The sequence below is a fragment of the Lampetra planeri genome, chromosome 22 (assembly GCF_965212315.1).
Source record: "Lampetra planeri chromosome 22, kcLamPlan1.2.h2, whole genome shotgun sequence".
Classification (NCBI taxonomy): Eukaryota; Metazoa; Chordata; class Hyperoartia; order Petromyzontiformes; family Petromyzontidae; genus Lampetra; species Lampetra planeri.
This window is the reverse complement of record NC_136128.1, coordinates 9,889,065-9,950,503: the sequence shown is the minus strand read 5'-3', so window position 1 is coordinate 9,950,503 and position 61,439 is coordinate 9,889,065. Positions and strand designations below refer to the sequence as shown.

The 61,439-nt window shown below is 50.0% G+C and overlaps 1 protein-coding gene across 1 annotated transcript; it reads right to left on the bottom strand.

Annotated features, from left to right (window-relative positions):
• Positions 1–12,164: 12,164 nt before the first annotated feature.
• LOC144725118 (collagen alpha-1(XXI) chain-like) lies at positions 12,165–55,815 on the bottom strand. The gene is made up of 12 exons (XM_078604588.1): positions 55,653–55,815; positions 46,576–46,716; positions 44,046–44,182; positions 42,564–42,803; positions 38,819–39,002; positions 38,323–38,488; positions 29,446–29,671; positions 28,689–28,862; positions 27,072–27,149; positions 22,787–22,798; positions 17,423–17,512; positions 12,165–12,278 (listed from the first exon to the last, which is right to left on the bottom strand). Exons 1-12 carry the CDS (start codon positions 55,699–55,701, stop codon positions 12,165–12,167), a joined length of 1,611 nt encoding a protein of 536 aa, XP_078460714.1. The 5' UTR covers positions 55,702–55,815.
• Between the last annotated feature and the right edge of the window lie 5,624 nt (positions 55,816–61,439).

Sequence of the window (61,439 nt, the reverse complement as noted above, 5' to 3'; positions counted from 1 at the left end):
TGTGGATCGGGCCGACATTGGAGTCAGCACCGTGGAGAAGCTACAGAGTAAAGACAGCCGTGTGGGTGTACAGCACGAACCGAATAATAAAGGACACTGGGACAGACATCGTGGTCCAGACGTTTATTACAATTGTATTACTTCCCTTCTACGTGACTTTACCGAAAGAACCAAGAAGATGAATCCCTGCAGTCACGAAAGCTTTAAATCGAAATTCAGTGGAGAAGTACACCAGCTGCCCTGTGCAATAGGACCCCGGGGGACTGGAACCCGTGTCCCTGGCGTGTGAGAATGATTCACTCCCTGTTCCCATCCCCCTTGGCTACAGCTCCTCCATCCACAGAATGTGCTCGCCATTCACGACTCTCCACTGAGCCGGGAATCGCACGGCATCACCTCGACCCACATCCTCATGCCCCCCCCCCACCCCGACAACTTGTTAGACAGTGATACGACATCTTCTTGGTTCTTTCTGTAAAGTCACGTAGAAGGGAAATAATAAAATAAAATGAATAAAATAATGTAATATTTTATTATGTTTTATAAAATAATATAATAAAAATTTAACATAATAAAATAATATAATATTTTATTATGTTTTATTTTTATTATTTTATTATTTCCCTTCTACGTGACTTTACCGAAAGAACCAAGAAGATGAAATATTATATTATTTTAATATGTTTTATTTTTATTATTTTATTATTTCCCTTCTACGTGACTTTACCGAAAGAACCAAGAAGATGAAATATTATATTATTTTAATATGTTTTATTTTCATTATTTATTATTTCCCTTCTACGTGACTTCACCGAAAGAACCAAGAAGATGAATCCCTGCAGTCACGAAAGCTTTAAATGGAAGTGATACGACAATTCATCCGCCAATTTGGTAAGACAGCGGCTCCAACCCAGGGCAGCCTGCACTCGCTGTAAGCGAGGCCACGGGAACTGGCTGCACGCTCAGCTGTGCCGGACACGATGTTAGGGGAAGTCGACCTTGGGAGGAAGAGGCAATTGGGATTGCGTTGTTCCGTACAAAATACCCAGTCGACCTGTGGGAGGTTCTCATTATTTTCTCATTTCAGGCAAAGTTGACCTCGGGGGGTGGGGGTTGTTGGGGGGGGGGGGTGTTCCCTTTTGGTGGATAGACAAACGACCGCCAGGACGGGGAGTTAATTTCACGAGCCCCGACGCTCAACAGGCCCTCGAATCGCCCCTAGGCTCGCAGAGCGCTCAGAAATGCGTGTCAAATACATTTGTTATGAGCAGGACACACATTACTCGCTCGCTCGCTCGCATATACGAGCCCACATCTGGTGCTGGCACCGTGCACGTCTCTCCAGCGACTCATAGAAGAGGAACAATGTTCAACCTCCTCCCCCTCTCCGACCACACCAAGATCAACCTCACGTGACCGAACCAAGATCAACCTCACGTGACCGAACCAAGATCAACCTCACGTGACCGAACCAAGATCAACCTCACGTGACCGAACCAAGATCAACCTCACGTGACCGAACCAAGATCAACCTCACGTGACCGAACCAAGATCAACCTCACGTGACCGAACCAAGATCAACCTCACGTGACCGAACCAAGATCAACCTCACGTGACCGAACCAAGATCAACCTCACGTGACCGAACCAAGATCAACCTCACGTGACCGAACCAAGATCAACCTCACGTGACCGAACCAAGATCAACCTCACGTGACCGAACCAAGATCAACCTCACGTGACCGAACCAAGATCAACCTCACGTGACCGAATCAAGATCAACCTCACGTGACCGAACCAAGATCAACCTCACGTGACCGAACCAAGATCAACCTCACGTGACCGAACCAAGATCAACCTCACCAGACCGAACCAAGATCAACCTCACGTGACCGAACCAAGATCAACCTCACGTGACCGAACCAAGATCAACCTCACGTGACCGAACCAAGATCAACCTCACGTGACCACACCGCAGACTCCGGGCATCCTCAACAGCAGCAGCAGCGGCGTCCTTTGGCTGCTCGCCATCGAACAAAGACGACGGCGGTCGCCGCATCGCGCGGCGCTTTCAGATGCGCTTCTGCGACCGTCTCGAAAGGCCCTTCCTTCCGACACGAGGAAGCCACGGGCGCTGTGCACTTTTAAATCATCGGGATTGAAAACTCATTTCTTTAGAACTGCTTTTTGTGTTTGGTTTGCTGTCCTTCCCCCTGCACCTCCGATTAGCGCTGTCGGCTAGGTACAATGCGAAATTAGGTCAACATACGGACATACGTGATCAACCCCCTGTGACCGCACTGTGATCAATCCCTGTGAAACCAATGTGTGCACGACCCAACTGTCAATTATTTTGGTTCAATTCAATACAATTACATTGAGATTCATTGAGAATCTCAATGCAGCTACATTCAGGCCCTCCGTCAAGGTACATTCCCAGCTACGGCTAACATCCGTGGCGAGCGATACCTGAACCAGTCCTGAGAGCCCTCCACCCCCGTCCTCCAGTGTGTACAGAGGAACAATATTCACCCCCCCCCTCTCCCCTTCTCTGAGCACACCAGGGTGGTGAAGTATGGTCAAACAACCCCCAATTACTGCCACAATGGAGGCCTTCATCCGACTTCATCCGAAAGCAGTCGACAGCGGCATTGTAAATTCTGGCCCTCGAAATGATAAAGTACTCGCGTTACTTACTTAGGGACGAGCCACTGAGGCTCACGATTTGTTATCATTTATCAGGAGGGCCGTGCACGCGGACGTACGGCCAATGAATGCCACAACGGCTGAGAGTTTGGTTTTCGTGCCGTCTCACCGGAGGTCCAGTGCTGCCCGGCTGCCCAGAGCTTCCGGCCACTCCCCGCGTCCCCTGTTGAGACAAAGCAACGAGCAGCCACGGGGCGGTTAGAACCACCTCGGAGACGGCACTCGCGGGGGTGGGGTGGGGGGCGCGCGACGTGGTGACGAAGCAAGAGACACGTTGTGTTTTGCGGTACAACGCAACAAAACTGACACCTTTTTTACAAGGAGTCATGTTTGCATAGACCACAATACCTGCAGTCATAATACCTGATTAATGTTCACATTTGCGACGACTGGAAGATCAGCTGCACGGCCTGAATGCATTTTAAGAAGCTCGCGCTTGTCGTTTTGTTCACAATCATAACGTTGATTTCTACTGGAGGAATCCGATGAGCTGTAAAGCTCTTTTTCATACATGTCCAGGAGTTCATCGTCAGTTGCCGGGCAACGCCGCCCCAGAAGGCTCGAGCCACGCCGAGCGGGCAACAGCAAACAACACCATCGACATTGCCACAGGCAAGAAGAGCGAGCAAACGTGTCTTGATTTTATTTGTTTTTATCACAAGAGATTTGCAAAAGCGAGATGACGCGTAGGAGGTGTTGATCAAACCACTCGCGTGTGTTCAAGGTACGGAATAAGGGGGATAACCTCAGAAGACACCCAAGGAGGTTCGATAAGAACCTCCGTGAATTGACATAGTTTCATATTCACTCAAGAGCAGCCCATGTGGCCGTGTGTGCCGTTAAAAATGGCTCATCTCCCAAATATTAAATAAATAAATAATAACAACGTTGAATATGTAGGACTCACAGCTGCTTTGTAAATTTAGCAGCGTGGAACCCCCCCCCACCCCCCCGTTGTGTCCAGCATCTCAATAAATGCAGCAGCTCAGAAACCCCACTGAGATGATCCTCTCTGTGCACAACGTGACGGAACGTTCGACCATAAAACGGGGTAAAGCGTTTGTTAAATCCTTCAATATCTTCACACTGGTGAATGGACCCCGTAGCTGTCACTGCTGAACACGGCCTATCAATGCTTTGGTGTTTGCATTGACCTTGTACCGGTCGCCTTTAGGAGGCATTGGGTCCAGCACTGGTGAGACGAAGACATAGTACAGAGGAAGGCTGTTTCTGGTGCAGGCCAATCAGATTGAAGGGCAGTGCGTATATTGTCAATGCATATTCATATTCTTGGTTCTATCGGTAAAGTCACGTAGAAGGGAAACAATAAAATAATAAAAATATAAAACAGTAACATTCTCAAGACGCTTCGACTGCAACGCAAGCAATCATCATCAGGTGTGAAAAACACACATTTTCTTGCTGAAAAACACACATTTTCTTGCTGAAAAACACACATTTTCTTGCTGAAAAACACACATTTTCTTGCTGTGTTTTTCACACCTGATGATGATTGCTTGTGTTGCAGTCGAAACGTCGTGAGAATTTTATTGTTTTATATTTTTATAATTTTATTATTTCCCTTCTACGTGACTTTACGGAAAGAACCAAGAATATGAATCCCTGCAGTCACGAAAGCTTTAATAAAAAAAATGCATATACCGTTTAATACGTAGGCTTTCGCGACGCGTATCATCCATAATACAGGCTTTTTTGGGGGGGTTAGATCGCTTAAACATATAAATGTGTCGTTAAACCCGCCACCACCCGACACAGACAATTAGTAAGGTTTGCCACGTAAACAGAATGTGCCAATTCGTTACTGTCGCCTGATGAAGCTGGTTGTAATTACTTGCGAAACGTCGTGCTCAGATTGTAAATGTTGTGGATTGTCTCTCTAACACACGGGCGTGCTGTACTAGTGACGAATTGGCCACGTTCTGCTTACGTGACAAACCTTACTTGTTGGCTGTGTCGGGAGGGTTTAACGACACATTTATATATTTACGCGTTCGAACCCAAAAAACCCCCTCTATTATCGGTGCATATTCGTTTGCATTTTTTACCTTAAGCACTGTGACTGATGCAGACTCCATGCCTTGTGATCGGTGTCTATTTTGTGTTTGAACATCTTCACGTCTGTTTTTTACAAGCGAGGATGGGTGAAAGCCTGTTCTTTTTTCTATCATTCAATAGATTTCTCGACACGTTCTATTCCACACCACCGCTTTTACCCTATCCTCCTCCATCCTCCACGTGTCTCCTGTCACTCAGAGCTTCCTCTTAAATCACGACCCTCTTACCACAATTGTACGCCACACATCGTCCGAGTTTGCTTACCCTGTGCAAATTTCCCAGTATCTTCTGCACTCGAGGCCACACGCTTTTGCTTTGTTTCAAACATACAGTGGCTTTTCTGTGGTCCAGCCATCTGTCCCACATAGTGATGCCGACATCGCCATTGTCTGCATATGCCCAGTTCATTCACGGGGTGTCCTTCTCACCTGTGGACCAGGGATGCCAGCTATCCCTTGGCTGCCTTGAATTCCACGAATTCCCTAGAATTCCCAACAGGGGGGGGGAGGGGTGGACAACATCACGACACTTAAGCGGGGAGAGGGGGTGGAAGAGGTGAACGATGCACGGGTGAAATCACGCGGAGCGACGGATGACAATTGGCCTCACTGGCGGGCAAGAGCCAAAGACGGTGATATGGGAGGCAGTGGCTCGGGAATCGAAAACGTGGGAGCCGGAAAACTCCGGAGAACCTGGGTTTGAACCCAGGTTCATCCGCCAAATGGTTAACCTCGGTTTGCCGAGTGCAGGGAGTTTTCTCGACACGGTCGGCAATGGTTGCGCATCTTTAGTCTGTTGTCCTTCACCATGCACCTCCGATTAGCGCGGTTAGCTACGAACGGTGCGAGGGAAGATCAATATGCATGCATGTAGATGTCAGAAAATAACAAAACGTTCACGCAATTTCATTGTTCTTCCTAACTTGGCGAAAGTGATAAACGTATATGATGGTAAATAATAATAATAATAAAAAATAAAACGACCACTTTGATTGCTATGCAAAGATTGTCTCTGCAGCAGGATGTGTGGGAAATGACAGAACTCCTGTTGTGGTGGTAAGAAAAAAAACTCAACTCATTTGTCAACAACTACGTGGCCTTCAATGGAAAAATATATTATCAGTCATGTTTTAGGCATTGTTCCTTCTTCATAGCACATGCCCGAACCATCGCCTATTACGTACACACGTGTTTTTATTATTATTATTATTTTGAGCCAATGTTATTGACAGACTTGCAGAGTGTTGTGCTCGTACACCACTGCCAATGCAGCCAGTATTCACTAATCGATTTGTTCAGTTAGTGAATAAGAGGTCACTGGAACAGACTTCAGAGGTAGCTCTGCCATGTCCACTTCCGTGGGCCATTCTTCCAACGTGGTGGGTACGCTGCACTGCACTCTGAGGGAGGGGGTGCTCTGAATGTGTGCTGTGTCACGTGGCATAGTGCCGACGACACAATTGGAATGAAACCGTGAATATAAATTTAAATTTTTCAATGACATTATTACTCATTGCAAGTTTGTACTTTGCCCATCGATATAAAATGGTGATCCGTGGTAAACGGGGCGGCTCGTTCTGTAAGGTGCGTCGCGTCAATGCTGCATGCTCAGATCGCTCAGCGAGCGGGGACGTGCATTCCATTTTTAAATATATATATACCGTGTTGGCAAACGTCATTGAGGCGTGTTCCGTACGTTTATCCGGTGCTTGGCGGCGGAAATATTCGTCTTGAATTTTGTCCGGAACAATTAGGCACATTCGCGGTGATCGAATTGGTCGACAACGCTACCCGATAAATAACCAACGCCCGTTGTTCAGGCGTGGGTTTAAACGGCGTGTGCCGCTAACAAGCACGGAATGTTTTATTCACCACCCACCCCCCCCCCACGGCGAAAAAAAATTGTGGATATTCTCAAATATAACAGAGTTTCTTTGTGCGAGAGGCTGAACACACTCTCCAAGAGTTGTTATTTATATATATTAAAAAAAATATCTCATCCGCTGCAAGCTCAACAGAGCGAAACACTCACGTTCTGCCAAGGTTGCACGCCGCACCCGCTGAGATAAAAGCCCCGGAGCGTGGCGGGGCGAGAGCGAATTGGAGCGAGGGGTTCTGCGAATGCGTTAAAGTGTCCTCGAGGAAGTAGAAGAAAAAGCCGTCGCGTGCACTCATCGGAGATGTGAAAGGTGAAGTACTCACAGGCTTACCATCAGCTCCCGGGGTACCAGTCTCTCCTTGGGTACCACGCTCCCCCTTGGCACACACACACACAGGCAAACATACCCTCATGTAGCTTCTTAACAGACTGTTGGGACAAGCGCTCTTCGCGAGTAGCACCTCGTGTAGAACGGTACGGTGGCACGCGAGGTGGGATTGGTGGCCAGCACCACGCCCGGCCCCGCATTTGTCCCCAAAGTGCCGATGTCGTACACACTGGACCAGGGACTCACTTCAGACTGAGTCTACCTCGGGGAGGCCTAGGGCAGCTTCAAATATTCGCCGCTGTTATTGGCCATGAGCCAGAATCGAACTCGGGTTGCGCGGTTTCGTAGCGGCATTGTGCTGGCCACTACACTACCGCTCCCCACGCACACACACACACATGCAGGCACACGTATCCCCGGTTAACCTTTGAACTTCCTTCATAGCGATGTTCATTAATACATTAGAAATATACACGCGCACATTGGTATTTAGTTTCTTGCTCAATCCTGTGCTCAATAATTACAACCCACACACAAGATTTTGGTGAATATTTTGTCGGGGTTATTTTTGAGTCCATGCATTTCTCTCCCTTCGACAATGTGACGTGAATGCTGGCTATGACGACGACAAGCTTCTGTAAGTGCACAGTAGTCACCCTAACAGGAGGCACATTTCTAGTCCAAGTGGGGCGAGGAGGACACTCCGGACACCCAAAGTGTGGCTGCGCCCCAAGGGTGATGGGACAGACCCGGCCGTTAGCCTGGGTTTCACACCAGGAAAATACGGAGAACCCCTCCCCCCCCATCAAACGCAGAACCCTTAGCGTGGACCGTGACAACACAAAGGGATGGTCAAGCTGGTGGGCCTACACATTGAGAGCACACCAATACCAATAGCTGGCATTTACCACTAAGTCGCGGTGCCAGGCCAGGTGCACCTTGGGGCAACGTGAAGTGTCGAAGGCTCGCTGACAGGAGGTCTCATACCCAGGTGCCATGGGTTGGCTGATTGAGAGCAACAACAACCGCCATTCGCCACTAAGTGGTGGTGACATCACCACCACTTAGTGGCGGTGACGTCACCACGGTGCCTGTGCCAGGCTATGTGCACGTTAAGGCCACGTGAAGTGTCGAACGCCCGCAGGCAGGAGGTCACGGGGCAGACCCAGCAGGTGCCACAGGTCGACTGACTCAGATAACTGGTAGATGCACCACCTGTGCCCTCTACTGTGCCAACTGAAAGCACACACACACACACTTGCAGCTTTCGTACATCGCAATGCTCGCACAATCTGCGCGCGTTTCTTCCAGCCTAAGCTCGGTGTGTGGGCACCGGGATTCTGGGTTCGTGTTACTTGATACCGGATCCGGGATCAATGTTTACGTGATCTGCGGTTTGGGGGATCCAAGGATTTCTTGAGACCGCCGCGGAATTCGTTGTGCCCGCACCTGCCGATAAGTGAACCACGGTGCCCTGATTACGACGCGAGGAAAGCCACGCCACATGGTGAATACCCACCGATCCGATAATTGGAACGAAAAACAAATATAACAATGGCAAAGCTGCCCTATATAGCCTTAACGGACTGTTGGGGCAAGTGGTGTTAGCGAGCAGCACATTGTAGGGGTGGGTGGGCCAGCACTACGCCCGACCGCCTTTGTCTCCCCAGTGGTGATGTTTACACACACCACACCAGGTACTCATTTGAGGCTGAGTCGACCTAGGGGAGGCCCATGACCGGTTCAGATAATCGTCGCTGGTGTCGGCCGCGAGCGTGAATTGAACCCGGGTCGCCGTGTTCGTAAGCGCAGCGCGCTAAAACAGCTGCACTACTGCTCCCCACACACATATTCACACGTACAAATATATACACATATATATACACAACTCGAAGCCATACTGGGGCTTAGTGTGAAGGTGCCAAACGCTCTGCTGTGCTCTCGCGAATTTGGCGGGGCCCAGCACACGCGAGCGTGCAACAAAGGCGCTCGTTCACGCGCCTCCGTCGACTCGCCCACGACATTGGCCGAGCGAAAACCGAGCGAATGATCTTTTGGCCGGCGCCGACACACGAGCGAGCCCGAAACTCGGCGAGAACCGACCAAGCTGCCGCGCTCTCGTCGCCGCTGATCTGCCGGTCCGAATGGGGGCTCGAGTTCGTATTTCTTTTGTAGCGACGGCGATGCCGAAGGTTGCAGAGCAGCCCAACATGCGCGCTATTGCCGGGGCCGCTGTTGGCACGAACTTCCCTTTCCCCGTGGCCGTCGAAGTCGCCGTACCCTGGGCTCACCAGGAGGTGGCGGTTTACGGTAAGTGGATTGACCCTCCATCTGTTTACATCTGTACGGAGGGAGAGGGGGGTCGTCGATTGTAAGCCCCCACCCCTTCAACTTGCACACGTGGGTTTTCTCCAACTCGTAGCGTACCCGGTATTCATTGATTGGCTGAAAAAAACGATTGCATTTAAAGCCCTGGATAAATAAGTTGAGCAAAACTAAATCTGTACGGGGATTGAGTGTTGCCCCTTTCACCCGCGCGGCCTTTCCCCCCAGGCACTCCGGTTTAACTCCCGCATGTATAAGCAACTCATTAACGCAGTTGGGCAAACACCCCCAAATATATAGGGCCACAGAACTTGGGCAATCGTTGGTGGCGTCGGAACTGACTGCCTTCTTCCCACCTGCATGTGGCTTTTAGCCGCGCCTCCGAATCTGAGGAAGTCTGTGCCGTGCGTTACAAATGCCTAACGGTTTAAACATTCATATGGCAGAACGACAACGATGGCAGTCGTAAGAGCAAATGGCTCGATTATTCATTTTACGAGGGTTGGACAGGTAAATACTCAACCCCCCACCCCCCCAAGTGAATTACAATAATTTTTGCAATTCATGGCCCATGATTAATTTATTGATTTAATGTTCCATTGAATGTTTGCCCCTCTAGTAGTTGCAGGTCTGATTTGAAAGCTCTTATATTGAACACAGACCGACTGAAAAAATAAATATGTTTTTAACACATGGGCACGATGTGATAATGTAAGTAATCGATTATATTCTCAGGTTTTTTCGGTAAAGTCACGTAGGTAAAACATTAAAAGTAATGAAAGTAAAATAAAACAAAACAGAAATAAAAATAAAATTCACGACGTTTCGTGAATTTTATTTTTATTTTTGTTTTGTTTTATTTTACTTTCATTACTTTTAATGTTTTACCTACGTGACTTTACCGAAAAAACCTGAGAATATGAATCATTGCAGTCACGAAAGCTTCAAATCTAGAAGTAATCGATTAATGCATTATAGATCGTCCCACCACCGATGCTCACCGTGGTTCTGTCCTTTCCAACGGTTTGTTTGTTGGTTTGGCAGTGACTTTAAAAAAAGCGTGCTTATTCATTATCTCCCCAGTACAAACTAAAATTTCCCCGCTCGCTTAATTTTGTCAGCAAATTAGGTCAATTAAGTAACAAATGAAAACGCTCACAACCAATGCAGCTTCTTGAAAGTCAGTGGAAAACATTTTGGCTCAGGTTATTTCTTCTCCTTCTCAGCAAAAATAAATAAATGACATCAGCCGGCCAGATCTTACATCATCTTCTCGGAATCCACTGCACAAAACGACAAAAAAAATACTACTTACATGCTCCATTAAAACCCAACACTTGTACCCAATGGAAAATCACGAGCTGTAAAAAATGCATTCACTGAGCCCTCGAATACAATTGTGTCGGACTCTGCGTGAGGTTTATGAGATTTGCTTGGAACCCGATAAGTGCACATGATCTATCCCCTCGGAACTTTCTTTTGTACTTCGGATGAATCCCCTCGCATTTCTGTCGAGACATTCGTGAACAAGATTAAGTTTGCCCTTTCTGCCGGCATCGTCTCCCCCACCTCCACCACGCAAGTTAAGGGACAAATGATCAGCCCCTGCAATTGCCTGCTCACGCTCCTGCTAGCGGAAGGGCCTCTACTCCAGAGAGAGAGAGCTCCAGAGAAGCGCCTCCAAGAGAGGGACATTTGGCCAACTCTTGCACCCCGTGGCCAGACGTCCTGGAGAAGCTACGGAATCCCGCGCGCAACGACCCCAAATCGTGTGACTTGCTTCTCGACTGACTGCGGTGGACACGCTCGTGCCGCTGGGTGGACAGACGCAGGGGGAGGATTGATGAAATGTTAGAATGGCCGTCACCTCCATCGGGTGGCGGCGAGTTTCGGAGGTCGAGAAGTTTGAGCCGAACGCCCGTCGCGCGCCCACAGCGATGAATCCCGCGTCGTGGCAAAAATCCTTTCAGCCACCGTTGAGGCGCAGCTTCGTCGGTTAGAATGAGGATCGATACATTGGCCACGTGTGATCGATTTTCTACTGTGGGGCCCTGACCAAAAAACAATATGGACGAGGAGAAAAAAGTCGAAGTGGAACAATTGACAAGGAGGTTAAAAGATCTGCACTGGGGGGGGGGGGGGGGGGTGGTGGGAGAACCCAGTGCCGAATTATCCTCATAAGAAAAGTAGCTACATGTGTAGCAGCTACTACAAATGCTACGGGCCCCGCACTTTCAAGGGCCCCGCGCTAAATGCTTTCAAGCTATCAATTCCGGTTCAGTGATTCTGCACTTGCTCTATTACTATAGCGCTATACCGCCTTCAACTTTTATGAACGACTGGGTGTTTAAGGTTAGCGATTTGTCGTAATATCTGGCAGTAAAGCAAATGAAAAAGTGCAATTAATTTATTATGCAAGTTAAACATTTATGTTTTAATATTTACGTGTCTTTTTTTTTTAGAGCCCCTTATTAACATATGCTACAGGCCCCACACTTGCTTCATCCGGCACTGGGAGGGTGGTGGGGGGGGGGAAGTCTCGTTGATCGAAGATCTCAAAGGATCGATGTTGGGCAAAAGGCCAACAAGAGGCAGAAAATAGACGGTTCTTCTTCACCGCTCAGAAGGGGGCCCACATCACCGTCATCATCATCATCAATGTTCAGTGTGCAGGATCCTCGTCCCGGGGCCTATCTGGCGCGTCGTTGTTTGACCCCGAAGAGGGGCGTTGGCGTGGCCTCGTGTTGTTGTTGTTGTTGCCCCAGAAACCGGGGGATCGGCGATCGAACGTTGGGTCGCCGCATCGACGGCCGTTCGTCCGCGGTTTCCCACTTGACGGAGGCGGGCCGCGCTCAGGCTGCTGCCGTCTTGCACTCCAGGGGGGCCCACGTGACGAAATGAAACTCGGCAAGGCTGGCCGTCATGGATGGAAGGGGTGGCAGCTCGAACCCTTGAGGCAGGCAGCTCTAGCGGGTAAAGCAGCGCTGTCCAGCGGACGCAAACTGTCCACGGCACCGAATTAGATTGGTCGCCAACACGAAGCCAGCTCGGGCCGCGAGATCCGTTGCTGCGAAACACGTGTCCCACGTGGGGCATGAGGGGTGGAAATAAATAAACAGAAACGACCGCGGAGCAACCGGTTGCGATGCTCCAACCCGTTGAGAGGCGCGCCGACGCTCGCTCGCTGCAACTTGGCGGAGATCGAAACGTGTCCTCCCGAGAATTTCCTTCCCGAGGAACGCGGTTCCGTTTTGGAGAGGTCGGTGGTGGTGGTGGTGGTGGGGGTGGCCAGGAAAGAAAAAATCCCAACAGTTCGGGGAGCTGAGTTGCAACCCCGGTAAAGGGTTTTTGAAACTCTCTGCACTCTGTGTAGATTGCGAAGTTGGATTCGTGATCTCTTTGGGCTGCGTCCAGCTATGCGCTACCGCCTTCACAGTGTCTGCGAGTGCCTGTGACCAGGAAATATACGCACAGTATATATTTTTTGGTGTTTAGTTTGTTGTACTTCCCCCGCACCAAAAATTAGCACATTTGGCTATGTACGGTGCGAAAGAAGTTCAACATACATTCATATTGTGTACTGTATTTGCTGCATATATATACTGTGTATATATATACTGCAGGGGATAAAACTCGTCTGATAGGACGTCCACAGCGAGGAGTTTGAGCAAATAATTACATTTTCGTGCAGGTGCTGGAGTGGATTATTGTGCCTCAGGATCTGCGGCAGCAGATTTTGGGGAGGCTTCATGCAGCAGTGGATTGAACATGGCCGATCATGATGATTCTGCATAAGATAATCATCGCTCAGGCAGCGGGGCTTTCTTCATCACGTGTCTATCCACTGCTGGATGATGGCATCCATACACCACGTGGGACGTGGCGGTTACACTGGCCAGCTCGGGTTAGTGAAAGCCGGGAGCATAGACGTGTGAGTGCAACGGTACAACGTTACATCTGCCCCAGGGGCAATGTCTTCCCAGAGCCGGTATGTATTCATACCGCAGCAGGCACTCATTTAAGGCTGAGTCGACCTAGGGTTAGGCCCAGGACCGGTTCAGATATTCGTCTACTGATATCGTCTGTAAGGAGTGGGAATCGAACTCGGGGCAATGGGTCCGTTGCGCCAACAGACTGCTGCTAAAGAATCCATTCTTCAGGGAAGATATAGTTCATATAATAATAATGAGAGGCAAAAAAATTAGCAAAATGTGCAATTGTCTGCCAGCATAAAGGAAACTTCTAGTCACTGCTCTCAAAACCGAGCCAGGGCACGTAGAACCCGAACTGGGACATTTTATTTTTGAAGGCGAAGAGACGTCACGCCCAGACCCCCCCCCCCCCCACGTGTGCCAAGCTCCGCACGCGTCATTGCTGGAGGAACGAACGCTTTCTTGAATATTTTAGAAACAAATATAAATATATAAAATCTGCCTCGTTGCGGGGTGAATGTAGGCACTCGCTTTTTTTTTTGGCAGAGCGCGGTTCCGGGGGACAATTCTTACGTAACGCGAGGGTAGAGGGCCCCCACGCAAGGCCCTGTCGACGAGCTTTGGGAACGCGCGATGATTTAACACGCCCGGGGTCCGATTCGTGTCGCTGTCTCAAGCCGTAAGTTCGCAGACTTTCGATTTTTTTTCTCTCGCCAGAACGAGGACCCCTTCTCGTGGAAAACGTGGAGGAAAATAAAATGCAAATATTTTTATTCTTCTGCAATTCCCCCGCGCGACAGGTTCCACGCGGCAACGCGATCCCTTTCGAATTGTCGCTGGGGCGGAAACCAACGACGGCGAAAAGATTCCACAAACACGGCCGAAATGTCGGGATTCACCCACTCCGCGTGGGTGATGGTAAACCGTTGCTTCTATAAAAAGGTGGAATCGCTCGTGCAGTGTTTCTCTCGCTAATTCTGCAGATTCTGCTAATTTGTGAAAATAGAGTCAATGTGAAGCTTGAGTTTGATTCAGACCCTGACACCTGCTGTACATTTGGAGTTTTTGGTGTCTCTCTGCTCGTGATTGAATGGATTTTGCTCCGAGTCCTCCGGTTTTTCTCTCCACATTTAGAATCAACGTGCCGTTAGAGCGTTTGGCTGCCGCTATACATTTCCACGTGATAAGCCACTTCGTTGAGCTATTATTTGTGTTCAGGTCGTTTCTGAAAAAAGAACGGTGTAGCACAGCGGGTCCTTACCTGGTAAAATAATGTCTAATTCCATAAATGACTGTTTGGCATCAAGTGGGAAGAAACCGGAGAAAACCAAGCACACGTACGAAAAAGGCAAAAATTCATTATTGCCTGGCCAAACCTCGCAGCCCCACGCCTATCACACCAAGCGAGTCTTAGTGCTGGCCACCCATCATACAATGACTATCCAGGCTCCAGGCTGCTTATCTTCAGGGATCTTGACCATATCCGATGTGTTCATGGTGATGTGGTCATTGGCGCTAGCAATGCATCTCCGCTACATTGAAATATGAACCCACTAAACCAGATTCAGAGATAAATTGCTACTGGCATGTGCGGCCAGGAATTAGACCCAGGTCTTCTAAAATAATACAGAGGATTATCCCCCCATTCCATTACACCACAATATTCGCCTTCGGCGTTATTTTTTTTTTAAGACAGGCAATGCATTTCGATCAGTGTTCGGTTACTTAACGTGATTTAGCGATGGGTTAATACATCCAATCGGACAAAAGTGCTCAAATTTCATCAACAAAAGTCAATCATAACGGCGCTGTGTTGACACAGTACCGAGCGTGACATGAATTACGCGAGCATCTGCCCAGGTCCCCAGGTGACGGCGGAAGGTTCGGCCTCGCGATTGCTTGCTCACTGCCACTGCTGGCTGAACGGAATGGCCTCTGCTAGAGGTAGCTCTGAAGAGGCCCCTTTCGGGGAAACTTTGTTTGGCCTACTCGTCCACTCTGGCCAGACACCTCGCAATTGGTGTATCGCCCAGGGAGCGTTTTGGAGTTTGCCGTTGATCCCCAAAGGCGACGCAGAGCGCCCGCTGCCTCACCACAGGAACGTGGGATTTCCAACATCAGCCTCTGGCTCGGGACGGCAGACGGGAGCTGAGCAAGCTGCCCTCGTTGTGCTCGTTTGACTCTTGACGACGCGAGGGAGAGGTGACAGAAACGAGAAATACTGCGTAATTCTGCAGCCCTACAGACGCGATCGAAACGTGGTGGCGCAAACGGAGGATGACTAAGTACGATGATTAACTAAACTATTTTTTATTTGATCAGGTAAGGCCCCCTGAGGTGTGCGGTTCTTATTAAGAAGCTACCTGGCCGCTGATGGTGGCTCAACGAAGCGGCCGATCGCGCGGACAGTTAGAGCGGCAGCCAAATTAACCTGAGCGCGCGACGTTGATTCTAAACGTGGAGGAAAGAAACCTGAGGACCCGGAGAAAAATCCACGCGACCATGTTGGATCAAACCCAAGACCTCCTTGCATACTAGGCGAGGGAGCTAACATCTCCTAGCCAACGTGATGATGATGAGAGAGAGACACGCAAACTCCAAATATACAGCAGGCGTCAGGGTCTGAATCGAACCCACGACCTCCTGCGTACCAGGCGAGGTAGTTCACATCTCCTAGCCACCGTGGCGTCAGGGTCGGGATCGAACCCACGACCTCCTGCGTACCAGGCGAGGTAGTTCACATCTCCTAGCCACCGTGGCGTCAGGGTCGGGATCGAACCCACGACCTCCTGCGTACCAGGCGAGGTAGTTCACATCTCCTAGCCACCGTGGCGTCAGGGTCGGGATCGAACCCACGACATCCTGCGTACCAGGCGAGGTAGTAAACATCTCGCCACCGCAGCGCCCTCTTACCGCCATGCAAGTAGTAATCCGTTATGTAACAATACACTCTAGGGGGGAAGAAACCACATTATGTCAAGCCGAAGCGTAGCGCGAACACATTAAAAGTGATCCGAACGGCAAAGGGATTGCATAACATGACGTGCGTGCCTCTCATGTAATAACTCCACATGCTCTGGCTTGAACCCCTCCCCCCCTCTCCAATCCCCCCCCTCCCTCGCCCCCCCCCCTCCCCATCCCGTATGTACCAGCATTGAGTCTTGGCAGGATGTCAACCAACCGCAAGGAGGCGAAAGCAATGAACACAAACCTCCGGCGAGGTGCAGGATCCCCAACGATGGTGATGGTGCGAGGGCAATGTGAGAGCCCTTTTGTATCGCTCCACTGCTGGATGAGAGTCTCCCCCCCCCCCCCCCACACACACATACACTTTGAGCTACTTGCATCGATAGAAAATGTTCGGGTCGTCCCATGGAGTTGGGCTCTGGAGGCGATCCCGAGCGGAGAGGCATCACGTTCCACGATAGAGGCTTTTGTTTTTGAGGTGAGATCGCGTAATTACGGGATCTGACCCCAAAAAAACGACCCCTCTGCTATGGATAATATTGGTCGCCAAAACCTACGTGTTAGACATCACGCTTCTCCTTGCCATTGTGGCAATCGAGGACGATTGATTTGATCACGTACGGGTCAAATATATGTGGGGGGAACTTTGACCATAGTCAGTGTGGGTTGGCAATGGCGGGGAGCACGCATGTTGAATCTTAGATGTAGAGTCCAATCTCCTTTCACGCGCGGTGATTTCACAACGCGAATTGGATGTGTAAGGCGACGAATGTATTCGGGAGGAACATTTTTCATAACGCGGATGCCGGTTGCATGCAACGCGATCGAGTGAATGGAACCACGTCGCGCGGGTAGGAATGAGCGGTCAGATCCCGCAAGGCGTTGGGATACTGCTGGATGCTTCTAGATGCTACCCACGCACCCCAGTCTTTGTTCGGCCTGCGTTGCCCATCTCACGTGTCATCGCGGACTGTGCTTTACCCCCTAGATTATTTACCATTCATTATAACGCGATTTTTCCATAACTCGGTGTTATTCAGGAACGCAACCACTACCGCGTTCTAGGGGAACAGAGTGTACTCAGGCGTAGCTCCACAGCTCGTTACGACCTCTTATACGTGATGGTTGCCCATCCATGCACCCGCCAGGCTCAATCTGCCTGTTAGGCTTCCGTGGATCTGACGGACCCGGAATTTTCTCGCGCGTCTCACCTTCTTTCCAGGTGTCCCGGGGGGCCCTGAGGGTCCTGGGGGGCACGTGCAGGGTGGCGCCTGGGCTGGTGGCAAGCGGTCGCCCTCGCACTGCCGGCACGCACACACGCATGCACACACACACGCACACACACGCACACACACGCACGCACACACGCACACACACACGCACACACGCACGCACGCACACACACACACACACGCACACACACGCACACACACGCACACACACGCACGCACACACACACACACGCACGCACACACACGCACACACACACACGCACACACGCGCGCACACACACACACCCGCACGCACACACACGCACACACACACACGCACACACACGCACACACACACACGCACACACGCGCGCACACACACACACACGCACGCACGCACACACACGCACACACACACACGCACACACACGCACACACACGCACGCACGCACACAGAGGGCACACGGCACAGGGGACAATGCATCAGACACGGGGTCGGAGAGCACCGTCAGCACTCGGATATCGCCATTCAAACGTTGGCGAGGTGTTGACTACCTCGCCTGGTATGCAAGAGGTCGCGGGGTCGATCCCGTCCCTGACGCCTGCTGTATATTTGAGGAGTTTGCGTGTTCTCTCTCTCTACCCGAAGTTGCGTGGATTTTTATCCGGGTTCTCCGGTTTTTCTCTCCAGAGTTACGTTGCCATAAATTTCCACATGATAAGCCACTACGTTGAGCTATCATTTTTGGGCAGGTCACTTCTAAAAGTGAGTTATAAAAAAGAGTTTAGTTTAATCTTGATTTGAAGCTTTCGTAACTGCAGGAATTACTCTTTGGTTATTTTGGTAAAGTCAAGTCGAAACTAAAGTTTAGTTTATAGTTTTAGTTTAAAAAAAAAATTACCGAGTGGATTTTCTTCTCAGCTTAGCAGTACTCACCTCTCGTTTATAACCCTGGAATTCCACATTCCTATGACGGGGATTACTCATGCATTTAACACCCACCACTGGCTTTCCCGGCAATGTGATACCTATTTTATTGACCCCAAAGGGATGATGATGATGATAATGGCCTCCAACACTGCCTGCCGTGAAGCTCCATGCTTAACTTTAATTTTTTATTTCATCTCGATGTCAAAAACATACTTGGAGGATAATTATGGGGGGGTGGTGAAGATTTTAAGACTACATAGGAAAAAAAATGTTTGTGTTTGACTGGCAGTAACACCCTTCTGCAGGACCCCTTTAGACAAACAGAGTAAATGTTGCTTATTATTCTATATCGCTGTAATTTTAAAGTCCCGTGTGTTTTTGTCCGTTAGGAAGTTGTCCCACTGTTCGGGGAATTAGCCCAGTTCTTCCAAAGCAAAGTTACTTATTTGTGTTACCCAACGACCCAGCAACCAGCAGGCGTCTGGCTTACATTCCTACGTGAGCCACGCACGCCACCCATGCAACCCACCCACACAATGCACACAACTCACATCACCCACCCACACCACACCACCCACCCACCAACACCACCCGCATCACTCACGCCAACCACACCGCCCACCCACATCACCCGCACAACCAACCAACTCACCCACAACACGCACACCACGCACCCACCTACACCACCAACACCTCCCACTCACACCATCGACACAACCCACCACCCCCACCACCACCTCATCACCCACACCACACACTCACACCACTGACAACACCGACACCACCCCCACCACATCCACCACATTCACCCCATGGTCCCAGACAGAACAGCATCATCCAAAACATCACCAATGCTACAAACACACAGGACGCGGCCGCTTCTCTCTGCCTGCCTGCACAGGGGTAGCGCTGTTTACCTGGGAATGCACCATTCGCCACGCGTCTGACGGCAGCATTTGAAATCACCAAGAAACTAGAGGGGCTCTAGAGGGAATGCATCTAGAGGGGCTCTAGAGGGCAGTGGTGACTCTCATGATCGTAACCCATAACCCAAATGGGGCCCCGTATGAATTAAGAATGGAGCAGTTGATAAGTAAATGTACATTTTTTTACATGTATGTATATTACATAAAATAAATACATAGTCAAATGTTTAGTTTATAAAGCGTCATTCGTGCAGATTGCGTCTCACAATCGCTGAGGAAGCACAGACCAAGCTGAAATTGAGCTGGCACCAAACAAATGCTCTGCGGTTCTCTACGTAGTAAGATGTTTTCAGCCGATTGTTCAATGTTGTTATGCATGCTGGGAGCAAACCTGAGCACCCGGAGATAAACCCGCACAGAGGGGACGGATGACATCAGTCCACCGCCTTATCCTGGCGATGTCAAACTGCAAGGGAGTTCTCTTCACATTTGTACTGTGATCCACCATCGCCTCGACTCCACAGTGCTGGATTACAGGCGCGCACGGCCACCATCGCCCCGGCTATGTATGACCCTCGTTAACCCAGGAAAGCCTCACTGAGTCTTACGGATTCTTTTACAGGACGGTCCTGCCAAGTGTTTGCAATAGAGGGGGGCGACGTTGCTGCTGCTGTGTGTGATCAGAATTTAGGAATTTGCAGGTAATTCTTCATCGTTGGGATGTTTGTCCAATACCAGTTACATTGTGCGTGTGTGTGTTTTTTGGATATGACAGGAAAACCAGAGAAACTGGAGGAGACCATTGGCAGAACACTGGGAGGACATAGAAACTCCGTGCAGAAAGGCACCCGAGTCGGGAATCAAACCCAGGCCCTGGTGGCTGTAAGGCGCAATTCTACTAACCACCGCATCACCCTGTCGCCCACAACAATGGTGATGGCCGACTCTGTTACGGCCTTGCCTCACCAGCGTTGGACCAAAGAATGCCAAAAGGTGAACGGCTGTTCGCCTATTGGCAGGAGGCTGTCACTGGTGTAGGACAATCAGTTTCAGTCAAATCCAAATCTCTCATTGACATGCTAATTTCTATACCCCCCCCACCTCTCTCTCTGCCCCCCTCCCTCTCTCTCTCTTTATTTAAGGCCACGACACAGAGGCGTTGTTTATCTGTGTGCCTATGTGTGTGTCTCTCTCTCTGTGTTGTCTCTGTGTTATCTCTCTGCTTATGTGTCTGTCTGTGTGTCTCCGTGTTTGTGTTTTGTCTCTCTCTCTCTCTCAAATTTAGCAATCTTTGTAAGAACGTAATCAACCAGGTAGGGTGTTGACTGTTATGTTAGCCGACTCTCTGTGTTGTATTGCATTGTATTTCCAAGTTTACTAGGTTTGTTTTCTCTTTCATTTGTACCTGATGATGATTGCTTGTGTTGCAATCGAAGCGTCGTATGCTATTATTCAATTTATTTTTTCTACGTTACTTTACTGAAAGAACCAAAGAGTAATGAACACATTCTCAAAGCATGTTTGTTTGCATGTTTCACCACAAGCGTCTGTGGTTAATGCAGACTGGATGCCTCGCGACAATAGGCGCGTGTCTATTTGGCGTTTGAACATCTTAACATCCCGTATTAATGCCGGAAAAGGTGAAAGCCAATCATTTTCTTCTTTTCGATTTAAAGCTTTCGTGACTGCAGGGATTCATCTTCTTGGTTCTTTCGGTAAAGTCACGTAGAAGGGAAGCAATAAAATAATAAAAATAAAACATAATACAACAATTCTCACTTTGTGACTTTACCGAAAGAACCAAGAAGATTTTCTTCTTCTGCCTTTCATCATTTTGATACCGGGCAAAAAAAAAAAATGGGTCCGAATCGAATCTAAATAGGAGTTGCGGGGGGGGCGAGTGAGGGGAATACTATTCAGGGACGCTGCTTGTCGGCTTGTTTTGGCAAGCGTGCTCAATGTTCGCCCGCGCATCCCAGGAGTTAACCGAGGCCGGCCACCCGAACAATCCTGCCGCGATGTTACCGGCATCCTGTCACGGTGGGGGTGGGGGGGGACAAACCTGGCAGCGATTTACGACAGGCCGAGTGAGCGCTCTGATAATTGCACAGGCCGCGAGGATTGCGAGCCAGGGTTCTGGCACAATGGTCGCGCTCATTCTCCCGTGATGCCTCCGTTCGTGTTTGAAAAGGAGCTTAAAATAGAGAAGCGCCTCTGCCCTGAAACTTAGCACAGACGAGAGACAAAGTTTCCCCCCCACGTGTAGCCTTAACGGACTGTTGGGGCAAGTGCTTTTGGCGAGGCCGAGGTGGTGGGTGGCCAACGTCGCAACAGGTACTCAGTTGAGGCTGAGTCAACCTAGGGGAGGCCCAGGACTGGTTCATATAATCATCACTGATGTTGGCCACGAGCGGGAGATCGAACTCAGTTTGTCTGGGTGTTTGAAGCGGAGCGCGCTAGCCGCTGCACCACCGCTCTCCGCAGACGGGGCTGGAGTGACGTGAAAGTTTCCCCTCTTCACATTGGAACAAGATCATTCAAGTCCCGAGGTTGCCCCCCCCCCCCACCAGTCTAGCCGTGGCATTGGCCTGTGGCACATGAGTGGCATTTGGAACACAAGGGATGCCTCTGTCGGGCACAGGGCCCTTTTGAAAACCGTGTGGCCTTTCCCACAACGTGAGTCACAATTCCAAAATAACGTCCCCACATCCCCCCTCCACACCACCCCCAATTTAAAAAAAAAAGAATAAAACAAATTATGGCAGCGGTTTTTAAATAACTTTTCTGGCGGGAAAAATAAAATGAAATAACTTTAAGAATGTAGTTACGGGGGGAAGAGGTATTTGTTGGGAGATGTTATCACTATATAAGGAACTTGTCCAAAAACCCAGAGCATTGTAATTCAGCTGTAAGCAATTACGGCCCGATGTTACCAATGTCCTAGTTTTGTTTTTTTGTTTAAAGGCAACCCTTTGCATGTGGGACTACTTTGTAACTTGACCCGACAGGAGGAACGCCATCTACTGTAGTCGACATTGGCACCAGTGGAGAATGATGAAACACGCAAATTGGCACTTCCCATGAGCAGGGAACACCGATAGAGGTGGAATATAAATTGAGCCGCCCTGCCAGATTGAATCAGGCCATCCTCCATCACGGGTGGGCACTGCCGAAGTAAGGTCGGAAAAGTAATGGGCTACAGGCCCTCTAATTAGCGGAGTAAGGGGGGGGGGGGAAGGCAAACTCTTCATCGTCATTATCATCATCAGCCGTGGTCAAATCCATCGCTGGACGGAGGCCTCATCATGCCTCCGCCAACCCCTCGCGATGCTGTGACGCAACGATCGAGGGTCAACTCTAAAGCGCTGAAACCCTCCAAATTAAAATCCCCGGCGGCCTTGAAGGTCGGAGGTTAACGACTGCCTGGCGGCGTAATGACTCGGGGCTGCCTCCCACTTACCTGCGTGGCGTGTAAACTGCGTGCTTTCTACCAAGGTCGCCACTTACCCTTTCATCGTCCTGCAAAAAGAGAGCGGCACACACACACAGAGAGAGAGAGAGAAACGTAGTGAGACACGTGACAAAGAAGGGCAACGGCTGAACAATCGCATTCCCTACTAATAGGGTTTTCCCCTTTTTTCTGGCAACAAAACTGACACCTTTTGCAAGGAATCATGCTTACATTAACTACAATACTTGCAGTCAAATGCAAACAAAAAACAATGCTCTGATAATTTATGCGTTGTCTTTGAAACGGATTGGTCCACACCAGAGACAGCTTTCTTTAGAGCCTAGTCTCATATGGTGTTCGACCAGATGACGCCAAAAGGCGGACAGTTCAAAGACAACGCACTACCAGAGTAATGAGAGCTCGGGGTCAGCAGCTACATCATGGGACCTCCTTTGCCAGTACCAAGATGAAATCGCATTCCCGTTAGCACGGGCAGAGGTTTGTGGCCCTCGCTGCATAGGTAGCGGCTGGGTTTTTCGGCATTGTACCGTGAGGTTGTTTGTGCACGGACGTAACGACAAACTAAACTAAACGTTTTTATTTTATTTTACCAGGTAATGCCCACTGAGCTATGTAGCTCTTTATCAGAAGCGACCTGGCCACATATGATAGCTCAATTAAAGTGGCTTATCACGTAGACATTTACAGCAGTCAAATAATCTAAACGCGTGATGTTGATTCTAAATGTGGAGGGAAAAAAACCGGGGGACCCGGAGAAAAATCCACGCGACCACGGAGAGAGATGGTGTTTGCGTATAATTAAGCCGTGTACACACCGCTCTCCTAAGACGCGTGCAGTTTTCATGACGCGAATTGGATGTAACGCGACTGAGCGAACGGAACTGCGTCGCGCCAGTACGGAAAAGCGGTTGCGCGGCTGCCTCGGTCTAGCACCATCATCGCACAAGGCGGGATGCTGCTGGATACTTTTAGATCCTACCCACGAGCCTCGGTCTTTGCTCGGCCTGCGTACGCATCTCACGCGTTGTCGCGGACTGCGCTTTACCCCGTATATTACATACAATTTATTATAACACGATTGTTGCCATAACGCGGTGTTCTTCAGGAACGCAACTACTACCGTGTTCTCGGAGAACAAACTGTACATTCAGGAATTTCTGCTACTGCGCTTCTACATTCTGACAAAAAAAAACCGAGGTCGGTTGACTTAGATCTCCTCCTCTACATCCCCGGAATGAAGTTCAAATCCATGGGCAGCGATCTCTGGGCCTTCTCTCCCGTGGCATCCGCACTGTGGAACTTTTTGGGCCTTCGCTCCCATGACACTGTGGAACTCTCCGTTGTGGGTATTCTCCCGAGGGCTCCGGTTTTCCCCACACGTGTATCATAAACGCAACGTGCACTTGGCTGGACACACGTCTTTTTCGAAACCGGAGCCAAACGTGGCAAGCGGCATCGGCAGGACCCCTCCTGGAAAAGAGTCCTGCGACTCGGCGCGGTTCGTCAATTATTGTTGCTAACGGCTATGATCGTGACGCTTCTGCGAAGAGATGAAAAAGGACATCAACACGCTAACGCTACGGCGCACGGCATCGATGGGTCGTCATGAAAGGGAAGCACGTGGGTTTTTTTTAAGAAATATTTTTTTACGGAAAATGGTGAGTTACTGAACTTATACGACGGCGCAGAAGAGAGAAACAAACACCCCCTATAATTATTTGTACAGGCGTAGTTATTTCTCCGACCTGTTTTTTTTTTGTAAATCCAATGACATTCTCAGTCGGCGTTAACATGTGACACGGCGCAGTTGTGCAAACATAGGCATTCGTGTAACAGTTGGTACACAGGTGTTCAAACAGATTCACTCATCGATTTCTCCACCCACATTGAGGACCCGGTCGGCCGGACACTGACTGTTCCATCTCATCCAAAGACAAAGACCCCCCGTATAGCCTTAACCAGACTGTTGGGGCAAGTGCTGTTAGCGATCAGCTATGAAGGTCCGGCGCGGCGCACGAGGGGGTGGATGGCCAGCACCACGCCCGGCCGCCTTTGTCTCCCTAGAGGTGATTTTTACACATCGCACCGTGTACTCTTTTGAGGCTGAGTCGACCTAGGAGAGGCCCAGGACTGATTTAATCGTCACTGGTGTGAACGGGACTCAAACTCGGGTCGTAGTGTAGCACACGAACCGCTACACCACCGCTTACAATACCAAAGACACCACTGGGATCACTCACCACCACCACTGGTTCACTCACCACCACCACTGAGTTCACTCACCACCACCACTGGATTCGAATGCGTGGGGAGGGCTTCGCTTAAACGATTAAACTATGTTCGTGTTTTACCAGGTAAGGCCCACTGGAGACTGCGTAGCTCAGTGGGCCTTACCCGAGCGATCATTTGTGGCCAAATACGATAGCTCGACGAAGTGGATTCATCATCGCGCGGAAATCGATAGCAGGCAAATACTCTGAACTCCGTGCTGATTTTGAATGTGGACGGCCCGCAGAAAAATCCACGGAGTGAAAATGCAAACTCTAAATATACAGCAGGCATCGGGGTCTGGATCGAACCCACGACCTCCTGTATACCAGGCGAGGTAGTTAACATCCGCCAGCCGTGATGATCACGACGATGACGACCGTGACGCGGTCGTCATCGTCAATTAAGCCCGGCACATTTAAAATGAAAGAGTAGTTCTCATGAAAATGTCTTCTCTTCTGGGTTTTTTTTTTCGCGTGCGTACTGGCGATGGTGGCTTCCTGCCAGACACCCCGAACAAACCCCAGTTGACTCGGTCCTGCATCCAATCACCGCAATCGCTCTCTGGCTAAAAGCGCTCTGCATGGACTCATCCCTGCGTTCACTCCCCATGTCCCCTCCACCACACAGACACCCCCTCCCCTCCCACAACGTTGCCCCACCCCCCACCCGTCTGGACACAATCTTGGCGATGCGATTGAATGTGCAGCCAGCGAGTCCTGAATTCCTACAACTTGACCAATCCTCTGGCGGATTTGCGAATGCGGTGGTCTGAATATTCTGAACGTCACCAGTAGCGCCAGAATTAATCCGTCTACTGTGGTACATTCTATGCATCTCATTAAATCATTGTCATTCAATCCATTTCATTCATCGATCGTATTCATCCATCTCGTTCATCCATCTCATTCATCCATCACTTTCACACATTTCATTCGTGCATGTCGTGCTCACCTCTCATTCGCGTACTTCATTCATGTAACTCATTCATCGATCTCATTCATCGATGTCAACTCCCAGCCACGGCTACCACCGGTGGTGACCCACAACCGAACCGATCTTGAGCCCTGCCCCTATCACCGATCCGCACAGACCAGCGCGGTGAAGTATGGTCAAACACCCCGCAGGCCTTAACCCAACCGTGGATTGACAAAATTTCCGTAACGTATTAGCACGGTTGGCTATGTACGGTGCGAGAGAAGTGCACCATACATACGTAGTATTATTATTATTGCTACGACGGGTAGACTTCGTTACAGTCACGCAGCTTCGTCACAGCTGCTGTGCACATTGGGAGTTCTGTGGACGATCGCGTTACACCACCAGACGGACCAGCGCCTCCCCGGGGGAATACCAATTTGTAGTGATCCACTCAACTTGATGGTTGGCTGCACTCGAGACGAGGTCGGTGCAATGGGAGAGCTCAGTGCGGTCGGAAATCGACCGGAGTCGTCAGTGGGTGAGTTATTGAGAGGGTGGTTGAGCAGGTGAGTGAGCGAGTGGGTGAGCGGGTGAGTCAGTTAGTGAGCAGGTGAGTGGGGGTGAATGAGCAAGTCGGTGAGCAGGTGAGTTAGTTGTTGGGTGAGCGGGTGATTAAGCTAGTGGGTGAGTGAGCGATTGGGTGAGCGGGGGAGTGAGTGAGTGCCCGAGCGGGTGAATTAGTGAGTGGGTGAGTTGGTGATTGGGTGAGCGAGCGAATGAGTGAGCGAGTGGGTGATTGGGTGAACGAGCGAATAAGTGAGCGAGTGAGCGACCGGGTGAGCGAGTGAGCGACCACAGATTAACACGCTAAGCTGATTCACTTCCGTCACCTGTTTGAAGCCCTTGTGGTGCCAAAATGGGCAGCACGGCGTTTGTTGCCAGCTCAAAAGGTATTCCCCTCCAGTGCCGGATGAGCTGCGGTTAACCTAAGACTGATAAATACCGTCAGCGGGCTTTTTCAAAGCGTCGGGACTCGTATGGCCGTGGCCTCAATGAAGGCGCATGGTTCAGAGGTTCGCGGCCCGCCGTTTGCAACGAGGAAGGGGACGCGACGGAGCGGGGCGGACTCACCACGCTGGGGATCTCGCACGCCGTCTCGCGCTCGTTCTGCTCCGGGTCGCAGTAGATCCGCAGCTTCTGGACCTCAAACTTGCGACGGACGGGGGGGGGGGAAATAACAGCACGCAAAACGTGAGCGGCGTCCGCATTTAAATAGTAATAATAATAAGCACAATGACGATAAGGCAAGCAATGTTTACGTGCGCCTGTTGTTTTAGGCTGCCAAGTGTGTGTGTTGAACTTATTTCGCACAGTACTTAACCAATTGTGCTAATCGGAGGTTCGGGGGGAAGGACAACAAACTCAACACAACAATGGTATGTTCTTAAAGAAATTCGTTTTCAATCTAGATGATTTAAAATTACACATAATATCCGAAGGAAGAGCGTTCCAGGCGGCCAGCAGAAGCGCATCTGAAAGTGCGTGCGATGCGGCGACCGCTCTTTTGTTCGACGGCTGGATGAAAAAAGCTGCTGCTACTGCGAGGATGACCAAAGCAGGTGGTTGAAGCAAGGAGGCAGATTTCTTAAATCCCCCCACCACTCACCCCCCCTCCTTCACCGCCACCACTGTTTCTTTCCACCAAGCGATGTGAGCGGGCCCGCTACAGTAAGTCTACGATCGACGGTTTGTGTGCGGTGGTGGCACGTCCGGTCGGCTAGGAAGAGGAGGCCAAAACACCGTCCATAGGGGCGCTCTCCTCCTAGTGGAGGCTCTTCCGCCAGTAGCGGAGTGAGCAACTATTTGTTGGGCTGCACCTTTTACATTTTGCCAATCGCATGTTGGGACTCGTTAAGAGTGGGCCAAACAGCCTCTCAAGGCGCTCTTCTGAGCTGCCTCCAGTGGAGGCCCTGAACCCTTATCCTATTTTAATTTACATATATATGCAGTGCCTGTGCAAGTGCCGAGTGCATGAGTGTTCGAGTTTTGAGACTTTGTCGAACCAGGGCGAAAACTTCAAGAGACCAGGCTGGGGCATCATGAGCAAGGGAGATCGTTGGGCATCAGTGTGCCAGTCGGGGTTAATGATCATGATGATGATGATGGTGACCATCAACCTCAATGACAACCCATACATTATGAGAGCACGTTTGTTTTGGCACGAGTAATGTGTGGTTAATCCAGACGTAATTCCTTGCAAAAGGTATCTATTTTGGTGTTTGAACATCTTAAGACCTCCTGTATTAATTGCCAGAAAGAGGAAAAGCCCTATTCTTACTTGTGATCATTGTTGATACTGGGAAAAAAGGTCCCAAAGATATGATGGCCATGTAGTTTGCATGGCCATTTTTTTTTCGAATTTGGCCAACTCGATCGTCTAATTCTTCCGAAGGACACCAGGGAACTTTGAACCGTCCACTGGGAAACGTAAAAAAGAACATCGTTTTTTCGTGCAGCCTTTTGTCTTTGTTTGTCCACGTGTTGGGAATGGTAGCATAGCGGCGAGCATGCTCCACTACGTACATTGCACTTTTTTCGCACCGTACATAGCCAACCGTGCTCATCGGTCATCTAACCACCGCTGCAGCAATAACCAGGGCGGGCCGCTGGATCCGAACCGCGCAGCTCTGCGAACAAGAGCGACCGAACGCTCTCGCTCTCTCGCCAGGGTGCGCGCCCGCCGCTCACCGGGATGGAGGCTTCCTTGCCCACGTACTTGCCCACTTGCATCTGCCCGCCCACGTACATGGCGACCACCTGCTCCAGCACCACCCGGCCCACCTCGTCGCCGTCCAGGAAGAGGTAGGCGGTGCCCTCCCGCACCAGCACGCGCAGCTGGTGCCACTTCTCGTTGAAGAGTTTCTGCGGAGCGCGCGCGCGGGCGGGCGGGCGGCGGGGGGAGCGAGCGACCGGTCGCGGGACACAAAGGGGGAGGAGGGAGCTCAGCGGACGTTTGGCGGCAAGCGGTCCTCACCGCTGTTCAACGCGTTGGGCTTTCGAGGCCAATATGTTCCCGTGGTAAATGGCGAACTATCATGGTCGCCTCCACCTCGGCGACAAGCACGGTTGGCTACGTACGGAGCGAAAGAAGTTCAACGCACGTACGTACCGTCGCTGCTACTGATGCTGCTGTTATGCTACGGCGGGAATGGTTACGTTCTTGTACGGGGAGCATCTGCACATGACTGATGAAAACGACGACGGCGATTGACAACGACGAATTCTAGATCAACAAAGGATTGCCTCGGCAAGTTTGAAGTCTCAAAGCGACTTGCGTCGACGGCGGTGACGACGATGGGTGGGTTGGGGGGGGGGTCCGGTGAAAGCACCGGACCCACCCAGGCCACTACCAGCATCAAAGCAAAGGGGTTGGCGGGACTACCAGGAGATAGGCGTTCTACACCACGCTCGCTGCGACGAATTCGCGGGCAGTGGCTCATCTCACCCAGAGCGACGGGCCCGAGAAGCGCGCCGTCTGCACGCCGTTTTGCAGGCTGGGCGACGAGAAGGTGACGGAGCGGTCGGAGCCGTCGAGGGTCACCGCCACCTGGATGGAGCCGTCGAGGGCGCGCACGCGCCACAGGTCCCACGCCTCGCGGCGCGCCGCCCCCTCCAGGCGCACCGTCGCCACGAAGACGTAGGACGGGGGCAGCCCCTCGGGCAGGATCTCCCTGCGGGTGGGCAGCGATCGGCAAGTCGGCGCGTCAGTCGCGAGGCGGCGGATCGGCTGAGTCGCGTAGGAGAACTCGCAGGGAGGGAGAAGGGTGGTGGGGGGAGAGTCGCCCTGCGTAGGCCGTGCAACGGGGTGGGGAAAGGAAGCCTCTCGACTGTGGGTGGCTGCAGTCTTCACCTTGAATGGCGCTCACCACTCGCGCTGAGTGTATAACGGAACAGGGAAGGAAGTGGCGGTGCAGTGGTTAGCGCAGTGGGCTTTGCCTCGTCGGATGGGGATGGTTAGATGTTATTTGTATGTGTTTAGGTGATTTGTTTACTTTTCTTGTACTTTGCACTGCTATTGTGTTTTTGTGTTGTTTGTTGTTGTAAAGTTCTGACTCGCCCCTACTGGACATCTGTGAAAAAGAGCTGTATAGCTCATCGGATTCCTCCAAGCATAAATAAAGATTCTTCTGATCCTGATACATACTATGAGCCAAAAACACCGGAGTTCGATCTCCGCCCCAGGATAACATCAGCGACGAGCGATATCCGAACGAGAGTCCTCGGAAACCGCCCCGCGCTCTCACCGAGCGTGGGGAAGTTATGACCATGCTCATGCACGTGCGCGTGTTCAACTTCTTTCACACCGTACGTGGCCAACCTCGCTAACCGGAGGTGCGAAAATGCAGGTCACCGCGGGCAAGGGCCCTTTCCCACGCCCCGCGTCAAGTGACTCGCATCACGTCCGATCGCAAAACAGTTCGGAGGGTAACCCCTGTGGGCAGCTGTCTCTGCGTGGCACAAGGTGGCTCAGCAGCTGGCTGGGATTTGGGGGGTGGCGGGGGGGGGTGACGATGATTCCTGCGCGTGAATTCCAATTGAGAAATGTTCGGCGTCGTTTTTCGAATTTGAACAAAACACATTTTGGAGCGCGGGCACGTAATGACGTACCGATGCATCGATTGATCGTTCAAATTTGTTCTCGGTCGCTTCAATTCACGACATGTTCAAACAATACGCCAATTATATGGTTACTGTTTCGTTCGTTATATAAAGGGGCAAACAGAACCACACAAGTCGAGATAAAAAGTCAACCAAAAGTTATTTAAAAGGAGCAAAAAAAAATATAACGAAATTAAAGCAATTCATGAGTTGGGCCACGGCCTTCAATCGTGATCATGATTAATTATCACAACCATCAAGCATGATCATTATTCAAATCACTGGGCAAAGGTTGGATCTTTACCCGCCCGCACTCTCTGTAACCTTGCACTTCTTCATGGCATCCACAAGACCCAGTAGTGACCAATCGAATCAGCCAATTTGCTAGAGGGGACGCGGCAAATGAAATATAAAGCCATCAGACGGGGAAAAGCCGGCGATTCTATGTATGTATTACGTTGAATTTATTTTGCACAGTACACAGCCAACTGTGCTAATCGGAGGTTTGGGAGAAAGACATCAAACTGAACACAAAAAGCAGTTCAAAGAAAAATTGTTTACAATCTAGATGATTTAAAAGTGCATCGCCCCAGTGGCTTCCTAACATCGGAAGGCAGAACGTTCCAGAAGGCCGTAGAAGCGCATCTCAAAGCGCCTCAATGCCGCGTCCATCTTTGTTCGATGACCCAGCCAGAAGCCGCCACCGCTGCTGCGAAGATGACCGATGGTTTACGCTCCTTGACGAGACCAGCGGCGTCTTGTGGCCCGTCTGTGGCTCCGTTTTAAGCACCCGGTGTTGCCCCTGCACCCTCTGAAGTCGTCGCTCAACCGGGATTGCGCCCGCGGCGCGGTGCGATGGGCTACGACCGGCGAATCCGAACGAGCAGCTGCGCGGAGGGGGTGAGGCGCGGGCGGGGGGGGGCGAGCGTGAGATGACGGCGTCAAACCACAAAGGAGCTAGCCGAGCACAAAAAAAACTTAGACGCGTGAGAATCGACCCCACACCGTGACCCGCCCCGCGGTTTTCGATTTCACGCGCTTGAACCTCAGCTCTGGCGGCGAGCGTTAAGCCGCCCTTGCGCGCCGTTCCGATCGACTAATCAGCTTCAACTGCGGCTCGCTTCAATGGCATCATTATTAGTGTTATCATTATTATCCTCCACGGTTTTATTCCCGATTCGCGTCGTTACGCGACGCGGCATCCACTCAGAACTGTCGCGGGGCAGCGAAGCCCTTCACGGTGAACGGCTCGTGGAAGTGGATATCACAGAGCTACCTCCGAGTGTACATCAAGTGACCTCTGGTCTGCACAGTGCTGCGTTTAGGCAAAAGCTAAGTAAGCTACGCACTTTTGAATCTAGATTGACATTTTTCTTTGAGGACTGCTTTGTGTGTTCACTTCGCCCCACACTTCCGATTCGCGCGGTCGGCTATGTACAGTGCGAAAGAAGTTCAACATAGATACAGGAGTATGGTCATACTTCCCCCCGCTTGGTAAAAGTTTAACTTACGAGCTACAGCTTAGGGCCTCGCGCGACGAGCTGAGCCTCTAAACCAGAACACCAAATATAAATAATACGACGTTTCAAGTTTGACGTGATCGGTTGAAAAATAAAGGGGACGGGTGGGGGGAAAAAAACGACTCTCGAAAACGGTCATTCGCATTCGGATATGACAAAAATATACGGGTGCCCCTCGTTGTACGAACCCTAAGCTTGACATGGCTTTGGCCTCCAGTGCGTCGTACTCACGCCCCGGGTGTGCAACCATGAAAGGTCAGCAGCGCTTTCAGCTCGCCCCGCGTACGGAAGGTCGGCGTTGCGAGGTTTGCCGCGGGATGGTGAGATCGGTATTCTGCTCAGGGCTGGCGATGGTTCGCTGAGCGAGAATGCTTCGGGACGCGGCGGAGGAAACATGATGAAAGTGCGTATGGGTGTATGTATGTGTGTACGTTGAACTTCTTTCGCACCGTACGTAGCCAACCATGCTCTCTGCAATGGGGAACGCGTGATCTGAGGTGAGAAAAGATGGTCAAAGGTTTCAGTTTGGTGTTTTAACATCTTAACACCTGTTTTGTTGCCAGAAAAAAGGGGAAAACCTATTCTCATGGTCAAAGTTGTTATACACATTTTGGAAAGGGGGCTAAACACAGGCTGCTGGTATGCAGAAGGTCATGGGTTCGATCCCCGGAACCCTGACGCCTGCTGCATATTTCGAATTTGCAAGTGTTTGTTTCTCTCTCTTCCTGTGGTCGGGTGAATTTTTCTCCCGGGTCCTGCAGTTCCCCCCCCCCCCCCCTCCACATTTAGAATCAACGTGCGTTTAGAGTATTTGGCTGCTGTGCATTGTCACGTGATAAGCCGCTTCGTTGGGCGCTACCATTCGTGCTCGCCAAGCTCGCTTCTATAACAAGACCCACGTAGCTCGGTGACCCTTACCTGGTAAAGTAATAAATAATAATAATTGTATCTGTCTTTCATCAGGAGCTGAAGCGTCTTGCAGTCCTCTTTTCACTGTGACGATGGCTGACTTTGCCCGGCCGTTGGTGACCGGGCCGACACCATCGACTCAACCGCATTTGAGGAGCCAGTTTTAAACCGAGAGGTGGCCGACACGCGGATGTCGAACCGGTGTCCTGCTTGGCGCTTCTCACCGCTGAGCCACTGGGGAGGCACCTGCAGGTGCGTCACCGATTAAGGCAGTGGTTCATAATGCAGTTTTTTTTTTTGGGTTAGATCACATACATATTTACGCATAAATATTTACGCGTAAATATCTAACCCTATGGATGATATTGGTCGCGAAAGCCGACGTGATTTAGGCAGTGGTTCATACTCTTAGTTTTTTCGGTAAAGTCACGTAGGTAAAACATTTAATAAATAAAAATAAATAATTATAAAAAATCACGACGTTTCGGAGGCAATACAAGTCTCCGTCATCAGGTGTGACCGTCACAGCCAGATTTGCTGTATCAAGTGAGGCAGGGATTCCAAGATGCAAGTTCTAGAAATACAAGTTAAGTGGGAGGGGGGGGGGAGCTTATCATTCATTCTGATAAGCTCTCCCTTAACTTGTATTTAAGAACTTGCATCTTGGAATCCCTTCCTCACTTGATACAGCAAATCTGGCTGTGACGGTCCCACCTGATGACGGAGACTTGTGTTGCCTCCGAAACGTCGTGATTTTTATTATTTTTATTAATTTAAATTTCTTTTTTTTACCTACGTGACTTTACCGAAAAAAACCAAGAGTATGAATCCTTGCAGTCACGAAAGCTTCAAATCTAGAATTAAGGCAGTGGTTGTTTATCCTGGGGCAGAGATGCGGGAGGTCTCCGCCGTTCTTAAACAGACGAGATAGCCGGAGGGCAGCCTCTGATAAGCGTGCCAAATGGGGGCAGATTAGGGGACGTTGGAGGCGGAAAATGAAATCTCAGAAGAGCCAAATAAATTAACAAGTAAGCGTGCACTTACAAAAGAAGAGGAAAATATTTTCCAACTGCACGCCAGAGATTGCAGATAAATGCGATGCATTCATTCGCTTTGCTGGTTGACCCAGAAAAGGACATGCACATGTGAAGTACTGATGGGAAGAGCGGACAATGTTTACATACTGTATAAGTTTGCATATTGTAAAATAGAATAATAATAATATTTCCCATTATTCGTCAATGAAAATATTGATGGCTCTCGAAACTCCCTTTTCAGAAGAGTTTTGCTGCATCGGGATGTTTGGCCAAAGCCACTAGTGAGTTTTGATTTAAAGCTTTCGTGATTGCAGGGATTCATATTCTTGGTTCTTTCGGTAAAGTCACGTGTCAGCCACCTTGTGTTGCAGTCGAAACGTCGTGAGACTTTTAATTGTTTTATATTTATATTATTTTATTATTTCCCTTCTATGTGACTTTACCGAAAGAACCAAGAACACTAGTGAGTTGTTCGCCTCTTTGTCGGAGAAAACCAGATTAGTCGGAGAAAGCCCACCACGCGCGCGAGAGGGTAATGCGCGAGTCTCCACACGGATGGATCCAAGAATCTTTTGCCATACTGCCATGTTTTGACACCACTTTGTAGCCCAAGTCTACAACAACACCACCACGCTTTTTTCCAGACACTCTGTGACCCAATTACCCACCAGGGCTCAGTGCTGCTTAGCGTCCAATATCAAGGAATGAGATCAGAGTGCATTCAGGGTGAATTGGTCATAGGAAAAAGAACCCGACGATCGATGTGGTCCCACTGGAACCGGAACAACCGCCTTGGAGGCTGAAGGACAATGATGCGTGCTGGTTGGCCTCACACCCACCAGGAACACAAGACGCACAAGACGGAAAAACACGCGCAGGCAAACGCATGGCGTCAACCAAGGTTTACAATGGAGAGTCGGTCCCGGCTGCTGCCGATGATATTCAGTCAATCAGCCTACGACGTTTTTGTCGCAAATTTTGCAACCGTAAATTTGAGTGAAAGTAATGCACGTGCGTTGGCGAGGCACGCGACGATTCAGCCCCCAAAATGGTCGCGGGAATTGTCGTGACTCAAGGAGGGGGGGGGGGGGTGGGTCAAGATTCAATTCACGAAACGATTTTATTTAAAACATTTTACCACCACTACCGTCTCCCGCAGGTTCGGCGCAGCCGGCGGTCGAGTCTAACGGGCGAAGCGGAGGCCCAAAGGACGGAACCGACGCCCAAGGGAACGGCCACAGCGGTAGCCACAGCGACGGGAGCAGCTCGTGCCCGTCAACGCTCCTGTCGCATAGTCGCGAGAAACCGTGAGCGATGGCCTGCAGGGGGTGACCTTCACCCAACAGTGGATAGATCATGACCGATGACGGTGACGACGACGACGTTAATGATGATGAGTAGCACATCCTGGTCAGTGGCTGGCAGGCAGGCAGGCAAGCGAGATATGAGACGCGGCTTTTGCAGATTTGTTTCCATTCGAATTTCCAAAGGACGCAAAGAGGTCAACCCTGGTTGATGTGACAATTGTTCTTAACTTAAACAGGAAACCTCACCAGAGCGGCTGCCATCATTTAGCCATGCGGTTCTATTTGGTTTCAGAAGGAGATAAAATTAATTGCGGTCAATTTTTGCAATGGTTTACAGATAAAAAAATCGCCCGCTGGAATGTTAATGATGTGGATAAACAAGATGTACGTGTTTAAAGTTTAAAATTGAGATGTTAATGCTCCGAATCGGCATCGCGATGTGGAGATACGTGCCACTAATGACACTATTCTTCAACGTGGTTTTTTTCGGTGGTATATAATTGTTATACTTTTTAAATGGCCCGCAGGAAAAAAAAAATGACTCCAAAAAAAATATACATCATGCACCCGCGATCAACAGCCAGGATTCAAACTCAGGTCACCATACCTTCGCAATGCAGCGCAATAAGCAGTACACCACGACTCCCACCGCACATGCTCATGCACGCGTACACAGGCAGCACGATTGGACGGATATGGATGAAGTAGCTTCCTCTCGTTGTGTAAATCCCTTTCTCGGTGACTTCAATTATTGTGGGCATGGGCAAATTGAAACTCCTGTAATCCAACTACCCCATTATCCGAGGCTCCAATTGTATGTCGTTCCCAATCAACCCGCAATAACTCCTGTTATTCGTGGGTCTATTCATTTACCTATGTATGTACGTAGAACTTCTTTCACACCGCACGTAGCCAACCATGCTAATCGGTGGTGTGGTCCTCTGACCCACGTGCTCCTCATCCCTTCTGTCAGTGCATATGCCACGGATGCAGCTGCATACTGTCCGCGGATACATGTCCGGATTTAGTTAGTTTCACGGATAACAGAATGGCAACTCTTCTTGTCCGCACATTTGCTCATTCGCGAACATCCCCCCCCTCCATCCCCTTCCATACAAGTGGGGTGCCCTTCCTACCCCCCACAACGACCCCCCCACGCCCCCCCCCCCCGCCCCGGACCCCCACACTCTGCAGACGTCTCGGCGGACAAGAAGCGCAAAAAAATTGCAGGACTTACGAGCAGACCTCGAACTCCGCTCTCCGCTACATTAAGCGGCGTTCCGTGTGCGGGAGGGGGGGGAGACGAACTGAGGACACATGCCGGCTCGCCCATCATCTCCCGCCACGGCATCGTAAACACGCACACACGCACACGCGCACGCACGCACCCAAGCCGCTCCCAGGGTCGAGCCGGCGCAGATGGGGAACCGGCTAACGGGAATAGTTCACGCAACATCTGGCCCGCCGACCTTGGGAAGAACAAGCAGCTCTCCCGTGGCGGGGGTCTCGCTCGCTCATGCAACGCACGCCGCGGATTGTGGAGCGGTGCGCGGGCCCCCCCTCCGTCGGACGACGATTTCCCTGAAAGCTTTCTGTGGACACAGCGCGTCTGGTCGGCGTTGTCTCTCCCGCGCGGCTGACATCAATGGCACCTGTGCCCACCGCTCAGGCTGGAGATGTCTCCCCTCGCCGCCGATCTGAACGCTACCTCCTCCTCCTCCCGTCGCTTTGACTTTGCCGAAAGGAGATTGAGGTTCTACCGTGGGATCGTTTTTTGTTGTTGCAAAGTTATGAAAAATTATAATATTTGTTTACCCTTTCTGGTAATAAAACAGGAGGTGTTAAGATGTTCAAGCACATTTTTCAAGGAATAAAGTCTGCATAAACCACCAAACAAAACGTGGCCTGATTCTAATGCATTGTCTTTGAAACTGATTGTCCTACGCCAGAGACAGCCTCATTTACGTATTTATCGCCTGGTCTCACCAGTGTCAGACCAGAGAACTCCAAAAGGCGATCAGTACAGAGACAATTCCCGTATCAGAGCATTTATATCTCGGTGATAACAGCTACAGTACATCATGGGACCTTTTTGCCAGCATTACAGAATGAAAAATAAGAATGGGTTCTACCCTTTCTATCAAAGAATGTTTTTGTTTGCATGTTCACCACGAGTACACGTGGTTAATGCAGACTTGATCCCTTGCAATACGTTTCTATTTGGTGTTTGAACATCTTAACACAACTCCTGTTTTATTGCCAGAAAGGGTAAAGCCTATTCTTATTTTTCAGAGGTTCTACCATTGGTTTACGTTGCGCGTTTGCATACTCTATGACAAACTCGATCGGAATGCGTCACAATCTCATCAGATCTTGCAGGCTAAGCAGGTTCGAGCCTGCGCACGGGCGCTTTACGATTGGCTAACGCGTGCCGGCACCGTGAAGGCGAGGGTTGGCGGGTCTCATAAACGCTCGGTGCTGGATCGTTGATGAACCAGATTGTCGGATGCGATGGCATCTATCGCCTAATCGTCGTGGTGGCGAGATGGCCACTACCTCGCCTGGTATGCAGGAGGTCGTGGGTGCGATCCAGACTCTGACACCTGCTGTATATTTGCAGTTTGCGGTGTCTCTCTCTCTCCTCGTGGTGGTCGCGCGGATTTTTCTTCGGGTCCTCTGGTTTTTCCCTCTGCGTTTAGAATCAACATCACGCGTTTTGAGTATTTGCCTGCCGCTATACATTTCCACGTGATAAGCCACTTTGTTGAATGATCGTTTATGGCTAGGTCGTTTCTGAAAAAAATCCAGACAGCTCAGGGGGACCTACCCGGTAAAATATCAAAATAAAAAAAAGCTTTAGCTTAATTGCCACACTTAATAGTCTGGCTAGCTGGCCCTCCAGCTCGCCCGCCCACTCACCCTCCGGTCCGCCGACTCGTGGCACTCTCACCGTGTCTTCTCGGTGAAGTCCATCCTCGAGGTGATGGAGAAGCTGACCTCGGAGTGGATGGAGCCGAGCTTGCGCTCTGCCTTCTGGTAGATCCGCATCCCCTCCAGCAGGTCGAAGCCCTTCTCGTCTTGGCCGCGGGACGGGATGCGCCCGGGGCACACGGTTTCTGAAAAGCGACGTTCACGCGCGTTCGAACTCGCACTCGTTCACTTGGGCACGCTCATTCACTCACTCACGCATTCAGTCGCGCGCACTCGCATGCACTAAATCGCACCCATTCACACGCATACCTGCAATGCCCAAGCCACAAATACAAAGCAGACATCACGGCAATACGAGACCCCGCTGCTCCGGACGCGGTTGTCTGGCTTGACCACCCGAATGTGAGAAACTGTGGTTCGTTTTGCTCTCCGCATCTACATCAACCGCACGAGTGGAAAACGGCCGAGAAGTGACGTGCGGTGACGCCCCCCAATCCCCTTGCGCGCCACGTCACCTTCGCACAGCTTCTGCTTGATGGTCTCCTTGATGCGCGAGATCGCGTTGTAGTCCTCCACGTAGAAGACGTACGAGGACGAGGGGCGGTTCGCGATCTCCTTCAGCTCGGCCTCCTCGATGGCCTGGCCCACGCCGATGGCGAACATGATGATGCGGTTCTCCTTCGCCTCCAGCGACGCGATCTGCGCTCGCGACGGGAGATGTGGGGGTGGGATGGGGGGGAGGAGGTCATGCAGTGGGCGTTGAGCAAGACACGTGGGCCCCAAGGGGTGCCCACCTGCACCAGGGACCCACTTGCTCAGGGGCCTGCTCACTCAGCGGTCCATCCGCTCAGAGGCCCACTCAACCAGCGGCCCATCCACCCAGGGGCCAATTCACCCAGGGGCACAACCACCCAGGGGCCAATTCACTCAGGGGCCCAACCACCCACCCACCCCACCCACCCAGGGGCCAATTCACCCAGGGGCACATCAACCCAGGGGCACATCAACCCAGGGGCCCATTCACCCAGATGTGAATAACTCGGTTGAGCCTTACCTGGCAAAAATTAAAAATAGTTGAATAGTTTTAGTTCAAGAGTTTTCTATTTTCGCAACTCAGATTTGAACATTCAGATTTTCTGACCGCGAGTCAAACATTCTTTCCACGCTAGGGCCGCTGGTGCTAGGATCAACGAGCGAGAGGTCAGTCTCACTGGGCTCTCACATTGGCCGTACATTTAATCACGTGGGTAGGATTTTCAATCCATCTGTGTTGACCGTTTGAGTCATGTTCTCTTTGTATATTTATATTTTTTGTCCCAAACTAAAACTAACAAATCAGTACTCAGCGAGGCTTTACTGTGACTGGATAAACAAATTCCGTGATCATTGTTTATATATGCATGTATGTTGAACTTCTTTTGCACCGTACACCGCCAACCATGACTAATCGGAGTGTGTGGGTGAAGGACAACGAACTAAACACAATGAGCAGTTCTAAAGAAATGAGTTTTTCAATCTAGATGATGATTTAAAAGTGCATAGCTCCAGTGACGTCCTAATATTGGAAGGAAGAACGTTCCAGACGGCCGCAGAAGCGCATTGGAAAGCGCACGATGCAGTGACCGTCCTTGTTTGATGGCTGGACAAAAGCCGCCAACACTGCTGCTGCGAGGATGACCGGAGTTCTACATTATCTATGCACATGCATATGGAGCGGTGGTGGAGTGGTTAGTGTGCTACCAGCGACTCTGATGGCCGAGCTAGCGCGGGGCCCGTAGCATATGCTACTTTTGTGACTCGGATAATCCGGCACTGACGACGATGCACGTGCAGACGAAAGGGGCGAATGCTCTCTCCTGACTTTCACGTTGTTAGAAATGAGCTACGCCTTTAGCAAATGGCTCAGGTCGAAAACTGGCATCCCGCAGATGCCGGCAAAAAAAAAAAGACGAAACTAAACTCGCGCACATGTTACTCGGGCGAAAGATTCTAAGAAACCCATAAATATAATAATTGTTTATTAAACAATTTACCATGCTTCGTGTGCCTGTTTACACGGGCAAGCGCGCTTCAAAGTACTTCCAGCAACAATGAAAAAAAAATGATGTCCGTAAAAAAAAAACCAATCTGTTCTTAACTCTAAAATATGATCAAAGTAAGGTACCGTGGTTGTCTGCGCAAACATCAAGACTGACGTTCGAAGAAAGGCTAAAAAAGCTTTGAGGTTGCTTATTTTAAATTTCCCTTTGGTTATGAAAGCTCTTAGCAGGACTGGTGGCACTTACGTCGCATACTGCTTCGACTGCTTATTTTGGTAACTATTTGCTCTTCGGTGCAGTTACTTTGGCATTAAAATAATCCATTGGCCAGCAAGCAATGGCCACAACAAAACGCATGTTTTTGATAGGGTGCCCCCAATAGGACATTAAAGGAATCAGATGAAAGCTGGCTTGGACGCGATCCACTTGGACACGGGGCAAGCAGACTCTTCTACCCCAGACCACCTCAATAGCTCCTTGGGAACTCATAAAAACGCGTGCAAATAATACAAATATCGCCTGCCAGTTTTTATCGTTATTATTATTATTTCGTCAATCCGAGTACATTGCAGTTATGCCTCTCGCTGGCTTACCATAGTCTGGTTCACCAAAAGTCCATCGGCGAGGCTTTACTTGTGTAAATAACTCACGGTAGCGTCGTTGTTGATGACAAGAGCCTTTCAGCATGAGGTTTGAGCGTCTTGCGCATTCACGGACGCGCACGGATAATTGTGCACCCCATGCGCGTCATTGCGAGGATGTTCAACGCAGACCAACTGCCAGTGTCAGGGCCCTCTGCTACATGAACATTAGCTGACCCGCCCCTCTCTAAACCTTTATAAACAGCTTGCTCTCAGAGGCCCACCTCCCTGTTCCTGATGACGACCGCTTGTGTTGCGATCGAAACGTCGTGATTTTTTATTATTATTTTGTATTCGCTTTCTTTTTATTATTTTACTGTTCCCAGTTTTTCTTTCTACGTGACTTTACCGAAAGAACCATAGAAGATGTTCAACGCGTTGCCTCGCTTTGGGCTGATGCAGCCTTTGGTGTTGCATGATTAGAACTACCCCCCTTCCCCCCTTAAGGAAACTTCGAACTCACGTCGGTCCAGTTAGAACAGCCAAAGCGATATAAAAAAAAACCCATAGGAGTGCAAAATATAGAAAATGGTAAGCAAGGCACTTAATATAAATCACGATTTACGTCATTTAAAAAATATAAAAAATAAAAATAATGCATTCTTTAATTATTTATATTAGTCCGATTTATGAAGATTGGGCAAGGTGGTAGAATTGTGGGGAGCACATGGCAGGGAGTAGAGAGGGAGATGCAAGGGGACAGGTAAGCCGGGCAAGGCCGTGGGCGATCTTTAATACACCGAGGCCAATCTCGAGGTGGACTCTGGAATGGACTGGGAGCCAGTGAAGGGGTCAAAGCATTGGGGGTGATTTGGTCTCGGTTACGTTGGGTGGTAAGATGTTAATGACATCGCCTGGTATACAGGAGGTCGTAGGTTTCGTCCCGACCCTGACGCCTGCTGTATATTTGTAATGTGCGTGTCTCTCTCCCCATGGTCGAGTGGATTTTTTCTCTGGGTCCTCCGGTTTTTCCCTCCACGTATTTGCCTGCTTTACATTTCCCAGTGATGATAAGCCACTTCGTCGAGCAATCATTTGTGGCAAGGTCGCTTCTGAACAAGAAGCCCATAGCTCAGTGGGGCCTTATTACCTGGTTGCAATAAAACACAAAAAACCCCACCATTGGAACCTCCTTTGCCAGTAGCAAAATATGATTTAACAAAAATGTACCCTTTTATCTGGCAACAAAACTGACACCGTTTTTTTTTACAAGGAGTCATGTTTGAATTGACCACAATACCTGCCGTCGGAATGCAAAAAAAAACACAACTCTGATAATGAATACCTTTTGGCGTCATCTGGTCCAACACCATGTGAGACTTGGCTCTAAGAAAAGCTGTCTCGGGTGTGGACCAATCAATTTCAAGGACAGTGCATACATTATCAGAGTTGTGTTTTTTTGCATTCCAACCGCAGGTATTGTGGTCAATGCAAACATGACTCTTTGTAAAAAAAAAATGTGTCAGTTTTGTTGCCAGATAAAAGGGTAAAAAAAATTATCAAAAAAAAACAGTTAACAACAGTGCCAGTTCTGAGACGACACTCCGGCAAAATCCATGCCGTCCCGTCGGGTTCCTCACCGTGACGTTGTCCTGAGACTTGCCGTCGGTCACCACCACCACGGTGCGCACCATCTTGCTGTCGGCGCGGGGGGACGCGGGGAACACGCTGCGCGTCACGAACTGGATGGCGCGGCCCGTCTTGGTGTTGCCTCCCAGGTAGGAGATCCCACCCAGCGCGGCCATGAGTTGCTCGTTGGAGGTCTGCGCCCCCAGCGGGATCTCCAACTGCGGCCAGTCGCTGTACTGGATCACGCCGACCTGCTCGCGCCGTTGTGCGGCCACGACAACGACAGAGGGTACGTGTGGCAGCGACGCTCGGCCGAACGGCGGGACAAACAGCGTAGAGGATGAGGAGGAGAAAGACGCACGTGCCCCGCGCGAGGATTGCACAGGCGCTTTCTGGCGTGCGTTTATACATCGGAAGCGTTACAGTGAGCGACAGGAACGTGACGGCGTGGGAAGGGGTAGTGACGAATGCCGTCTTGAGCGCCCTGTGCTAGAGCCGACTTCCGTCTGCCAGCCGGCGGTGTGCTGGCGGGCAGCTGACAGGGCTGCGCTTTTGGCCCGCACCTTAGACCTTAGTGCAGTAAACGTCGCGAGAAGATGTTGCGCAAGACGAGGTCGTCGGGAGTGGAGCGGGAGACGCCGTTGCCTGACTCGGGCGGTGAAGGATGAAAAGGTTCGACAGGTCGAAGACCTTTTTTGCTGCTGATTTTCGTTTTATCCAAAGGTTTGGGCAAACCCACCTTCGTTCGAGTCAGCCAGTTATCGATGGGGTTGAGTCTCCAATAAGCAACACGGGTTTATGTAAACGTTTGATTGATGTTTTAAGTGAGTTGTCGCGGCCGAAAGCCACTGTCGCCAGATTCATATTGCAATGCGCTAACCACTGCACCACCGCTGCACCCCCAACGACATATATTAAATAACAACAATAAATGTGTTCTGAATTATACCTCGTATTTACCCACGAATGCCTCGCCGGGTCTCATGACTGTTTCATACATACGTACACAAATTGTGTTCTGTCACCGTTTTCTTTGAAGCTATGTGAAGCAGCTTGAGTGGAGGTGCTCTTTAAAAATATAAATATTAAATAAAACTATAAACTAAACTACTTGTGTTATTTTACCAGGCAAGGCCCCACTGAGCTGCATAGCTCTTTTTCAGGAGTGACCTGGCCACAAATGATAGCTCAACGAAGTGGCTTATCATCACGTGGACATTTATAGCGGCCAAATACTCTAAACGCGTGACGTCGATTCTAATATGTGGAGAGGAAAACCCGGAGGGGGACTCTGAGAAAAATCCGCGCGACCACGGTGAGAGAGAGAGAGAGAGACACCACAAACTCCCCAATGTACAGCAGCAGGCGTCAGAGTCAGGAGACTCGGACCCACGACCTCCTTCATACCAGCCGAGGGAGATAACATCTCCTAGCCTCCGCGGGGTGGGGGGCGGGCAACCCGATGCGATGAGAATGAGACCGGCCGCTCGCACCTGTGTGTACTGCAGGCCGATGTCGAAGCTACTGGAGATGTTCACGAGCCACCTCTTCACCGTCTCGAAGTTCTGCGGCTCCACGCTCCAAGACCCGTCGAGGACGAACACCATCTCGTTGGCTGCCGTGCGGCAGCCTGCAGGGCGGGGCACGGCGCGTCGGACCTTCATGGCTCGAACCGAGGACTTCGCTAGAGGCTAAGCAGCGGCGGCGGCGGCGGCGGTGGTGGCGGGGGAGTTGCGTGCTAGAGTGCCGCTCGCAAGGTCACCGGAGCTGCCGGGTCCCGGCAAAATTAAATTAAAACGAAAAGAAATCGGAGGAAAAAAAAAACTATTGCGTTATGGGAAAAATATAATAATCGTCATGATGACTCCTATGGAATTGTGGGGGGAAAGTTAGCAAAATCTTGCTCCTCAGCAATGACGGCCAGGGTACGGAATCTCACTCGCAAAGAGTAACCCCCCCCCTCCACACCCTCCCGAAGGGGTCACCAGAACGGCGGAAGGCAAAATAAAATAAATACGAGTAAAACAATGAAGTGAAAAGAAAGAATAACTTTATCGAAGAAATTGAAACGGAAATACTGCGATGGAATTCTGGAGGAAAAGTTACCAAAATCTGTTTCCTGCCACAGATATTCACTGAAGACCCCCGAGGGAGCCCAAAAGTGACCAAAGCTGACAAGGCGAGCGTGCTCGAGTCTGCGCTACTCACACATTCAGAATCAACATCACACGCTTCGAGCGTTTGGCTGCTCTACATTTCCCACGTGATGATAAGCCACTTCGTTCATTTGTGGATAAGAGCTGTAACATCTCAGTAGGGCCTTACCTGGTAAAAAAAAAAAATACCTAAAAAAATGCTCGTACTTTTTTTGAGATAGTAACAGGTCACACATGTCAGCCCGTCTCGCTAAAGTGTCGCTCTAGTTCCCTTCCTCTACCCACCGTTTTTTTTAAATCTCTGGCACGCCAGCCTTCTGCTGTGTGCCAGCGCTATTGCCGCAGTGGGGGACGAGGGCCGCTGTTCTTTCGTTGAGGTGTCTTGGGAAAAATTGAACGCACGCAGACCTGCTTTACTCTCCCAAGGAAGAGGTGCGATGCGGGCAGGAAGGGGATAGTGGTGATGGGGAGGGTGGTGTCGGGAGACCTCCGTTATTTTTTTCGAGCACCCCCCCCCCCAAAAAAAAAAAAATTATCACGCTTGGCGACGTACGGTGCGAAAGAAGTTCAGCGCGCATGCGCACAACACGAAGCGGGAATGGTTTAAGGCGCGTTGGGCGACGCTTTCCTGTGCGAGACCGAGCGCCCGACAGCGCAAATAAACGTTGGGCGATGATGATCAATGCGCGCAGCACACACGCGACAATGCATCGTACACACAGATTGTACACGGCACGCAGAGCGCACACACAACGCATGCAGCGCACACCGCACACAATGCACACACAGCGCACACAATGCACGCACGTTGCACACAGCGCACACAACGCACACGCATTGCGCACAGCGCACACACAGCGCACACAATGCACGCACGTTGCACACAGCGCACACAACGCACACGCATTGCGCACAGCACTGACACAATGCACGCACACAACGCACACGCATTGCGCACAGCACTGACACAATGCACGCACACAACGCACACGCATTGCGCACAGCACTGACACAATGCACGCACACAACGCACACGCATTGCGCACAGCACTGACACAATGCACGCACACAACGCACACGCATTGCGCACAGCACTGACACAATGCACGCACACAACGCACACGCATTGCGCACAGCACTGACACAATGCACGCACACAACGCACACGCATTGCGCACAGCACTGACACAATGCACGCACACAACGCACACGCATTGCGCACAGCACTGACACAATGCACGCACACAACGCACACGCATTGCGCACAGCACTGACACAATGCACGCACACAACGCACACGCATTGCGCACAGCACTGACACAATGCACGCACACAACGCACACGCATTGCGCACAGCACTGACACAATGCACGCACACAACGCACACGCATTGCGCACAGCACTGACACAATGCACGCACACAACGCACACGCATTGCACACAGCACTGACACAATGCACGCACACAACGCACACGCATTGCACACAGCACTGACACAATGCACGCACACAACGCACACGCATTGCGCACAGCACTGACACAATGCACGCACACAACGCACACGCATTGCGCACAGCACTGACACAATGCACGCACACAACGCACACGCATTGCGCACAGCACTGACACAATGCACGCACACAACGCACACGCATTGCGCACAGCACTGACACAATGCACGCACACAACGCACACGCATTGCGCACAGCACTGACACAATGCACGCACACAACGCACACGCATTGCGCACAGCACTGACACAATGCACGCACACAACGCACACGCATTGCGCACAGCACTGACACAATGCACGCACACAGCACTGACACAACGCACACGCATTGCACACGGCATGCATGGCACGCACCTGCCCTGTAATCCAGCTCTTGCTGGGCCTCTCCCAGGGCGGCGAAGAGGACGAGGAGTTTCAGTAATACAATCATCGTCTTGTTTCTGCTCGTGACCTTACACACGTTCACGAGCTCCGCATGATCCTCCAGGCCGAAGTCTAGAAAATCGAAGTACATTTCACGTCACTCAATCGCCTCCACACTACATATATATGTAGGCCGCAATGTTAAGCGTGCACAATTACAGCCACTGTTGTGATAATTGGTTTTTTACCCTTCTATCTAGCAACAAAACTGACACCTTTTTACAAGGAGTCATGTTTGCATAGACCGCAATACCTGCAGTCATAATACAAGCAAAAGACTGTCCTTGAAGTTGATTGGTCTACACCCGAGACAGCTTTCCTTAGAGCCTAGTCTCACATGGGTTGGACCAGATGACGCCAAAATGCGCACACAAGGACAGTGCACATTATCAGAGTCATGTCTTTTGTTTGTATTATGACTGCAGGTATTGCGGTCTATGCAAACATGACTCCTTGTAAAAAGGTGTCAGTTTTGTTGCCAGATAGAAGGGTAAAAAACCAATTATCATATTTTTACTCGCAAATGAGGTTCCCATGGTACAGCCACTGTTGTCAATCCACTGCTGGATGAGGGCCTCCACGTGGCGAGCGGGTCCACGGGTGTTACTTGACCATCCTTCACCACGCGGGTCAGCGCGTGTTGACGTAAATAGGGGGAGCATAGACGTTGGGGCGTAGTAGAGTACAACATTCGCGTTTTCTGCACTTGCTCTCTGATGCCGACGACACAGCCCGACAGCCTGTAAACAACCTGCACATCCAAGCACCGTTCAGGCTCAAATATTCTGAGCTTCCGAGATCTGATGAAGGTCAGGCACCACATTCTGGGTGGCGCGGTCAAAGACTGTAACCCCTCGAATCCACTACGGGAGAGCGGGGAGCGCAGTGGGAGAGTTGAGAGAGGTGACGAGGGAGAGAGGGTGGGGATTTGGGTGAGAGTGGGTGGGGTGAGTCAGGTGTGCGAGGACAAGTTGAGATCATTGAGAGATGGTGGTGAGTTTGGTGAGAGAGGGTGGTGGGCTTGGGTGGGAGAGAGCAGTGGGTGATGGTGGGGGGGGTGACTGGCCGACATCAGTGACGAGCATATGAACCGGTTGTGGGTCTCCCCTAGGTAGACTCAGCATCAAATGAGTACCTAGTGCTGTGTGTAAACATCGCCACTTGGGGGAGACAAAGGCGGCCGGGCGTGGTGCTGACCACCCACCGCCTCGCATGCCGTGCCGGCCTTAATAGGAGCTCGCTAACGCCACTTGCCCCAAGAGTTTGTTGAGGCTACATGGGAGATCTGTTTCGTGAGCGAGGGCGGGAGCCTTGGAACCATCCTGTGTGGTCACCAGGCTAATGACATCCAACGGGGGCTCTGTGCAGGTGTAGCGAGACACAGCACAATAATAATCTGGATTTTAATTCGATTTCCAAACGAAATTTGCCAAAGTGGTTATTCAGTTGCATAGGAGAAATACATATATGCACATTCGTGACATGTTGTAAGGCGGTGTTAATCCAGAATACCAACAGGATTCACGCTTACAAACAAAACACACGCAAAGTGATGGATCACAAACCTGACACTCAACACGAAAACATAAGCTAATGCTGACATTTTTTATTTGCATCTTCATTTTCATCTAACCCTTGTATAACTCAAGTCCGTGGCATTCGTGACACAAATATATATATTTTTTATTCATAGGTTTTGAAAGAAGAGGCATCTGCGACTCACTACCAACCCGCAGATGTGGCAGGAGAGTTGTTTAGTTCCATCAAAGGGATGCCAGGGGAGAACTGTAGTTTCTGATTTATGCCGCTTTCCCCAGGCAGATGCCAAGACTCCGCTTGCCACAACGCTTCAGCTGCCTCTTAAACTCCCTCCTGCGCTTGACACGCGAAACCCAAATAATCCTGACACAACCATCTCGGCTCACAATCCCATCGGGATGTCCTGGACTGCAAACATTTTCTGATCCAACCCAGTCTCTCCCCCATGCCCCCCCTCCCCCATACCCTCTTCCTCCCCTCCCCCATCCCCCTCTCCGTAATTGTAGATTGTAGCTTTTACTGAAATCTCGAAACCCCTGAAAAAAGACACTGCTCCCACTGACGCGTGTTCAACTATGCAAGTTTGCCAATTTGGAAACATCTTGGCCCGTACCGCCGGCACACAATGGCCCACTCCTGCGAATGACATCAGGGGGTATTTTGACGTCCCACTGCAGCTAAGCAGAGCGGGCGCATTGTAGCGTCGTGGCGGTAATTAGAAACCACAGCAGAAATCATCAGGGCAACCTCTGCCACAACGAGCGGCTTGCAACGCCGACCGCAGAGGCCAGGCCGAGGTTGAAAACGAATTTCTTTAAAACTGCTTCTTGCTGTGTTTAGTTTGTTGTCCTTCCCTGCGCACCTCCGATTAGCACAAATGGCTACGCACGGTGCGAAAGAAGTTCAACGCACACGTACATACAGGCGGGCAAACCGCCCTCCAAAGAGATTCACAAATTCAAGAGAAGCAGCCATGGCCGTTGGAATGGCTGCATTGAGGCGGTCTTGCGTCTTGGCAAGCACCAGAGAAGCCAAGACAGCGGTCAGCTGCCTCCCTCCCCCCGCCCCACCTCATCATTGGTCGGCGACGACTTTGCGAAACAGGCAATCAATCCGCCGTGCGTTGGCACGCGTAGACACGGGCATGGTAAAACAAAAAAGGACTCGCTAAAAAAAACAAAAGCACAACATTACGTGCGTGTTCGCAACAAAAATTAAATATCGATAAACAAAAAAAAGAATCCACGCACCAAACCTGTGCGTCGCAACTACCTCGACACTGCCCCCCGCCGTGTAGGTCAGACCCGAGCATAGAGACGGAGAGAGACAGAGATAGAAGAGCAAAGAGTGTCGTGGTGATGATGAGTTTGTTGGTGTCAAGCAAAAAAACGGGGGGGGGGGAGGGGGGGGTGGATAATGAGGTCTAATCACACGGAGAGAAGCAGCCTCGTGAATGATAATTGTTTTTTAACCCTTCTATCTGGCAACAAAACTGACACCTTTTTTACGAGGAGTCATGTTTGCATAGACCACAATACCTGCAGTCATAATGCAAACAAAAAACACAACTCTGATAATGTATGCACTGTCCTTGAATTTGATTGGTCCACACCCGAGACAGCTTTCCTTAGAGCCTAGTCTCACATGGTCCTTGAAGTTGATTGGTCCACACCCGAGACAGCTTTCCTTAGAGCCTAGTCTCACATGGTCCTTGAAGTTGATTGGTCCACACCCGAGACAGCTTTCCTTAGAGCCTAGTCTCACATGGTCCTTGAAGTTGATTGGTCCACACCCGAGACAGCTTTCCTTAGAGCCTAGTCTCACATGGTCCTTGAAGTTGATTGGTCCACACCCGAGACAGCTTTCCTTAGAGCCTAGTCTCACATGGTCCTTGAAGTTGATTGGTCCACACCCGAGACAGCTTTCCTTAGAGCCTAGTCTCACATGGTCCTTGAAGTTGATTGGTCCACACCCGAGACAGCTTTCCTTAGAGCCTAGTCTCACATGGTCCTTGAAGTTGATTGGTCCACACCCGAGACAGCTTTCCTTAGAGCCTAGTCTCACATGGTCCTTGAAGTTGATTGGTCCACACCCGAGACAGCTTTCCTTAAAGCCTAGTCTCACATGGTCCTTGAAGTTGATTGGTCCACACCCGAGACAGCTTTCCTTAGAGCCTAGTCTCACATGGTCCTTGAAGTTGATTGGTCCACACCCGAGACAGCTTTCCTTAGAGCCTAGTCTCACATGGTCCTTGAAGTTGATTGGTCCACACCCGAGACAGCTTTCCTTAGAGCCTAGTCTCACATGGTCCTTGAAGTTGATTGGTCCACACCCGAGACAGCTTTCCTTAGAGCCTAGTCTCACATGGTCCTTGAAGTTGATTGGTCCACACCCGAGACAGCTTTCCTTAGAGCCTAGTCTCACATGGTCCTTGAAGTTGATTGGTCCACACCCGAGACAGCTTTCCTTAGAGCCTAGTCTCACATGGTCCTTGAAGTTGATTGGTCCACACCCGAGACAGCTTTCCTTAGCGCCTAGTCTCACATGGTCCTTGAAGTTGATTGGTCCACACCCGAGACAGCTTTCCTTAGCGCCTAGTCTCACATGGGGTTGGACCAGATGACGCCAAAAGGTGTCAGATTTGTTGCCAGATAAAAGGGTAAAAAACCAATTATCATTTCGATTTAAAGCTTTCGTGACTGCAGGGATTCATCTTCTTGGTTCTTTTGGTGAAGTCACGTAGAATGGAAATAATAAAATAATAAAATAAAACATAATAAAATAATTCTCACGAGGTTTCGGCCACAACGCAAGCAGCCGTCCTCAGGTGAAGACCAGGTCTGTCAGGGAGACAGCGTCTGAATGACGCTGTCTCCCTGACAGACCTGGTCTTATTGGTTTTATATTATTATTTTATTATTTCCATTCTACGTGACTTTACCGAAAGAACCAAGAAGACCAATTATCATATTATTTACTGGCAAATGAGGTACCAATGGTGTAAAAGCCTCGTGAATGTTTGAGGATGTCGGCAAGCTGCTACTCCGGAGCCGCGTGCGGACTCTTCGAGGACTGTCACTTCGTGGCGTTGCGCAATAAGGACCACCGGACCTCGTATCCGCCACACGTGGCATCGCGGCTCGTGAAATATTTGAGGTTTTTAAAATTTTCTTTCACCGAATTCGAAAGGGCTCTTCTTGATATCTCGGTTGTCGGCCTCTGGTTTTAAGGCCAGACCAGCACGAGTTTGGGACACCACCGCCAGCAACAGTTGGCATAACCCACAATCCGAACACACTCTCTCTGCATTCATCACGAACGAGCCGGCCCGGTCAGCGTGGAAGAGTAGGCCAAAATAGGCCCAAATAACCCGACAGAGGAGCTTTCTCTGGAGCTCCCCTCTGGTCCAGTGGAAGCTCTGCGCGCGCCCGCAGCGATGAACTTCCAAACCACGGACCACGTGACGTTGCACAGCCCCAAGTATAGAACGCGTGATGGCTCGGGTGAAGTGGTTGGGTGAGTGGGCGTGAGTGGGGACGGTGACCGAGTGGGAGGATGTTAAAGGCTACACGGGTGGTCTTTGTCTTTGTATCTGCGATCCACCGATTCGCAAAGCAGTCATACGGGCTGAACCACGCGTGAAACTCTGAAGAGTTGCCTTGCAATAGGCCATGCAAAAGATTGATTGATTGAAAAGGCCATGTAACAATTGGTGGCTTGAATAACAACCACCACAAGCGCTGGCCTTATGACTGAACGGGGCAGGGACTGGTGGTGCAGTGGTTAGCAGACGTACTATTAAAGCCAAGTACATCGGAGTTTTAATTTCCGCCCCAGGCTAATATTAGCAACGAGTGATATCCGGACGAGTCCTGGGAAATCACCTCTCCATTTCAGCAAGCGTGGGGTAATATGACCCTATTCCTGTATGTATGTCGGACTTCTTTTGCACCGTACGTAGCCAACCGTGCTAATCGGAGGTTCGGGTGAAGGATAACAAACTAAAAAAAAACAGTTCGGAAGAAATGAGTTTCCAATATAGATGATGATTTAAAAATGCATGGCTCCAGTGGCTTCCTAATATCGGAAGGAAGAGCGTTCCAGACGGCCGCAGAAGCGCATCTGATTCGGTGATGTTTGATGGCTAGCAGCCAAACGCCGCTGCGAGGGCCTTCAGTGGATTGACAATGAAATAATCGCCTGTTCCCTGTCGACAAATGCACTCCCTGGGAAATGCCAAACACGCTGGTGGATCGTAAAGTCTCGCGTGTAAGCACAGCACTGTAATACCGCAATAATGCAAATCCTGCTCGCCCTTACAAACCATGCATTGTGATTTTTGCACACATCATTTTAATACGTTTTGTTTTATATTTGCTGGTTTATTACAGGATGTTTCTGTTGCGCGTTGTCGCTTTGGGATGTTCTGTGTTCATATTTTGTTTGTTGCGGTTGCACCCGACTTAAGAGCCGCATGGCTCACAGGGCTATACCTAATACATTAAACTTGAAATGCTGCAATAATGCAAATCCAACTCGCCCTTATAAACCATGCAATGAGAAGACGTTTCACAGCGCCGTTTATTTTTAGCACGGTTGGCTCCGTACGGCGCGAACGCAGTTCGGCATGCACTATACGCAGAGTCACTCAGATATAGGTTAGAGGCGATCTGGAAACCCTATCCTCTCTGTCGAGAGAGAGGTGAAAAAACCCCATGTTGTGAACGAGGGCGTAGCAGCCGCGTCAACACCCGATCGGAGGATGCGATCAATTACTCAATCTGGATAAGTCAACTTTGCAAAGCAAGAAACCTGTACTCATCTCCAGCGGAGCATGACCGGTAGAGATACAAGATGATCAAACACACACACACAGAGAGAGAGAGCTGAGCGTGTTATATGAATGCAAAAGGAAGGGACACGCTATGGCTCCCCCTCCTCCTCCTCCGATGGAATGCAACGCAAAAGGGAAGGGCGATATAAATGCTGCTGCTGCTGTAGAGTTATGCTCGCATTGTGTGAATTCAATGAGAACAAAAAAGACGAAGGCGTGTACACATTCAGGCTGTATAGAGTTACAGGGCAGACACAGTGGCCGTAGAGCGCTTGGCAGGGGGGGGGCGTGGGGGGGAAGTTAATCAAACTTTGCAAGCGACCTTCATTCCACCAATCATGCGATCGCCCATTTGTTGGCGTTATGCGATAATCGAAATGTCATAGTGCAGAAGACAGCCCCGTTTGTCGTATCCGCTGCTGGATGAAGGATTCCAAGACGGTCACGTCTTGTTGCGGGAGTTCGCTCGAAACGGACATCGCCACGCTTTTGAGTTATGGTGCTGGGGTTGAAAGGGAACCCACTCTGAACCGGTTTGCATTTTTACTCGCCACTGACGTTGGCCGTGGCTTGCGCATCAAAACCGTTGGACACGCCTCGATTCGGAGGTGAGCGAGCTCCCTAACTGGCCGGCGTGGTTTGGAGCAGCAGCAGCAGCAACATCTCCAACATCAGCCACCCCAAGCCCAGAACACAGACCACCGTTGTGCAGTAGATTCACAAAGCGGTGTGTGCGTTATTATTGCATGCACATTTATTGGAGCTTTCCCCCTCCCCCCCCAAAAAAAAATCTATATAAACTCCTCCCATATTACATGCATAGCCAACAGTGGAAGTAATTTTCTGTTAAAATGAGGCATTGGGGATAATGTCCCGTTGACAGTTCTGGGACAGTTGTGGACATTCCACATTCCTATGGTGGGGGTGGCGACCGCCTTCGCTGTTGAGTGGTGGTGCTCATTTGATCGATCCCAGAGGAATGATGGGGCTGAGACAACCCCCTCCAATCAACATGTGCAACCGTCCGATTGTACTCGTTGAACTTCTTTCGCACCGCACGTAGCCAACCGTGCGAATCGGAGGAGCGCGGGTAAAGGACAACAATGTAAACAACAACAACAGCGAAGAAGCAGTTCTAAAGAAATGAGTTTTCAATCGAGATTTTAAAAGTGCAGGGTGGCGTCGTCACATCGGAAATGCGTTCCAGATATGCATAACCCATGACTGGCGAAACGTCGTACTCGAATTGTAAATGTCGTGGGTTTACTCTCCAACACACCGCTGTTGCTGAACTAGTAACGAATCGGGGCGTTTTGTTGATGTGACAAACCTTACTAATTGGCCGCGTCGGGTGGTGGCGGGTTTAACGGCACACGATTAAATTTACGCGATTTAACCCCAAACCAAAGAAATACCCCCCCCCCCCCGCAATTACGAACCCATGTTTGTGTCGAGTGTTCCGCCAAATGAGCACAGACGCGCTCTCGAACACAAGCCAAGTGAGAGCGAGACCAAAAAATGTTGAGAAACAAGAGACAATAAAGACCCCCCCCCCTCTCTCTACCCCTACGCCGACCCCCCACCACAAAAAAACACCCCGGCCCTCCAGATGTCTTTTTTAACAAATGGGGGAAAAAGTTGGTCTTGGCAGAAACTCTGGCTGTATTTTTAAAAGAACGCTTTTAAAGTGAAAGCTTCATAAATCCAGACCGCCCCTACAGACTCGACATGCTACACAACATCTCGGGTGACCAATGCATACCAATTACTTGTATAAATTACAACTTTTTATTTTGTAATACCACCAGGATAACGTGCACATTAAAATATGTATAATCTGTTCTGTTACTAAGCCGTGTGGAGTTACAGTTCAATACTTGGTTATATAACCTCTAGGGAACGTGTATATTTTTTGTCAAATCAGATTTTTTTGTCTTACCTGGATTAGTAACGCTGAATAAAAATTCAGGGAAAGGGATTATCCAGAGGAAATGCTATCGCAGGAATCTCACTGTCGGATTTTGTAAAAACAAAGCTGCAACAACATCAACTTAACTCTCTGCATACTTTTGTGGAGCTTTGTAATTTTGATTGGATTAATGATTAAGAGTCAATGCTTCACAACTATTAATCATTAATTTAACTAGATTTCATTTTTTTAAACCAACCCCCAAACATGTGCCAAAAGGCAAAAAAAAGCCTTTTCTGTAAAATCGAGTTCACTCCTTTCTCACAAAGTTGTATGCCAAGTTGTGACTTGCAGACCACTAAGAAGCATTTTAACTTTTCTCAACTTATAATCGTCGAAACCAGTAATGCAACCGCAAAGAGTAACTCAAACACTACAGTGTGTGAATAAAATTAACGTGAATGCATCTGACACTGCTGCATTTCCTAAGCGTTTCAGACAAACCTCTAAATTAAAAAAAAATCCCTTACGCACAGAAAACTGGAATAAATTTATCACGCTTAAGAGACACAAGATTTTGCAAACTTCAACATTTTAAAAGCGTAAAACCGCCTCTTAAAAAAAACACATTTCATTAGACGCGGTCATTTCGATTTCCTAACAAAGGCAAAGTCTCGTCTCTTGCATTGTCCTCGTGGTGCATCGCTGAACAGCCGCGAGCCGTACCCGTGCGAGCGAGCGAGGTCCTTCTCTGCCCACGTGGAGTCGAGGGCATCAGCAGCTGCCTCCGCTGCCGCCGCTGCTGCTGCAACGTGAAGTTCAGCTGCACGTGAAGTGGCAGTACTACGGTCTTCTCTGCCACTTCACCTGCCCCATGTCACACCCCCACCCCCCTCCCTCGCAGCTCACTCAAGCGAAGCAGCAGCAACACCCCAACTCAGCCACCGCAGCCCCAGAACACAGACCCAACCCCAACCTCCTCCTCCTTCCAACAGGCATTCGCCACTCGCCTACACCTCCCCAGTACAACACCACGCACACTTGCACTATTAATGCAATGCTAATAATACTAATACAAATCCAATGAACAAGCGTCCAACAATTCAGTCTCCTCCTCCTTCAACACCGCCACCTCGAGGTGCACGGAAAACTTGTTGGAGTTAAGCGCCCTCTGGTGCTAGCAGGAGCGCTTGGGTTGTTGTTGGAACGTGGGAGAGGAGTCGTTGTGGCGGGAGGTCTCGTCTAGAAGGGCTGAGAAGGGACCTCCAGCCGTCATCAGTGTGGAGTGGCTATGGCTGGTGCAGGCTGTGCAACTGCATCGGGAGCGTGCGGTGCTGGAGTGGCCAAAGTGTGAAGAGGAAGGGAGAAATTCCACGCACCAGGGCCCACTGTCAATCATGCTTACACCGCTTGTCGGGCACCAATGTTGTTTGCGCGGTTGTATCTACGTGAACGAGTGCTGTGTATACAGAGGGACTCCTTGCATGCGGACATTTGGCAGTTAACCAGCATTTGGTGGGAGTGGAGCCGAACTGCTGATGAGACAGTGGAGATCGAAACCAATGCTGCCGATATTATGCCACTCCAAAAGGCCGTGTGACTGACAGGACGTGTAATAAAAAAATAGAGTTCGTTTTTTTACTTGAAGGGACAAATATTGGAAACAAGTTATATTGCCCGGTCGTTTTTGTTGTTGTTTATATTTCCCACGATGCAGGCAATTATTATTTTGCAGAGTGAACCGGGTCTGTCCGCGTATGCGTGTCTGTTCCCATGTGCCAGCTTACGCTCCTGCAGACAAATAAAATACGGTAAATAATTGTATATAGCGTCGTCTTTCATGCAAATTGCATCGCACAATCTCTGCGGAACCACAGACCAAGCTTGGGGGAGGCCAGACGGTGAGCCGGTGCCAACTATTTGTCTGCCATTCTCTATATAATAAGATGTTTTCGGCAGATTAGTGACGGTTTATACACGAGCGAGGGTGCAACGCTCTATCCCATACAGCAGGGACACATGGCATGAGCCCACACTTTGCTGTACTGCATTCCGCTGGCGAGCCAGGGTATGAGCCTCCTCGTTGATGCTCACGGGAAAGGGGAGTCACACTTTGTCCCACTCCGACAATCCTCGCCGCTGCCTCCACAATGCCGCTGGATTTCACAGAGGCCACGTTGCAAAGCCATCACAAAATAGCACCTGTTGACAAAACGCAGTGCTGCTGGGATATCCCTCGCAAATTGAAGGTGATTGACGCCCTGGGTGTGCAAACAAATACCACCTCTTGAAAATAACAGGGAAATCTTCCGGGGGTGGGGGGGGGGTGTAATAACCTCGTCGTTTGTTTTCTGACGCCGTTTGTTGCAAGCGCTCGCTCGCATTACAACGCCATCGGTGAGATTGGGCCAGACGCCTCGGAAGGTCTCCGCTCAATCCTTTGATTTCTGCACGGCTCCAACCGCCGCTTGACCAAACGACAAATTGTTCACCTTCCCGATCGGCCGACCTCGAAGTCAAGGCGTGCGTTGGAACACCCACACGACCGTTGAACGGAACAGGACAGCGATGTTTTTTTTTTGCGGTCGGGCTGAGTCGACCAGGAAAAACCTGCGAGGAACGAAAACCGTAACCGTTTGCAGGCAAATGCGTTGAAGTTTAAGAGACTTCAAAACAATACGAACTCTTTCATGGGACCTCCTTTGCCAGTACCAAAATATACTAATAGGGTTTTTCCCCCTTTTTTTCTGGCAACAAAACTGACACCTTTTGCAAGGAATCATGTTTACATTAACCACAATACTTGCAGTCAAATGCAAACAATACTCTGATATTTTGATTTAAAGCTTTCGTGACTGCAGGGATTCATCTTCCTGGTTCTTTCGGTAAAGTCACGTAGAAGGGAAGTAATCAAATAATAAAAATAAAACATAATAAAATTATTCCCACGACGTTTCGGCCACAACGCAAGCAGCCGGACCTTGTTTTCACCTGAGGACGGCTGCTTGCGTTGTGGCCGAAACGTCGTGAGAATAATTTTATTATGTTTTATTTTTATTATTTTATTACTTCCCTTCTACGTGACTTTACCGAAAGAACCAAGAAGAAAAATACTCTGATAATTTATGCATTGTCCTTGAAACTGATTGGTCCACACCAGAGACAGCTTTCTTTAGATCCTAGTCTCACATGGTGTTCAACCAGATGACGCCAAAAGGCGGTTAATGTAAACATGATTCCTTGCAAAACGAGTCAGTTTTGTTGCCAGAAAAAAAAGTGGAAAACCCCTATTAGAATACGAACTCTGTTGAAATCGTCCAAGCGCTGCAATTTAAATCGACGACGAGTCGATCAAAACCGTTGTCCCACCGAAATACATTTTTTTTCGTGAGAGAACTGACCCTGCGATTGCTGGAACGGACTTATTTTTTTTAAGTCTAAAAGTTACAGTGCATTCGAATTTTTTTCTTTAAAAGCCGACAAGCCAGTCTGTTAAGGGAGTCCACATTTTTTGGTTCGGGGATTTGTGACCGTTACAAAAAAATGCGCACGCTGCAGTGTGCAACGCAACCCGCTAGCACACACGGGATGCACGTGCTCCACAATGCACGGCCGATAATCTGGCTGGCATACAACCAAATAAAAAGCCGGCAACTTTGTCAAAGCGTTTGATGGTACATCATGCTCCATAATAAAAAATGACACATCTGGGCATTGGTGTTGTTAAGCTGCGCGGTGAGTTTTGTAGGAATCGGTTAAGGTGGTGGGGTGGTGGGTGGTGGGGGTTGTTTTGAAAACATAAAGTGGACTTTTTTGAGAGACACACAGAGAGACTGATGAACGGACACATTGATGGACGGACACTTCTTCCCAGGCATCGAAACGAAAATATCTTATTCCGTTTAAAGGAAAAAAAAATACAATCTATCATTAAAGCAAAACAATCTGTCTTCATGGGTCTAAAATTGGGCTGGGACGGGTTCTCACGGATATTTGTCAAGCGGATGCACACTTCGGCTAATTTTTTTAAAGGACACCAAACTTCCCGAAATGCTTCGTTGACGATTTTCCTAAATAAACTTAGTTTTTTTGTCCGACTGTTCGGGCTGCGCAAAAAATAATGTAGTCATGCGTTTTTTGTGCCAACGCATCGGTGCAAGACGATGCTATTTTGCGTGCACAGTACGCGTATAGAGAATACAACAGTTTGGCCAATCGCTGTGAGATTATAAAACGCATGTGCGCAGACTGGCAGCTATATCTGTTTTTACAATGCGGCCATCCCTGTAGATGATGTAGCCTCACCATCATTTTGAATACATTAAGTTGTTGCTTGAATATATGCCACTCGCGGATTAATGTTATTTTCGAATAGAAAATTTCTCAAAAAAATATTACGTTGCTATATATAATAATATATTTGACAAAAAGTGTAAAGGAGCAGTCCTGCTATTGCATGCTCAAGCCGCTGCTGGTGGAAGACACTCCACAAACAGAACACTCAAGAGAGGGCCCCCTCCTAGAGGGTGCTTGGCCTACTCTTCTATGTTGGTGAAACCATCGTGGAAGGTGGGAGTACCCACACTTTATCCCACCACATCTGACCTACCAGTCAACTTAAGAAGTACCCATTTATATTCCTGGCTGGGCAGAGAGGTGGCGGCGAGGATTTTGGAATCCTGCTCCGTTGTTCCAACCGCCGCGCAAGGGGAGAGATGTGCTCGAACCGGCAAGTCGGGGAGCCCTGCTGACACCACTGCCGACAGCTTACGCTTATGGCTACTTTGACTTAGCGCACTGTTTAAAATAAAAAAAAACCGACACGTGCCGATGTACGTACGCGAGAGCGAGCGCGGAGTGGACTGGCTTCCAACTCCGTAAGACGAGACGCCTGCTCAACAGCAGGTGACGTGCCTGGCAAAATACAAACTAAACTAAACAATGTTATATTTTTATTTCACCAGGTTAAGCATCACTGGGCTGTATAGCTCTTTTTTAGAAACAACCTGGCCACGAATGATAGCCCAACGAAGTGGCTTATCACGTGGAAATGTATAGCAGCCAAATACTATAAATGCGTGATGTTGATTCTAAGTGTGGAGGGAAAAACCGATGGACCCGGATAAAAATCCACGTGACCACGGGGAGAGAGACAAGCAAACTCCAAATCTACAGGCGTCAGGGTCGGAAACGAACCCACGACCTCCTCCATCACACGCGAGGTAGTTAACACCTCGCCACCGGGGGATCCTAATTGTTTAACGAAGTCCTTACACGGAGCGCGTGCCAAGCGTGACCTTTCCAGACGTGCACCGCAATTAGGGGTGCCCCCGCACCCCTCCACCCCCCCACTCCCCACCAACATCATTCCCCGCGTTCGAAACGTCAACACGCAAATCACAGACGGGCCCCCAATGGGTGCCACGTGTTCGTCGTGGGTGTTCGGCAATCCCCTTTCTTCTCCAGCGCTCGTTCTTCTTCCCTGATGCGGCGTGGGCAAAGACTGCCAGGCTCATCGCAGGTGAAGAGGTGGAGGGAGCGATCATGTTCCGTGTTCCACATTTTGAGGCCCGCCACAGATTGTCTGCAGCTTCGTGTGAATTCATGCCATCAAAACCACACACACACACGCACATACGCAAAGATTACCCCCCGTATAGCCTTAACATACTTTTGGGGCAAGTGCTGTTAGCGAGCACCTATGAAAGCCGGCATGGCACACGAGGGGAGTGGGTGGTCAGCACCACGCCCGACCGTCTTTGTCTCCCCAGCTCCGATGTTTTTACACACCGCACCAGGTTCAACCCAGGGGAGGCCCAGGACCGGTTCAGACAATCGTCACAGGGTGTTGGCTATGAGCGGGATTCGAGCTCGGGTGAAGGGGTTCGTAAAACAGTGGGCTTAACCGCTACACAACCACCATCAAACCACAAATAACACATACACACGCTGTGACAGCGGGAGTATGATGAGCTTCCACAAGTTCGTCGATGGGCCAAGATCAAATGTACGCCACCGCCTCGTGGTGTACCAAAAACCCGTCTCTGGCCCATGGACTAAATCAATGTCTCGTGCCCGCCCGCCCGCCCGAACCTAAAACTAAGACGAGGGCGACGTGTCCGTTGGGTTAAGTTTACGATTTTGACAAACACCGACAACCACCTGCAGTGTGCCACCCCCCGCGTAAACGTAAGCTGCTCGTGCTTTATTTACCCAAAGATTCTCATCAACGCCACGTCATGGGGTTTCAAGGTCCAAGTGTAACCAACCGCATTGCACATGCGGTTATATTTGGACGTACGTAGAAAATAAGAGAACGAATCAAGGAACACGTGAATCACGGAATCGGCACAAATGAGACCCAAAATATTTACCGTTAAGAAAGGTCAAGAGGATGCCCACTAAACAAATGTTTATTTTTATTTTTACCAGGTAAAGCCCACTGCGCTATACAGAGGCAACGTTAATGGCACGTAATGGCCCACCTTGTTCTTGGATTCCCTCTAGGTCAGA

What these genes read in the sequence shown, in the direction of transcription:
- LOC144725118 (XM_078604588.1), bottom strand. Translation starts at nt 55,701, where the DNA reads ATGCCCTCGACTCCACGTGGGCAGAGAAGGACCTCGCTCGCTCGCACG. An exon ending in TCGGCCTGCAGTACACACAG is followed by an intron (nt 42,804 to 44,045) that starts GTGCGAGCGGCC and finishes CGGCGCGAGCAG; the next exon opens with GTCGGCGTGATCCAGTACAG. An exon ending in GACTTCACCGAGAAGACACG is followed by an intron (nt 29,672 to 38,322) that starts GTGAGAGTGCCA and finishes GCCCACCCGCAG; the next exon opens with GGAGATCCTGCCCGAGGGGC.